Source organism: Chiloscyllium punctatum, chromosome 44, assembly GCF_047496795.1.
Source record: "Chiloscyllium punctatum isolate Juve2018m chromosome 44, sChiPun1.3, whole genome shotgun sequence".
Taxonomy (NCBI): domain Eukaryota; kingdom Metazoa; phylum Chordata; class Chondrichthyes; order Orectolobiformes; family Hemiscylliidae; genus Chiloscyllium; species Chiloscyllium punctatum.
Genome location: NC_092782.1, coordinates 42,018,143 through 42,089,928, shown reverse-complemented (window position 1 = coordinate 42,089,928; position 71,786 = coordinate 42,018,143). Strand labels below are relative to the sequence as shown.

The 71,786-nt window shown below is 44.3% G+C and overlaps 1 protein-coding gene across 3 annotated transcripts; it reads left to right on the top strand.

The window, feature by feature from the left end:
* Positions 1-16,412: 16,412 nt before the first annotated feature.
* LOC140466646 (C-type lectin Cal-like) lies at positions 16,413-65,149 on the top strand. 3 transcript variants are annotated; one of them, XM_072562086.1, is made up of 6 exons: positions 16,413-16,501; positions 52,059-52,141; positions 53,415-53,563; positions 61,344-61,472; positions 61,558-61,663; positions 64,928-65,149. In XM_072562086.1, the coding sequence occupies exons 2-6, from the start codon at positions 52,087-52,089 to the stop codon at positions 65,014-65,016; spliced, it is 528 nt and encodes a 175-aa protein (XP_072418187.1). In that variant the 5' UTR covers positions 16,413-16,501; positions 52,059-52,086; the 3' UTR covers positions 65,017-65,149. The 3 variants fall into 3 exon arrangements, with proteins under 3 accessions (XP_072418187.1, XP_072418186.1, XP_072418185.1); XM_072562085.1 differs by lacking the exon at positions 16,413-16,501 and adding an exon at positions 42,797-42,812; XM_072562084.1 differs by lacking the exon at positions 16,413-16,501 and adding an exon at positions 43,222-43,485.
* The last annotated feature ends 6,637 nt before the right edge of the window (positions 65,150-71,786 follow it).

Here is a 71,786-nt window from a genome sequence, read left to right as displayed (position 1 = left end):
AAAGATGTGGAAGTGATGGAAAGGTACAGAGGAGATTTCCCAGGATGCTGCATGGTATGGGGGAAAGGTCTTGTGAGGAAACGCTGAGGGACTTGAGGCTGTTTTCGTTAGAGAGAAGAAGGTTGAGAGGTGATTTAATGGAGACATACAAGTTGATCAGAGGATTAGATAGGGTGGACAGTGAGAGCCTTTTTTCTTGGATGATGATGGCGAGCACAGAGGGACATAGCTTTAAATTGAGGGGTGGCAGATATAGAACAGATGTCAGAGGTAGTTTCCTCACTCAGACAGTAGTAAGGGTGTGGAACACACTGACTGCAACAGTAGTAGATTTGCCGACTATATGGGTATATAAATGGTCATTGGATAAACATATGGATAAAAATCGAATAGTGTTGGTTAGATGGACTTCAGGTTGGTTTCACAGGTCGGCGCAACATTGAGGGCCGAAGGGCCTGTAACTGTGCTGTTACATTCTATGTTCTAATATTGGACCATGCCACATACAACTACAGGGTTAACCCCAGCAGAGTTCCTAATGGGCAGAGGTCTCTGCTCCCAGGTTAGGTTTAATCTTCCCAACCCTGGGGAGGGAGGGTGAAACAGCACCAGGAAGTCCAGTGCTGGACCCAAGACTCTGCCACGTGAGAGAGACGGTTTGATGTTGGGGACAAAGTTTGGTGTAAGAATCGGGGAAATGGTCTCACTTCGGGAAGAGACATGGTCAACGTGAGGTCAGGGCCAGTATAAGGTTCAGGTGGGTGTGACGGTCCTGAATAAGTATGTAAACAATATAAAAGCTGTGAATTCACAAACATTGCTAAACATGCCTTGCCACTCGGAACCTTTGGGAAATGCTTCTGGAACCCATGGATTCACCCTCTCATTGTCAACGCCCCTGAGTCAAAGATAGACAAATGGAAGCAGACACTTTGCTGTCTTGGCGCCGAAAGAAGAGAGAGTGAAATTCCACCGAGGCACTCCTGGTGTAAGAGGTGAGTCCCCATGTGGTACACACTGCCCGTGTTAGATACTGAGTCAGGGGAACCTGACCCTGTGCTAAAATGCCCCAGAAGGCTGTCCAAGGAGCAGCCTATGTTGGTGGATTGTGGAGAAAGTGTTGGACATCAGAGAGAGTAGGACCTGAGGACACAAACTAAGATTGAAGGGATGATGCTTTAGAACTGAGATGAGGAGGAATTTCAAAATAGGTGGCACGGTGGCACAGTGGTTAGCACTGCTGCCTCACAGTGCCAGAGACCCAGCTTCAATTCCCGCCTCAGGCAACTGTCTGTGTGGAGTTTGCACGTTCTCCCTGTGTCTGGGTTTCCTCCCACAGTCTAAAGATGTGCAGGTTAGGTGAATTGGCCATGCTAAATTGCCCATAGTTTTAAGCGAAGAGGTAAATGTAGGGGAATGGGTCTGGGTGGGTTGCTCTTCAGCAGGTCGGTGTGGACTTGTTGGGCCGAGAGGCCTGTTTCCACAATGTAAGTAATCTAATCTAAAGTCAAAGGGTGGCGAATCTATGGAACTCATTGCTACTAAAGGCCATGGAAGCCAAATTAGTAAGTGTATTTAAGACAAATACCGAGAGGTTCTTGATTTCTCAAGGGATCAAGGTTGGTGGGAGAATGGGGTTGACAATCGTGTTAGTCAGGATTGAATGATGGAACAGGGTCGATGGGCAAAATGACCTAATCCTGCTCCTGTATTTGATGGTCTTATTGTAATTTCTTCTTTCTTTGGTTTTGAACTAAATTTGATCTTGAAGTGCCAAGGCACACCTTCCAGTTTGTCACTATACAATGCTTGAAAAACATTTAAATGTATTACACTGTGCTGCAAAAAACATATTTGCTTTGATGAATAGATAACTCAGTTGGTATAATTTTCACTCTAATATATAAAAAAGCCCATTTTTCTTCAAAGAAAATTGCTTCATTTCCAATGTCACTTCTTTGCCTTTGGATTCAGTTTTGGTCATGACCCAAATGTACAATGTGACTGAGGCTGGAGGACGATGCTGTTTCCTTTTCTAGTCCCAGTGCTCCACTGATCTCAGTCAATGTGAAATCCAATCAGGTTGCTGTTATGGCCAGTTATTTAGGTATCAGGCTGTGTCAGGTTTCAATAAACAAACTCAAACAAAAATACTAAGGTCAGTGATAAGCCTGAGTGGATTATACAAAATCCCTCTCTGCATTTTGTCATGACCCTGATGGGAAGAGCAAGCTGATAATCAAGCTCCATTAGGGACTATTTGAGTCATTATTCCAGTGAATTTACAAAACGTTGACGGCCACCTCAAACAAAATAAACTCACATAAGATTTTAAAATAAATAAATAATAATTTAAAGAAATTCATTTTTTAGCAAATCAGAAAATGGATGATTAATTCGTACTGTGCAAATTAAACATTTAACTTAAATTTTAAACCCAGACTGAGTCCATTGTCCTTTCAAGTTGAAGAATTGCAGACAACAATTTTCATGGAAGTGTGAACTAAAACCAAAAATGCAATATCCTTGACACTGATTCAGTTTCAATGTCTTCACTAAAATGGGAATTTTGGTGCAGCCAGTTTTGTTGCTTCCACCTTGGGTTTCTGGATGACCCTCAACCTTGGTCAGGTCCTCACTGCAGCAATTTTACATCCAGTTGTTTTGAAAATGAGTTTGATCCAAGCAAGTCTCAGATATTAAAATTAGGTGGTGGGAGTTAAAATGTGATTATCCACATTTACCGCTTTTGAAACAAGATACCAATGTGAAGCTTCATTGATTTCTCGTGTTTGCTCACCATTAGAAACACTGAGGAACGAACCTAATAACTTACAATGGAGATTCCAGGAACTTATCTCTGAATGATCTTCCTCAATCACACCACACACGAACAAGTTTCACATTCTCACCACTCTGGATAAAGATATTTCTCCTGAATTCCTTTTCTGATTTATTAGTGACTCTTATAACATATGTCACGAGATTAAACTATCAATTTGACATTAAATTCTTCCATTTTTTTTGCCTTCACCCACTTCATCTCAGCATTTCCTCTTCCTCAAGGTCTCCCTGTCAATTTCTGGGAACAGGATGTCAAAGTCGTATCAAACTCAAAACACTAACTTTGTTTCTCTCTCCACAGATTCTGCCAGACCTGCTGAATTACATCAGCATATTCTGTTGTTATGTTAGTTGTATATAAATTCAGAGAGGTATAGAATCATACAGCATGGTCCAACCAGTCCATGCTGAACATAATCCCAAACTAAACTAGTCCCACCAGCCTGTTCCTGGCCCATATCCTTCTAAACCTTTCCTATTCATGTACTTACCTCAGAGTCTTTTTAACATTGTAACTGTACCCACATCCACCTCTTCCTCAGGAACTGTGTTCCACATGCAAACCACCCTCTGTGTGAAACATTTGCCCCTCATATCTTTTCAAATCTTTCTCCTCTCACCATAAAAATATGCCCCGTCATCTTGAAATCTGCCAATCTCAGGAAAAGACACCTCCCATTATGTTTATCTATATCCCTCATGATTTTATAAACTCCTATAAGGTTATCTTTCAACCTCCTATGCTCCAGTGATAAAAGTCCCAGCCTCTATAGCCTTTCTTTATAACTCCAAGTTTAAAATCACATGATACCAGGTTATAGTCCAACTGTTGTGTGATTTTTAACATTGTTCACTCCCGTCCAATACCAGCAGCTCCCAATCATTTATAACTCAAACTTTTCATACCTGGCAATATCCTAATAAATCTCTTCTGAACTATTTCCAACTCAATAATATCCTTCTTGTCACAGGGCAACCAGAACTGGACATAGCAGTCCTGAAGATGTCGAAGCAATGTCCTGTATAACCTCAGCATGACTTCCCAACTCCGAGATTCAAAGCAAAAAACTCTGGAAATCACAGCAGACCAGGCAGCATCCATGGAGAGGGAGCAAGTTCACATTTTGAGTCTAGATGACTCTTCATCAGAGCTCTGTCTCCCAAAGGTATGTTAAAGACAGTTCCTCCCACTGTACTTCCCTGTTATATTCAGGTTCTGTCAGAATGTCAGCACTGGGCAAGTCAGATCCCCAGAGTGAAAACTGGCTTGATAGACCGAACGGGTTACATTCTCATTGCTGTCAGTGACTGAAGGAGACTCACCAGGGATGAGAAATGGGGATAGTAAATTCATTTCAAATGGCATTGGAACTTCAGGATTACTGACACTTTTTAATTTCTTATTGATCAGCATTTATTGCCCATCCCTAATTGCCCAGAGGACAGTTTACAGTCAATACATTTCTATGAGTCTGCAGTCACATGTTGGGTAGACCAGGTATCAACAGCAGTTTCATGGAATCATCGAACCCCTACAGTGTGGAAACCAGCCCTTTGGCCCAACAAATCCACACCGACCCTTCAAAGAGTAATCCACCCAAAACCATTCCCAACAGAATCAACTTAAAACCTCTCGGGAAATTATAGCAAACACATGACTCAACCTGCAATCACATGACCCAATAAAGGAGGTGGAGGATAGTTACAGATGAATGGTGTGTGTGAAATAAACCCCAGCTCCTAGAGGAGAGCAGCCTTCAGCTGTGATTGATGTAGAGATCTTCCATGTCAGCTCCATTCCAGCCATGAATCATGGTGTCACTCGATGCAGATATTATTGAGGCTTTGGAAGTAAAGTAGGCACGGAGGCTTCGAGTTGGTCTTATCAGCCACTTGTCCTGACACTGCCCTCAGCAACAATACCCTCTGACCTCCTGCTAGTGAAATATTTGAGAAGTTTCCACATGGGAGATTGATTCATGAAGTTGTTCACATGGATTTCAGGGTGAAGTTGCCAATTGGAAACAAAGTTGTCTTCACAGCAGGAGACAGAAAGTGGTGGTGGAGGGTTGGTTCTCGAACTGGAGACCTGCGCCCGGCTGTGTTCCACAGGGATCGGTGTGGGTCCTCTTTTGTTTCTCATTTATATTAATGATTCAGATGAGAATATGGAAGGCATGGTTAAAGAACAAAGAACAAAGAAAATTTACAGTCCAGGAACAGGCTCTTTGGCTCTCTAAGCCCGAGCCGATCCAAATCCACTGTCTAAACCTGTCGCCCAATTCTCGGTATCTGTATAACTCTCTTCCCCACCCACTTATGTATCTGTCCAGATGCACCTTGTATGAATCTACAGTGCCTGCCTCTATCACCTCTGCTGGCAATGTGTTACAAGCACCTACCAACCTCTGCGTAATGTACTTGCCGCGTATATCCCCCTTAAACTTTTCACCTCTCATCCTGAACACATGTCCTCTCATTATTGAATCCCTCACCCTGGGAAAAAGCTTATCTCTCTCTACTCTGTTTATACCCTTCATGATTTTGTCGACCTCAATCAGATCCACCCTCAAATCTTCTTTTTTCTAATGAAAACAATCCTAACCAACTCACTCTCTCTTCATAGCTAGCACCTTCCATACCAGGTAACATTCTCGTAAACCTTCTCTGCCCCCTCTCCAAAGCATCCACACCCTTTTGGTAATGCGACCAGAACTGTACACAGTATTCTAAATGCAGACAAACCAAAGTCTTGTACGATTTTAACACGACCTGCCAGCTCTCATACTCAATATCCGTCCGAATAAGACAAGCAAACCATATGCCTTCTTAACCACTCTAAACACCTGTACAGCCACCTTCAGGGTACAATGGACCTGAACTCCCAGATCTCTCTGCTCATCAACTTTTCCCAAGGCTCTTCAGTTTACAGTATAGTTCATTCTAGAATTAGACTTCCCAAAATGCATCACCTCGCATTTGCCTGGATTGAACTCCATCTGCCACTTCTCCACCAACTCTTCATAGAGTCATAGAGATGTACAGCATGGAAACAGACCCTTCGGTCCAATCCATCCATGCTGACCTGATATCCCTACCCAATCTAGTCCCGCATGCCAGCACCTGGCCCATATCCCTCCAAACCCTTCCTATTCATATACCCATCCAAATGCCTCTTAAATGTTGCAATTGTACCAGCCTCCACCACATCCTCTGGCAGCTCATTCCATATACGTACTACCCTCTGCGTGAAAAAGTTGCCCCTTAGGTCTCTTTTATATCTTTCCCCTCTCATCCTAAACCTATGCCCTCTAGTTCTGGACTCCCCGACCACAGGGAAAAGACTTTGTCTATTTATCCTATCCATGTCCCTCATACTTTTGTAAACCTCTATAAGGTCACCCCTCAGCCTCCGATGCTCCAGGGAAAACAGCCCCAGCCTGTTCAGCCTCTCCCTATAGCTCAGATCCTCCAACCCTGGCAACATCCTTTTAAACCTTTTCTAAACCCTTTCAAGTTTCACAACATCTTTCCGATAGGAAGGAAACCAGAATTGCATGCAATATTCCAACAGTGGCCTAACCAATGTCCTGTACAGCCGCAACATGACTTCCCAACTCCTGTACTCAATATTCTCTTGTATTCTTTGACTGTCCCTTAAGCTTTCTGCTACTCCACCAATCTTCATGTCATCTGCAACCTTACTGATCAGACCAACAGTGCCCTCTTCCAGATCAGTTATGTCTATCACAAACAGCAGTGGCCCCAGCACTGACCCCTGTGGAACATCACTGGTCACCTTTCTCCATTTTGAGAAACTCCCTTCAACTACTACTCTCTGTCTCCTGTTGCTCAACCAGTTCTTTATCCGCCTCGCTAGAACACCCTGCACACCATGTGACTTCACTTTCTCCATTAGTTTACCATGGGGGACCTTGTCAAATGCCTTACTAAAGTCCATGTATATGAAGTCTACAGCCCTTCCTTCACCTATCAACTTGGTCACTTCCTCAAAGAACTCTATTAAGTTGGTTAGACACGATCTACTCCACACAAAACCATGTTGCCTATCACTGATGAGCCCATTCTTTTCCAAATATGAATAGATTTTATCCCTCAGTATCTTCCCAGCAACTTGCCCACCACTGATGTCAAGCTCACTGGTCTGTAGTTACCTGGAATATCCCTACTACCCTTCTTGTACGGGGGGACAGCATTACCAATCCTCCAGTCCTCCGGCACCTTACCTGTGTTTAAGGATGCTACAAAGATGTCTGTCAGGGCCCCAGCTATTTCCTCCCTCAGCTCCCTCAGCAAACATCCAGTCCTGGCGATTTGTCAACTTTAAAATCCTTTAGCCTACCCAACACATCTTCCCTCCTTATGTCAACGTGATCCAGAGTAAACAAACGTCTATCTCTAATCTCAGCATTCATCACCTCCCGTTCCTCAGTGAACACTGATGTAAAGTCATCGTTGAGAATCCCACCCATTTTCTCATGTTCAACACACTACCTTGCTTCCTTATCCTTTAGTGGACCAACCCTTCTCTGGTTACCCTCTTGCTCCTTATATAAGAATGAATGGCCTTGGGATTCTCCCTAATTCTGCTCGCCAAAGCTATTTCGTGACCCCTTTTCGCCTGCTTGATTCTTTATTTAAGAATGGTCCTACTCTCCCGATATTCCTCCAAGGCCAGTTCTGTTCTTAGCTGCCTGGACCTTATGCACGCTTCCCTTTTCCTCTTGGCTAGTCACACAATTTCTCCTGTCATCCACGGTTCACGAATCTTGCCTTTCCTATCCCTTATTTCCAAAGGGACATGCCTATCCTGCACTATCTTCATCCTATCCTTGAAAGCCTCCCACATATCAGATGGGGACTTGCCTTCAAATACCTGTGCCCAATCCACATTTCCCAGCTCCTGCCTACTTTTGATATAATTGGCCTTGGCCCAGTTTAGCACTCGACCCTTAGGACTACTCTCATCTTTGTCTATGAGTATTCTAAACCCTCCAGAATTGTGGTCACTATTCCCAAAGAAATCCCCCACTGCAAATTCTCCCACCTGGCCTGGCTCACTCCCCAGCACCATCTCCAATATGGCCCCTTCCTTTGTTGGACTCCTGACATACTGCTGTAGAAAACTTTCCTGGACACTCTTTATAAATTCTGCCCTATCCAGGCCTCTGACACGAAGTGTATCCCAGTCAATGTTGGGAAAAGTAAAATCGCCCATCACCACCACCCTGTTGCCGCTACATCATTCCATAATCTTTTTACATATTTGTTCTTCTACCTCATGCTCACTGTTGGGAGGCCTGTAATACAGCCCCACCAATGTAACCAATTTCTCAGCTCCACCCATAATGCCTCACTGCTCAAGCCCACCATGGTGTCCTCCTTTAGCACAGCCGTGATATCATCCCTGACCAACAATGCAACTCCTCTCCACCTTTTACTTCCCTCCCTGTCTTGTCTGAAGCATCTATATCCTGGAACATTTAGTTGCTAACCATGCTCTTCCTTCAACCAAGTCTCTGTGATCCCAATAACATCTTACTCCCAGGCACCAATCCAAGCCCAAAGCTCATCTGCCTTACCCACTATACTCCTTGTATTAAAGTATATGCACTTTAGGCTGACAGTTCTTTTGTGTTCATCTGCTGTCTGCCTACTCTTCCCCTTGGTAAAGCTAACTTTCTGATCCTTACTGTCTACAGTTACCACCTCACTGTCTCGTAGACTTCTCTTCTGGTTCCCAGCCCCCTGCCACATTAGTTTAAAACTTCCCCAACAGCAGGTACCATAAACTCCCCCAAGGACATTAGTTCCAGTCTGGTTCAGGTGGAGACTGTCCAATTTGTAATAGTCCCACCTTCCCCAGAACCAGTCCCAATGTCCCACAAATCTGAACCCCTCCCTCCTACACTGTACCTCAAGCCATGTGTCCATCCTGCCTTTTCTTTCATTTCTACCCTGGCTAGCACGTGGTACTGGTAGCAATCCCGAGATCAGTACCTTTGAGGTGCTCCTCCTTAATGTCTCTCCTAGCTCCCTGAATTCTACTTTCAGGACCTCATCTCGATTTTTTTTACTTATATTTTGCTTGGTGCCTATACGCACCACGACAATTGGCTCTTCACCCTCCCCTTTCAGAATGCTCTGCAGCCGATCGGTGACATCCCTGGCCCGAGCACCTGGGAGACAACATACCATCTGGGAACCTCATTTTCAGCCACAGAACCGCCTATCTACTCCCCTTACAATAGAATCCCCTATGACTATGGCCCTATGAGTCTTTTTCCTGCCCTTCTGAACAGCAGTGTCTGCCACGGTGCCATGATCCTGGCAACTGCTGCCCTCCTCTGGTGAGCCATCTCCCCCAACCATATCATAAACTGTATACCTGTTTTGGAGGGAGATGACAGCAGGGGACACCTGCACTGCCTTCCTACTCTTTCCCTGTCTGTTGGTCACCCATTCACTCTCTCTCTCTGCAATTCTAATCTGTGGTGTGACCAATTTACTGAACGTACTATCCACGACCTCCTCAGCATCGCGGATGCTCCATAGTGAGTCCATCCACAGCTCCAGAGCCGTCATGTGGTCAAACAAGAGCTACAGCCAGACACACTTCTTGCAAGTGTAAGAGTCAGGAACATCAGCCACATCCTTGAGCTCCCACATCAGGCAAGTGGCACATGCCACAGGTCTGAAGCCCCCTGCCATTGTAAGCTTAGCTTTATAGCAACAAACTAAAACCAAACAATGTACTTGAATATATGAAAGAAACGAAAGTAAGTTAGTAAGTTTGCAGATGTGACGTAAGTTGGTGGTGTATTGGACAGTGAAGAACACTATGTAAGATGACAAAGAGATCACAACGAATTGGGTCAATGGGCCCAGGAGTGGCAGATGGAGTTTAATGAGGATAAATGTGAGCTATTGCTTTTTGGTAAAACAAACAAGAGCAGGACTTATCCGGATAAAACCAGTGCCTGGGGTCATACCTTAGAACAGCAAGATGTAGGGGTTCAGGGACATAATTTAAGAGTTGCATCACATGTAGACAGGGTGGTGTGAGAAACAAAGCTCACACACCTCAATAATTGCAGTCCGAGACAAAATCTGAATCAGCAGTGTCCTTTATTTTACACTTGCAAGTGGGTGAGATGTCCAGTGCCTATAAGGTAGAGGACATACACACACCAAGTTCAATTCATACATAATATTTATATGATTTGATGTCTTTTGTTTTACATTGCTCCTGCCCTGCTTACATCGTCCACTTCCCTAAAACCGGCCCCCATTACCCCTGTTTATCTCTTGCCTTATCCGGCCTTGTCTGTGACAAAATGCTTATTTCTGGCCTCACAAGGCTGTTTGACCTCATCCTGCTGTAGGTCATTGTTAGGCATATTCTTTCTTCATCATTATCTACCCCCTTCATCTGTGCCTTTCCCGAGGCCGTTCTGATCCCTATGACCCTTTTAATTGGGCTTTGTTCCTCTGTCTCTGTAAAAGTGGGAAGCAGATGTTTATACCTACTGTTTGTACAGGCGTATCTAGCTTAACTTCATCCCCTCACAACATCTTATCTACTTGCCCATAATGTCTACCATTGTTTTGAAGTCACATTTCATTCTGACATACAGTTTTAGCTAATACAAAAACAATTATATATTTTCTCCACATCGTTTCCATTCTTGTTGACTCAGCTTGTGGCTAAAACAATTACACACTGGTGTGAGTTCATTTTACTTTGTAAGATGGAATTGCAGAATTGCAGAAGTAACATTAATTTACCTATATCCCACAGTGGGTAAGAGGCTTTTAGCACACTAACCTTCATTGCTCAGGCCTTTGAGTGTAGGAGTTGGAACGTCATGTTGAGGTTGTACAGGACATTGGTGAGGCCCCTTCTGTGTCCAGTTTTAGTTGCCCTGTTGTAAGTAGGGTATTATTAAACTGGCGAGGGTTCAGAAAATATTTACCAGGATTTTGTCAGGAACAGAGGGTTTAATCTGTCAGGAGAGGTTGGAAAGACTGGGACTTTTTTCACAGGTCGAGGGGTGACGTTCCAGAGGTTTATAAAATCATGAGAGGTTTGGATAAGGTGAATGCCAGCTGTATTTCTCCTCAGGAGGGGGATTTCATGTCCATTGGGCACATTTTTAAGGTGCGCAGAGAAACATTTAAAAAAGAAATGGGGGGCTGCTATTTTTGCTATTTTACACAGAGAGTGGTTGATGTTGTGTCGAATGAACATTCTGAAAATGTTTCATGTTAAAAAGTTATTTGGACAAGTGCATGAATAAGGAATGTTGGGAGGGATATGGACCAAGTGCAGGCAGGTGGGACTAGTTCAGTTTGGGATTGTGGTTGACATGGACAGATTAGTCTGAAGGGTCTGTTTCTGTGCTGTATGACTCTGTCACTCTGTGACTCTGTAACATATACTGTCCTCCCCTCAGCTTTGAATTAACCCTGTACATGAAGTAGGCTGGCAATGAATTCAATTTTCCACATGACTCATCCTTTCTATCGCATCAATAAAGGTGTTATATAAATGTGTGTGTTTGTTGGATGGTGAGGTGGCTTCTCGTGGTAATGGTGCAACAGTTCCATGTATTCCCATTGTTTCCATTGTTGCAGCTGGAGGTGCTGTAGTTCCCGTATAGAACACATGGTGGCAATGTTGAAACTAATGTTCCTGTAGCGCAACACCACCATCTGCTGGCCTATCTCTGTACTGCCGGTTCTTTGAATTATAACCATTGATGTTTCCAGCACCAAAGCAAATCATTCTGCCCATTCTAACTGTGACAGTTCTCAGAAAGAGAGTTCTTGTTTGGCTCCAGGGATATCAGTTTGCAGGGAAGAGCTGGGAAAATATGGAATAACTGTGTGTGCTTGCAGCAGAAGGGGTTGCTGCCTTGCAATCTTTCTGGGTGGCACGTTGGCTCAGTGGTTAGCACTGCTGCCTCACAGCAGCAGGGTCCCAGGTTTGATTCCAATCTCAGGCAACTGTCTGTGTGGAGTTTGCACATTCTCCTCGTCTCTACATGGGTTTCCTCCTGGTGCTCTGGCTTCCTCCCCCAGGTCAGGTGAATTGGCCATGCTAAACTGCCCATAGGTTAGGTGTATTAGTCAGAGGGGAAATGGGTCTGGTCTGGGTTACTTTTCAGAGGGTCAGTATGGACTGGTTGGGCTGAAGGACCTGTTTCCACACTGTAGGGAATCTAATCTAAAATAAATGTGCAATGTTGTAAAGCAAGAGGAATCCTTCTCCTCCCTCGGCAGAAACAATGTGAAGGACCACACAATGTGAGCTCAAAGAACTTCCAATGTACAGGGAAATGGAAAGACTGGGGAAGGAAGGAGCAGCCAAGTTAACAGAATGCTGGATCTTTCTTGCGTTTGTTGGTGAGGATCACTGCAAACGATCCTTCATTAGCGCATCCTTTGTGAGTATCTCATTGTGCCTCTCACAAGACCTTTAAGGCATCATCGGATCAGCATCTCCCTCCATGTCCTCACCATGGAACAGGACCATGTGCTGCACAGTAACCCCACTGTTCAAAACTTCACCATCCTCCCCCCACCCCGGCCAGCCTGGGGTACCAGACAGCACCTGAATCACATCATCAAGAGATAACGACCTGCTCAATGGTCACTCGGATTCCCTTGTGGAATATCTTGGAGTTAACATCTGTGTCTGTTTATTTATGTCACAAGAGTGAGCAGCGATTTCCTCAGTGGATATTCCTGGTCTCCTCATATCCAGCCTGAAGGTACCCAGAACTGGAAAAGCTGTGACCATCTGAAGCATATACACTGCTTCCTGGAGTCACACTTCCACCTGAAGGATCCATCTACGGTGGGTGTAAACCCATCAGACATTGATGGGATGGTAACCCTTCCTGTTGATGTCGGGCTTCGGGCTGGGTCTGTGGGATACTAAATGCCCACACGAGTGTAATCATTCACACCCTGAACCGGGGCAATCGAGCAGTGACCCCAAAGCCAACCCCTCCCCCCCCCACCACCACCGGCCTTTCAATGACAGATTGTTTTTCATTTTGCTTTCATTAGGACTAACATACAAGATATCAAAGTTAGAAAGAAAACATCAGCTAATACAGTAAGAGAACAAGGTGCTGATTGGTTGGATTGTGGTTGGCATGGAGATGCAGTGAGACCTGTCATCAATCTTAGCTGATGAAGCTCACACCAGGCCAGTCGACACCGGTCAGGGTGTTGCCATGGGGAATGCAGCAGGGTCTGACATTCTAATTCACTTTCCCCTCAGTGTAAAAGATACAATCTAAAGACAAGTTCCTTGTGTCTGTGCAGAACAGGGTCCTGTGTGTGTACATACGGAGCTTCTAGCTCATTAATTGAATTATACTGTGAGCCAACCTGATTATCTTACATTGATTTCCGCTGTATCTGAGCACAGTCTGGATGATGGAATCCATTTCCAACAACAGGAGCAGGGCCATCCTCCTGCTGTGTCCCGGGACACGTGGAGCCGGTGAGGTCACTGCACTGTGCTAATCCCCAGGAAATGGGCTGGCAGCTGGAAAACTCTGGGCCTCCCCCTGCACACCCCATGCATCCTGAGGGGCCCTGCAGCTACAACCTTTCTCTGGGCTGGGTGTTCCCAATCCTCTGTGCCAGACCACTGCTGCTCCTGTGCTTGCTGTCAGCTCTGCTCCTCCTATACCATCATTCACCTTCTTCAGAAGGCAGTCCCAGTGACCAATATCCCACCAGAGGCAGGAAGCAGGAATCTCAGTGAAAATTGGGAAACACAAGGAGTGAAGGAGGTTCTTCAGTCTGAGGAGAGTCATTGGTGACACACACCTGCAGGTGAGGACACAACACACTCCCCCAGACAGTGGGACATGCTGCATGCCCGCCAGTAATGAGGGCCTTGTCTCCATCGTACATTCAGCTTCAGCCTCAGCAACTTGGTGAATAGACCACATCAGCTCAGTGAGCAGTATGTCACATCAAAATGGAGTACTTACTGCACTCTGAACCCTTTCCCATCCCAGATCAACATCAATCTTTCACCGTCCCAGTGCATTCAGTCCAGACTATCACCACCCTTCCATGATCGATGATAAAGTGATGGTGTGTGGCTCTCACATCATCCTCTGATGTTGAACAAACAATGCTTCACCTTTAGCCAGTGCTGGCCTTTTGTAAAATCATTGCTGCTGACTTCAGAATCATTGAAATGTCCAAGTTCAACTTGCAAGGACCAGTGGCATTGCACAAGTCGGCCGTGAACATTATCTGACCCTGAACACCTTCACTACAGGGAAATGGACGATGAAATTATTACACATTAAATGGAACTGGGCAAGGAGGGCCTGACAGTTGGTGGGCCTTCTCTCACTCTCTCTGTCCCTCCTCCTGTGCTCTCCAGCTCTCTCTACCCACAATCCCTCACAATCCTTTCTCCCTTCCCCACTCCCATCTCCAGTTCACTCCCATCTCTGATACCCCCACCATCTTCTCCATCTCTCCCACCTTGATGCCTTCCCTGGAACCATTGCCCAGTGTGCTCACTGCTCCCTGGAACTCATTAACTGTACAATGTGTGATTTGAGGTGGTGTACAGAGAGACTGCGCGAGTAACAACAATCACCGACTCACGGAGTTATTGAGTCAAAAAGCACAGAAACAGGCACTTTGGTCGAACTCATCCTTGTAATCAAGTTGCCCAAACTAATCTAGTCCCACTTGCCTGTGTATGACCCATGTCCCCCTCAATCTTTCCTGTTCGTGTCACTGTGCAAATGTCTTTAATGAGCCAGATCCTTTAACCAACTGAGCCACAGTGCCACCACTTCCTCAGGATAATCCCTTTGGCCAAGTACCTTCAGCTGCTTTATCTTTGACTCTGTGACTTACCATTTGTAATGCACAAATGTTATTGTCAGCAAGAGATAATCCAACCAATTGCCTTTGCGTTTCAAATGCCCACAAAAATAGTTGAATATTATTAACCAGAATATTTGCAGGATCAGCTGTATAACATACAGGTCAGAGGCTGCGAATTCTGCAGTGGCTAAACCACATCCCAACTGTATCTAAATCCTAGAACACCCTCCCTATGAAGACAGGGTGTACCTGTTCCAGTCGCACTGCACTAATTCAAGAAGGAAGCTCACAGCCAACACCTTCCCAAAGGGGAATAGAGTTGGACCCTGCAGTAATACTCACATTGTGGAAATGAATTATAAACTATCCATGTCCCTGATCTGCTGTCTCCTCCCCAGTATAGGATTGAAAGGACAGATGGGTAGAAAGCATCAGTGGGACAGGAAGGCTGCTATAAACTAGACTCACAGTAACAAACACACAACTCAGGATGCAATTTTTATTCTTGGCTGAGAAACTAAGTCAGTACAGTCATCATTGGCTGTGATCGCAACTACAAGCAGATTGAGGCACTACATCCACTCTCAGTCAGGATCCATGGAGCGTTGTTGGATTATTTTAGTAGAGCAGAGAGCTGGCAGTTTGTCGGAGCAAAGGGAAGGTAATTCGACTTTGCAGAACATATCGTTCCAGTAAAGTAACTTCCCTGGAGGAAAGAGAGAATGAGGTCAGTGAACTAGACAACTGTGCGTCTGATTGGTTCATCCTCTGTTTTTGGGAGCATCAATAATCTCATCATTTGTTGTTGTTGCGTTGCCATAGTCTGACCAAACCATAGGGGCTGCTCTCTGGTGGTGATTTAACCTGAGGGTCACCAGACCTCAGTCAGGGGAAGAGGTTGAGAAGAAGAGTCCTTCATGGTAACCTCAAACTGATGATTGGAATTGAACCCACACTGTTGGCATCACACTGCTCTGCAAACCAACCATCCATCCAACTGAGTTAACTCAGTCCCATCTTGTCATCATTGCTTGATGTAGGATATCGGTTACAGCCCTAAATTTGCTGGGTCAGCCACAATGGGGAAAAGAAAATCATTTGAAGCTTCTCTATTGAAAGATCAATTAGTTGAGCAATGTCTTCATTACTCTTTTCAGTGTTGCCTGAAGGGATGTGTGTTTACATTAAATAATGTAAGTGTTGTCACTATCTGGCTGAAGTTCTGAGTTCTGATTTAAAACAGACACTGTCTACGAGATGTGTGACAATCATTTGTCAATAGCCACAGGGTTATGCTGTATAAATATCCGATGATTCATTAAACAACACAAACGTCCGCTGCAAGGAAATAGTTTCAATGAACAACCTGAACAGACTGGCCTGGGGTCAAGGTTCATTAAAGCTGGGAAATAAGCCTCTTTCCAGAGAAAACAAGCAACTATCTTACTGAGTGGAAGATGAACAGACTGTGTCAGATTACACTGTTGTGATGGTTGCTCATGGTCAAACTGACCAATCACTGAAGACAGGACAGTGTCAAGGTTTGATCTCACTGGCTGCTGACAAGGAAATGGAGTATAAGGGAATGAGCCGCAGGGCGATAGTGAGCTCTCTCAGGAACAGGAGTTGTCTGATCACCGGCTGGAGCAGGCTGAGATGGAGCAGGCTGATCACATGTTACAGTCTGATCTGGAGTGGTTTCTTCAAAGAGGATTGTGAAAGCTCACCGTGGGCATTGGAGGTTATTAAGAACAAGGTTTGTTGTAAGTCACATGACTGGTGATGAATGTTACTTTGCTGTCGGCCCCTGCTCGGGCTGTGTTTAAACAATGACGAGCTTCAGTGAATCCTTCTTGCTCTGCTTCAGTTAGAGTGAAGGCTGCTCTGGACCAGCTGTCCAGCTGATCTCTGCAATTTCTAAAGAAAACCATGTTCAGGGATGGACAGGCAGCTGCCAAAGGAGAAGTGGGCCATTCAGCCCATCAAGGCCCCTCTGTCATTCAATGAGATCACAGCTGACCTGATCATCCACAACTTCACTTTCCTGCCTATTCCCCATAACCTTGATTCCTTTCCTGATTCAAAAGCTGTCTCAGTCCAATACTCCATTCCCCTTAAAGGAAAAGCCAACATTCCACTTGCCTTTGTGATTATCTGTGGAGTTTGGATGCTGGCCTTTTGGGATTTTTACATGAGGACTCTAATCATTCCACTGTGCTGCACTAGTCTGAGACTGAACCCACTGAAATAATATTCATCTCCTGTTGGCTTCCTGCCAAACTGCATTACCACCATTTTTCCACGTTATGGACTATCTGCCAAGATTTTGCTGACTCATTTAACCGGACACTATACTATTGCTGACTCATTGTGACATTCCCGGCTTATCTCGTTTTTGTGTGATCCACAAACTTGGTGACTGTAGGTTCCCTTTCATCCTGTAAATCATTAATATATGGTTTAAATAATCGTGGACCTAACACTAATCCCTGTGGGACCTTTTTGTTCTGTTGAAAGAGTGACTGTGGGACATTAGGACTGGATTTGTTGAGCAAGCTGCATCTGCAAGACTTGATGTAGTGACTGGAACAAGGTCAGCCTGCTGCACATCTGAGAATACACGTTTCCTGAAAGGCACTGTTAACGCCACCACAAGGGGTGTACAAAGTTAAAAATCACACAACACCAGGTTATAGTCCAACAGGTTTAATTGGAAGCACACTAGCTTTCGGAGTGACGCTCCTTCATCAGGTGAAAGGCTTAACAGATAATCAATTTTTTCATCGTATAATTTCAGTTACATCACACTGTAAATTTTTGCAATAAATTCAGTGTGTTAGGATTGAGCCCTCTACTACCACCTGATGAAGGAGCGATACTCTGAAAGCTCGTGTGCTTCCAATTAAACCTGTTGGACTATAACCTGGTGTTGTGTGATTTTTAACTTTGTCCACCCCAGTCCAACACCGGCATCTCTAAATCATGACCACAAGGAGTGTAAGACCTATGCCCACGCCCACACCTCCACCCCCACCCCCACCCCCACCTCCACCCTCCCACCCCCCTCACCTCCATCCAAGGCCCCAAAGGATCCTTCCATCTCTGGCAGAGATTTTCCTGCACATCCAAACACCTCATCCCTGCTGTGTCCATCCCTCTCGATGTGGTCTCCTCTGCTTTGGGGAGATAGGATGCCAACTCACAGAATGTTTCAGGGAACACCTCTGGGACATATGCACCCAACAACCCCACTGCTACTGTGGCCAACCAGGTCAACTCCCTCTCCCACTCTGCCAAGGACATGCAAGTCCTGGGCCTCCTCCACCGCCAAATTCAAGCTACTTGATGCTTAGTGGAAGAAGGCCTCATCGTCCGCCTTGGCACCCTCCAAACACATGGCATCAACATCAATTTCACCAGTTTCCTTATCTCACCTCCCCCCACCTCATCCCAGATCCAAACATCAAACTCGGCACTGCCCTCTTGAACTCTCCTACCTGTCCATCTTCCTTCCCACTTGTCCACTCCAGCCTTCCCTCCGACATATAACCTCCCACCTTCATCTACCTATCGCATTCCCAGCTACCTCGGACCCACCCCACTCTCCTATTTATCTCTCAGCCCCCATTCCCCCATACATTCCTGATGAAGGGCTAATGCCAAAACATCCTGCTCCTCAGATGCTGCCTAACCAGCTGTGCTGTTCTGGTGTTACACTTTTCGACACTGTTAATCTGGCCCAATTAGGGAACCCTGGCTGACAGGAAAAGGATGAATGGCAGGGATATTGAGTGCCTGAATGCCTGACTTTGTATGAGGCAGTAGTATAGGAATGGTCTGTTCATGCGTAAATGAGGGGTGACTTGGTGGTGGCGCAAAGAGTAAAGGACAATGCTGAAGAAACTTGCTCACAACAGTCATCTTTGAGTTGGGGTAAGCGCTTCCTACATCATATGTTTTTTGGGATGCTTGTCTTGTTTGACTACTGTTGATGACTGGGCCCTGTCTGGGGAAAGAATGTGTTATTATTTCTGGACAAATGACAAATTGTGGCAGATACAAAGCAACGAGTAATTCTCCTGACAGCCTGTGGAGCCATAGCTTTTTCTGTGATGAGGAGCCTGCCTTACCTTGCAGGAGGTTTCCTCCCACAATCCAACGATGTGCAGGTTAGGTGAATTGGCCATGCTAAATTGCCCATAGTGTTAGGTGCGTTAGTCAGGAGTAAATGTAGGGTAGGAGAATGGGTATGAGTGGGTTACTCTTCGGAGGGTCAGTCTGGACTTGTTGGGCTGAAGGGCCTGTTTCCATACTGTAGGGAATCTAATCTAAAAGAATTGATTGATAGTGTTTAGGAATTATGAAGGCAGCTGGTTCAATTACCAGTGATTGTGCTAAAAGCTTCCTCGAATTCTGACGCACTATTGCTTCTATTCAGCATTCGAGAATTAGTGGAATCTGTGTTAGGATTTTTGATGAGGTTTTAATGACTGGCAGAAGCCTGGAAATTTGGTTTAACCTTCAATGAGATGCTTAGAGATTATCTGCTATATGGGATTAATGACCTAACTGTGCAAAAACATCTGCTAACTGAAGCTCAGCTGGATTTCACTCAGGCGCTATAACTGGCTTTATCATTGGAAAATGCAGCAAGTAGAGTATATGAGTTCAGGGTACTCTGTGGGAAGCGGACAGCCTCGCCAGTCCGATTGAGGTTAGGGAACACCACTTGAGTGAAGACAATTGCATAGCTTTACTCCGAGCATATCCTGATCAGAGTGACTCGAGGTCTGCCCACAGCAAAACCCCAAAACAAAGCCAAGTCTCAACCAACAGTTAAAATTATCTTCTGGATTCTGGCCAGCAAGCCATTGTAGTTGTTGCTAGTATGGGGCCTCGAGACAGCAAAAGAGTCCTACTTGACAGAAATTGGGTAAGATGGCTCATAGGTTGGTATCCAGGAGAGTTCATACCTTGGAAAGTTTACACACATCCAGTTTGGAACATTCAAATCAGAGGAGAAAGTGAGGACTACAGATGCTGGAGATCAGAGCTGAAAATGTGTTGCTGGAAAAGCACAGCAGGTCAGGCAGCATCCAAGGAGCAGGAGAAGGCCTCATGCTTGAAACGTCGTTTCTCCTGCTCCTTGGATGCTTTTTTTTTCTTTTTTTTCTTTTTTTTTCTCTTCACACTACCGCCTAACTGCAGTAGTGCTTATTTTTTCCCCAGCACCCATGGTGTGTGTGTAGATGTGAGACACAGTGAAAGACACAAAGTGCACCAATCTTTATTCAATTTTCATCACCAGGAAGATAGGAAAAACACCCGAGTGGCCAGTGACAAGCACTGCCCTTCAAATCAAAAGGGCAATGCTGTGTGATCAAAACAGTGAAGGGGAGGGTAAGGACTAAATCAAAATAGAGTTGGACGGGGAAATAATACACTCCACTCCCTGCGGCACCCACCTCTCCCTGAATGACTCCAGGGTGTTGGTGGACACCGCGTGCTCCTTCTCCAAGGACACCCGGGCTCTAACGTAACCCCGGAAGAGGGACAGGCAGTCGGCCCTAACGACCCCCTCTACGGCCCGCTGCCTGGACCTGTTGATGGCCAGTTTGGCCAGGCCCAGGAGCAGACCCACGAGGAGGTCCTCGGACCTGCCCTCCCTCCTCCGTACCGGGTGCCCGAAGATCAGGAGCGTGGGACTGAAGTGCAGCCAGAAACAGAGGAGAAGGTTTTTGAGAAAACCAAAAAGGGAGTGCAAACGCCCACACCCAATATATACATGGTCCATTAAAAGGCAGGACTTCCATAGTAACCTCAGCCAGTGCAGGAACTGAACCTGCGCTGTTAATGTTACTCTATATCACAGATGAGCCAGCTAGCCAACTGAGCTAACCAACCCCCAACTGAGCTAACCAACCCCCTGCTCCTTGGATGCTGCCTGACCTGCTGCGCTTTTCCAGCAACACATTTTCAGCTCATTCAAATCAGAACCAATCAAGATGACCCTCTGGTTAAGTGGTCATCTGGTTCTAATGGAGATCAACACTGCTGCAACACATCAACGATCGTAGAAGCAGTTTTTAGTAAAATTTGTTCAGGACTCTAGTCCTTAACTTTGGGAAATTGCTCAGCCTACCTGAGAATTTACATTGTGGACCCTTTGCAGATTAATGGTCCAGCCTCTTTTCCAGTCTCTTCTGAAAGGCAGCTGGTTCAGTTACCAGCAGTTGTAGGAAAAGACTCCGGCTCAGTCTTAATGGGGCAAACTTGGCTGCGAGAGATTCACCTAGACTGGCTTAACATTCCTCAATTAGGAAGTAGTTGCCTGAGTCAAGTCCTAATTAAATTCCCAGAAGTTTCCAGGAAGGTCTAGGGACTATCAAAGGAGCCAAGGCCATCCTGCATATTGACCAGGAAGCAATTCTGTGATTCTGCAAGGACTGCCCTGTGCCTTTTGCCTTATGGACAAAAGTAGAAGCAGGAATCAGAAAGCTGAAAAGTGAAGGAATTATCAAACCAGTCCAGTTTGCAGAATGGTCAGCACTGGTCATACCAATTTTGAAGCCGATGGGTCAGTTCATCTTCTTTGGGATTTTAAACGAACAGTGAACTGCTCTCCACAGCAGAATAAATACCCAGTCCCTGCGATAGAGGGTTTACATGGAGCACTGATGGGAGTGGGGGGGGAGGGAGGGGCTGCACTTTCAAAAGTTGGACATGAGCCATGTTTACTTGCAATTGCATTGAGAGGGGGTTCCCAGAGGTACACTACAATTAATATCCAGAAGGGTTATAACAACATACAAGACTGCTATCTGGGGTATCGTCAGCCTGTGCAGTTTTTCAGCAGATGATGAAGAACATTTTGCAAGTTTCTACCCAGATCACTATTTATCCTAATGACAGGGAATACTTATGAGGAACACTTTGAGAAATTGGACATAGCCCTTTGGACATAGAAGGGGAACTTGTGTTTCAGGCTGTCCCAGTGACCTACCTGGGTGACAGAGTGGACAAGACCAGTTACAGCCATTGGAAGATAAAGTGAGGGTGATCAAAGGTCCCCCGGCTCCCACATGTATTCAGGGGCTCAGGACATTATTTGAACTGGTAAATTATTACAGAAAGTTCATACATGACCTGGCATTCACCCTGGCACTTCTTCATCAACTCCTAATAAAGTGTCAGGCTTGAAAATGGTCTCCCAGACAATCACTAACTTTCAATGAACGAAAGATACAGCGATCATCCTCGAAGGTGTTGACACACTCTGATGCCGAGAATGATCTGGTATTGATGTGTGATGCTTCTCAGTACAGCATCAGGGTGGTATTAGCTCTTTGGTGGCTCCATGATAACAAATGCCCAATAGCATTGGCATCCTGGACATTGATGCATGCAGAGGGTAAATATACCCAGATAGAAAAGAGGGAGATTTGGGGTCAGCAAGTTCCCCCAATACCTCTATGGGCAACAATCTACAAAAATCACAGACCACAAATCCCTACTTGGTCTGCGTAAAGACGACAAGGCAGTGCCGCCCATAGCTTGGGGCCACATTCAATGGTGGGCTTATACATTTCAGAGAAAGCACTGTCCAGGAGGCTGAGTAATGAATGTGGGTGCATTGAGCTGCCTCCCATGACCAGATACACCAGTGGTGGTACTCCCTGCAGAAGAGTCTGCAATGATATTAAATTTTCTGGACACACTCCCAGTCACAGCCCCCTGTCTAAAACTTTGGACACAGAAAGATCCAGTCCTTTCCAAACTGAAACAGCTGGTATTAATGGGAAAAACCAAAGGGCCACCACAACTAGAGCTGAAAGCTTTTTGGACCTGGAGAGCCCAGCTCACGGTAGAGTATGGCATATTATTACATACAGCAAGAGTGAATGTCCTGAGCAAAGGTCGCTGCCAAATACTGGTTCAACATCACCAGTACCACCCAGAGGTCTCCTAAATAAAGATTTTGGTGAGAAGTTGTGTCTGGTGGCCGGGATTGGGTGCAGACACAGCTGCATTGATGGGGCAGTGCCCAGAGTGCCCCGTGGCCAAGTACTGCCAGCAGCTGCCCCACATCCATGGGAATGGCCAGGTAAAGCTTGGACTCGGTTTCACCTCAACTACACAGGTCCTCTCATGGGTTCAATGTTCCTAGTCATTGCAGATGTCCACTCAAAGTGATTGGACGTGCATAGGGTCTACTCATCAAACATGGGGACAACAATAGAAAAATTGTGCACATTGTTTACAATATACGGAGTCCTGGAAGTGTTAGTCACAGGTAACAGCCATCATTTACCTGCAGGGAATTTAGTTGTTTCTTCAAGTCGAATGTGGTTCAACATTTGAGAACAGCTCAATACTACCCCTCACTCAATGGCCTGGCAGAAAGGGTTATCCAAACTTTGAAGACTGGATTGAAGAAACAGCACATAGTCTCACTAGAAACCAATCTGTCACAGTTCCTGTTTGATTCAAGGACGATGCCACATGCTACTACAGGGACAGCAGCAGCAGAGTCAGTAATGGGTAGGACAGGTTTAAATCTTCCCAAACCGAGGGGAGAGTGAAATGGTATCAAGAACTCTAATGCTGGACCCAAGACTCTGCCAAATGCAAAAGACAGTTTGATAGAGGGTATGCAGTTTGATATAAGAATCATGTACAAGGCCCTACATCAGTAAGAGTCATGGTCGATGTGAAATCAGGGTCAGTAATGTACAACATTCATCCACGTGTGACATTCCTGAATGAAAGCTGCAATTTCACAAACGGTGCAGGAGCAAAACATGCCCTGCCCCTCGGAACCTTTGGGAAATGCTGCTGGAACCTGTGGATCCACCCTCTCCTTCAAGCATTCCCGAGTCCCCTGAATCTGAGATGGAAATAACTGAAGTAGCTGCCTCACTGTCTTTGCCACTGAAAGCAGGGAGTGAAATTCTACCGAGGTGCTCCTGGAGCAAAGGGAGAGCTCCTGTGCTTTACACGCTTCCTATGTTGGATTCCAAGTCAGAAGAACCTGACCTGGTGCTAAAACACCCCCAGGAAGTTTTCCAAGGAAAAGGTGCAGCCTATGGCCTCAGATTCAGTGGGCGAGGGATGCAGTGATTGTAACAAGGTCAGCTGTGTAGACCTCATAGAATATGAGTTCCCTGATTGGGGCTGTAAATCTGCTCCAATCAGGGAGCCCTGGCTGACAGATATTAAGTAGTGGTGTGTATTATTTCCCCATCCAATTCTATTTTGATTTAACCCCTGCCCTCTCTTTCACTGATCACATAGCATTACCCTTTGATGTGAAGGGCACTGCTTGTCACTGGCCACTGTGGTGTTTCTTTGCTTCCTGGTGGTGGAAACTGAATAAAGATGCGTTCACCTTGTGTCTTTCACAAAATAATAGAAAGGAAAAAAAGAAAAATAAAGGGGAGTATCAGAAAAGCTGTCACTTTGGCATGTGCCTCTTTATGAGGCTGTACTGCAGTGAGAGTGTTCATGTGTAACAAAAGTATGACTTAGTGATGGGATACCGGCCTCTGTAGAATTATTTGACTTCAGAGACAACTATCGGTGGTTAGTGAGTTGACAGGTGCCAGAACATCAGAGCAACAGAGTTCAAGAAGAAGAAAGGAACATTTTCTGAAAGCCAAGTATTACAGTGAAGTGTGTATCTGTGTGTCTGTGTGTGTCTGTGTCTCTGTGTGCGTGTGTGTGTGTGTCTGTTGTGGCTGTGTCTGTGTGTGTGTGTGTGGTTATGTTCGGGGGATATTTCGATTCATAATAAGTTTTTGTACTTTAACATCATTTACTATGTTTAATCGATTAATACTCCATTCAATAATTTCAACTGGTAATAAATTAATGAATTGTGAAGAAACTTGATGGATAGATCTTGCTGTTTAGAACCTGCTATGGATAAGGCTTTTCAACTGATTATCTTGGTAAAATCTATATAATATTTTCAGTTGGATTGTGGACGGTGGAATAGTGAGACTCGAATGATAGGAGCGTCGGTCGGAGTAACTCAACCACACAGAGTCCAGCTGGAATCTCACCCAGGGATCTATTTGCCTTTCCCTGAGACATTCGGCAACATTGACTTACCATCGGAGTGCACACAGTGTTCTTTATCATTATGGTTATTGGGTTGGTTCATCTTCCAATTTATAAAATCTGATGGAGATCCATCAGTCCAGAGAAAAGTCCCCTCCTATGGAGATATAAACTCATACTATTTAAAAATATATAGTTTGTTTCCCCTAAATAATGTAAAGTAGCAATGCCAGTAACGTTACCTTGTAGATGTCATTCAAGCCAATCCAAAACTTTTTCAATGGAGATGAATTCTTTCTAATAAAATGACTCTGCTCCTGCCGGTGTATGGAAGCAAGATGATCTTCAGGAGCGAGCATTTGGCAGTGCAACTTGAAATGATTTTAAAAAGGCAATTTATTCCTGGTTACATTTTTATATTGAACACATTCAATTGTGTTTCTCCACCAGGTTTATTTTTGAAAATTTGCTGCGTTGGAGAATATGAACAATAAAACTACAACCCCATGATTGTGTGTCCGCAAGGACCTGATATGGGCTGACTCCAAACTTCAGTGAATGGTGCCTCACTGAGGCTGAGGATTTGGGACCAATCTCATTGTGGCTTCAACCCATCAGATAGAAATGTCAGCAGCTTCTGTGTAACAGCTGATATTGGGCTGGGCTTGTGCTAGAACGCTCTGTGGGTGATATTGTGTTTCCTGTTCTCCCCAAGTGAGGTTCCCCTGACTCAGTATCTAACACGGGCAGCGTGTACCACATGGGGACTCACCTCTTACACCAGGAGTGCCTCGGTGGAATTTCACTCTCTCTTCTTTCGGCGCCAAGACAGCAAAGTGTCTGCTTCCGTTTGTCTATCTCTGACTCAGGGGCGTTGACAATGAGAGGGTGAATCCATGGGTTCCAGAAGCATTTCCCAAAGGTTCCGAGTGGCAGGGCATGTTTAGCAATGTTTGTGAATTCACAGCTTTTATATTGTTTACATACTTATTCAGGACCATCACACCCACCTGAACCTTATACTGGCCCTGACCTCACGTTGACCATGTCTCTTCCCGAAGTGAGACCATTTCCCCGATTCTTACACCAAACTTCATCCCCAACATCAAACCATCTCTCTCACGTGGCAGAGTCTTGGGTCCAGCACTGGACTTCCTGGTGCTGTTTCACCCTCCCTCCCCAGGGTTGGGAAGATTAAACCTAACCTGGGAGCAGAGACCTCTGCCCATGAGGAACTCTGCTGGGGTTAACCCTGTAGTTGCATGTGGCATGGTCCAATATTAGAACATAGAATATAACAGCACAGTTACAGGCCCTTCGGCCCTCAATGTTGCGCTGACCTGTGAAATCAACCTGAAGTCCATCTAACCAACACTATTCGATTTTTATCCATATGTTTATCCAATGACCATTTACATACCCATATAGTCGGCAAATCTACTACTGTTGCAGTCAGTGCGTCCCACACCCTCACTACTGTCTGAGTGAGGAAACTACCTCTGACATTTGTTCTATATCTGCCACCCCTCAATTTAAAGCTATGTCCCCTCGTGCTCACCATCACCATCCAGGGAAACAGGCTCTCACTGTCCACCCTGTCTAATCCTCTGATCATCTTGTATGTCTCCATTAAATCACTTCTCAACCTTCTTCTCTCTAACGAAAACAGCCTCAAGTCCCTCAGCGTTTCCTCACAGGACCTTTCCCCCATACCATGTAACATCCTGGGAAATCTCCTCTGTACCTTTCCATCACTTCCACATCTTTCCTATAATGTGGTGGCCAGAACTGAATGCAATACTCCAAGTGCAGCTGAACCAGAGTTTTGTACAGCTGCAGCATGACCTCATGGCTCCAAAACTCAAACCTCCTACCAATAAAAGCTAACAGACCGTACATCTTCTTAACAATCCTATCAACCTGGGTGGCAACCTTTACGGATCTATGCACATGGACACCGAGATCTCTCCACTCATCCGCACTATCAAGAGTCTTACCATTAGCTCAGTATCCCTGTATTCCTGTTACTCTTTCCAAAGTGAATCAAACATAGAACATAGAACATAGAAAAGTACAACACAGAACAGGCCCTTCGGCCTACAATGTTGTGCCGAGGATTAATTCTAATGTAAAATAAAATAACCTTACCTACGCACCCCTCAATTCACTGCTGTCCTTGTGCATATCCAGCAGGCACTTAAGTGTCCCGAATGACTCTGCTTCCACCATCACTGCTGGCAGTGCATTCCATGTATTTATAGCTCTCTGTGTAGAGAACCTATCTCTGATGTCTCCTCTATACCTTCCTTCTAATATCTTACAACTATCACCCCTCGTTCCAATCAATCCTGCCCTGGGGGTAATTCTCTAGCCATTGACTCTATCCATGCCTCTCATTACCTTGTATACCTGATCAGGTCACCTCTCTTCCTCCTTCTCTCTCAGAGAGAAAAGTCCAAATTTAGTCAACCTCCATTCATAAGACAAGCCCTCCAGTCCAAGCAGCATCCTGGTAAACCTTCATTGCACCCTCTCCAAAGCCTCTGTATCTTTCCTATAGTAGGGCGACCATAACTGGACACAATATTCCAAGTGTGGTCTCACCAGGGTCTTGTAGAGCTGTAGCAAAACCTTGCAGCTCTTAAACTCCATCCCCCTGTTAATGAAAGACAAAACACCATCTGCTTTCTTAACAACCCTATCCACTTGGGTGGCAATTTGAGGGATCTACGTACTCGAACACCAAGATCCCTCGGTTCCTCCACACTGTCAAAATTCCTATCTTTAATCATATATTTAGCATTCAAATTCGACCTTCCAAAATGCATCACTTCACATTTATCCAGGTTGAACTCCATCTGCCATTTCTCAGCCCAGCTCTGCATCCTGTCTTTGTCAAGCTGCAGCCTGCAATAGCCCTCTATATTATCAACGGCACCTCCAACCTTTGTGTCGTCTGCAAATTTACTAACCCACCCCTCGATTTTCTCATCCAAGTCACTTATAAAAACTACAAAGAGCAGAGGCCCAAGAACAGAGCCCTGTGGGACCCTACTCAACACTGACCTCCAGGCAGAATACTTTCCATCTACAACCACTCTCTGCCTTCTGTCAGCCAACCAATTCTGAAACCAGATAGACAAATCTCCCTGTATCACATACCTCCTGACTTTATGAATGAGCCTACCATGCGGAACCTTATCAAATGCCTTGCTGAAGTCCATATACACCACATCTACTGCTCGACCTTTGTCGACCTATCTTGTCACCTCCTTGAAGAACTAAATAAGATTAGTTAGGCACAACCAGCCCCTCACAAAGCCATGCTACCTGCCTTTAATCACGCTATACTTTTCCAAACAGTTATAAATCCTATCCCTCAGAATTCTTTCCAAAACCTTGCTGACCACAGACGTAAGACTGACTAGTCTGTAATTGCCAGGGATTTCCCTATTCCCCTTCTTGAAAAGAGGATCAACATTCACCTCCTTCCAATCTTCTGGGTATGACTCCTGTGGAGAGTGAGGAAGCAAAGATCTTCATCAGCGGTCTAGTAACCTCCTTTCTCAATTCCCGGAGCAACCTAGGATAAATCTGGTCTGGCACTGGGGACTTATCAAATTTAATGCTTGCCAAAATTTCCAACACATCAACTTCATTAATCTTGATCTGTTCAAGCCCATATCCCAGCTCCTCAAATTCCTCATTCACAACAAAGTTCTCATTTCCTTAGTGAAAACTGAGGAAAAAACTCATTTAGGGCTTCCCCTATCTGTTCAGACTCCACACACAAATTCCCTACGCTATCCTTGATTGGTCCTACCTTCTCCCTGATTCTCTTATTCTTTACGTATGAGTAATATGCCTTTGGGTTCTCCCTAATCCTTCCTGCCAAGCCTTTCTCGTGCCCCCTCCTGGCTCTCCTCAGTCCATTTCCGAGCTCCTTTCTAGCAAGCCTATAATCCTGTAAAGCTGTGCTAGATCCTTGCTTCCTCCACCTTACATAAGCTGTCTTCTTCCTTTTTAATGAGAAGCTGCTCTGTTCTTGTCATCCAAGGCTCCTCAATCTTACCCCTTCTTACCTGTCTCAGAGAAACAAATTTGTGCATCACTCGCAACAACTGCTCCTTTAACAGTCTCCACACATCTTCTGTGGAACAATTGCTCCCAGTCTGTACTTCCCAACTCCTGTTGGATAGCATCATAACTTCCTTTTCCGCAATTAAATATCTTCCCTTAGTGACTGCTCCTTTCCTCTCTAAGGTTATGGTAAATGTGAGACAGTTGTGGTCACTGTCACCAAAGTATTCTCCCACCAGGATACCTGACACCTGTCCTGGCTCATTGTGGAGCACCAAATCCAAAATGGCCTCTCCCCTCATCAGCCTGTCTACATACTGAGTGTGGAAACCCTCCTGAACACACCGAACAAAACTAGCTCCCTCCAAACCATCTGCACTAAGGAGGTTCCAGTCGATATTGGGAAGTCACCCATAACAACAACCCTGCTACATCTGCATTTTCCCAAAATCTGCCAGTTTATCAGTTCTTCAATCTCTCTACTGCTATTAGTGGGTCTGTGGAAAGCTCCCAATGAGGTGGCAACTCCCTTGCTGTTCCCAACTTCCACCCATACTGATTCAGTAAGCAAACCTTCCTCAACAATCTTCGTTTCTGTAGCTGTGATGCACTCTCTGATCCACCCTGTCTGTTCTTTTTAACTGGGAGGGTGGAATCAACTCAAACGTTTCCACATTAAACTCCATTTGCCACCTCTCAGCCCAGCTCTGCAGCTTATCTATGTCCCTCTGTAACCTGCAACACCCTTCGGCACTGTCCACAGTTCCACTGACATTAGGCTCATCCACAAATTTATTAACCCATTTTTCCACCCCCCCATTCCAAGTCATTTATAAAAATGACAAACAGCAGTGGCCCCAAAACAGATACTTGCAATACACCACAATTAACTGAACTCCAAGATGATCGTTTCCCATCACCATCACCCTCTGTCGTCTTTTAGCGAGCCAATTTCTGATCCAAACTGTTAAATCACCCTCACTCCTCTGCTTCTGTATTTTCTGCAATAGCCTTATCAAATGCTTTACTAAAATCCATATACACCACATCAACCGTTTTACCCTCATCTACCTGTTTGATCACCTTCTCAACAAGGTTTGTGAGGCACAACCTACGCTTCACAAAACCGTGTTGACTATCCCTAATCAAATTATTCCTTTCTAGATGATTATAAATCCTATCTCTTATAATCCTTTCCAACACTTTGCCCACAACCAAAGGAAGGCTCACTGGTCTATAATCACCAGGGATGTCTTTACTCCCCTTCTTGAACAAGGGAACAATATTTGCTATCCTCCAGTCCTCTGTTATTATTCCTGTAGACAATTATGGCATAAAGATTAAAGCCAAAAGTTCTGCAATCTCCTCCCTAGCTTCCCAGAGAATCCTCGTATAAATCCCATCCAGCCCAGGGGACTTATTTAGTGGCATACTTTCCAGAATTGCTCACACCTCCTCCTTATGAAACTCAATCCCATCTAGTTCACCAGCCTGTATCTCAGTATTCTCCTTGACAACATTACCTTCTTCCAATGTGAAAAATATTCATTTAGTGCCTCCCCTATCTCCCTGGACTCCATGCACAACGTCCCACTACTGACATGGACTGGACCTAATCTTATTCTAGTCATTCTTTTATTCCTGACATACCTAGAGAAAGCTTTAGAGTTTTCCTTTATCCTTCCGGCTAAAGACTTCTCATGTCGTCTCATGGGTCTTCTTAGCTCTCTCTTTAGGTCGTTCCTGGCCAACTTGTAACTCTCAAGCACCCTAACTGAGCCTTCACATGTCATCTTTACATAATGCTTCTTCTTCCTCTTGACAAAAGATTCAACTTCTTTCGTAAACCATGACTCCCTCACTCGACCAGTTCCTCCTCACCTGACAGGTACTGTTCCTTGAACAAACTCCATATTTCAACTGGGCCCATCCCCTGCAGTTTCCTTCCCCAACCCTGTGCATCCTAAATCTTGCCTGATCGTTTCATAATTGCTTTTCCCCCAGCTCTTAATCTTGCCCTGTGGTATATACCTATCCCTTTCCATCACTAAAGTAAACTTTACTGAATTGTGATCACTATCATCAAAGTGCTCACCTAACTCTAAATTTAACACCTGACCTGGTTCATTAGCCTGTACCAAATCCAATGTGGCCTTGCCTCTTCTTGGTCTAACTACATACGGCATCAGGAAACCCTCCTGCACACATTGGACAAAAACTGACCCATCTAAAGTACTCAAACAATAACGTTTCCAGTCAATATTTGGAAAGTTAAAGACCCCCACAGCAAGTACCCTGTTACTTTCACTCCTATCCAGAATCATGTTTGCAATCCTTTCCATTGCATCTCTGGAACTTTGCGGCGGCCAAAGAAAACTCCCAATAAGGTGACTTTTCCTCTCCTGTTTCTAACCTCAGCCCTTACTACCTCAGAAGATGAGTCCTAATCAAACGTCCTTTCTGCCACCATAATACAGTCCATGACTAACAATGCCACACCTCCCCCTCTTTTGGCACCTTCCCTGTTCTTACTGAAACATGTCAACCCCAGAATCTGCAATAACGATTCCTGTCCCTGCTCTATCCATATCTCTGAAATGGCCACAACATTGAAGTGGGCAAAAGTGAGGTCTGCAGATGCTGGAGATCAGAGTCAAGATTAGAGTGGTACTGGAAAAGCACAGCAGGTCAGGCAGCATCCGAGGAGCAGGAAAAGTGACGTTTTGGGCAAAAGCCCTTCATCAGGAATGAGGAAGGGAGCCTCCGAACTGGAGAGATAAATGGGAGGGGGGTGGGGCTGGGGAGAAGGTAGCTAAGAGTACAATAGGTGGATGGAGGTGGGGATAAAGGTGATAGATTGGAAAGGAAGGTGGGAAAGGGAGTTGGCAGGTAGGACAGGTCATGAGGATGGTGCTGAGCTGGCAGGTTGGAACGAGGGTAAGTTGGGAGGAGGGAGATGAGGAAACTGGTGAAGTCCACAAACCCTTAAGTTGAAGTGTTCTGAGGCCATTAGATGAGATGTTCTTCCTCCAGGCGTCAGGTGTGGAGGGAGTGGTGGTGGAGGAGGCCCAGGACCTGCATGTCCTCGGCGGACTGGGAGGGGGAGTTGAAATTTTTGGCCACGGGGCATTGGGTTTGATTGGTGCGGGTGTCCTGGAGATGTTCTCTGAAGCGATCTGCACGAAGGCGTCCAATCTCCCCAATGTAAAGGAGTCTGCATCGGGAGCAACGGGTACAATAAATGACATTGGTGGATGTGCAGGTGAAACTTTGATGGATATGGAAGGCTCCTTTGGGGCCTTGGATGGAGGTGAGGGGGAAGGTGTGGGCACAGGTTTTGCAATTCCTGTGGCAGGGGAAGGTGCCAGGTAGGGAGGGTGGGTTGTTGGGGGGCGTGGACCTGACCAGATAGTCACGGAGGCAATGGTCTTTGCAGAAAGCAGAAAGGGGTGGGGAGGGAAATATATCCCTGGTGGTGGGGTCCGTTTGGAGGTGGCGGAAATGTTGTTGGATGATGTGGTTTATGTGGAGGTTGGTAGGGTGGAAAGTGAGGACCAGGGGAGTTCTGTCCTTGTTGCAGTTGGAGGAGTGGGGTCTGAGGGCGGAGGTGAGGGGCATGGATGGGATGCAGTGGAGGGCATCTTCAAACACATGGGAGGGGAAATTATGGTCTTTAAAGAAGGTCTGGTGTGTTCTGTGGTGGAATTGGTCCTCCTGGGAGCAAATACGGTGAAGGCGGAGGAATTGGGAATACAGGATGGCATTTTTGCAGGAGGTAGGGTAGGAAGAGGTGTAATCCAGGTAGCTGTGGAAGTCAGTGAGTTTGTAAAAAAAGTCAGTGTTAAGTCGGTCGTCATGGATGGAGATGGAGAGGTCCAGGAGGGGGAGAGAGGTGTCAGAGATGGTCCAGGTGAATTTAAGGTCAGGGTGGAATGTATTGGTGAAGTTGATGAACTGCTCAACCTCCTTGCGGGAGCAGGTGGTGCCGATGCAGTCATCAATGTAGCGGAGGAAGAGGTGGGAAGTGGTGCCAGTGTAACTACAGAAGATGGACTGTTGTACGTAAACCTTTATCCCCACCTTCATCCACCTATTGTACTCTTAGCTACCATCTCCCCAGCACCAACCCCCTCCCATTTATCTCTCAACCCCAGAGGCTCCCTGCATCATTCCTGATGATGGGCTTTCGCAAGAAACCTCAATTTTCCTGCTCCTCGGATGCTGCCTGACCTGCTGTGCTTTTCCAGCATCACTCTAATCTTGACACAACATCGATGTCCCAGGTCCCAACCCACGCTGTAAGTTCAGCTATCTTATTTTGGATGTTCCTGGTATTGAAGTGGACACAACCGTGTGTGTCCTGCAACCTTGAAACTTTATTTATGAGCTCACTACTCTCAACCTCCTATACACTGGAGCTACAATTCAGGTTCCCATCCCCCTGCTGAATTCGTTTAAACTTTCCAGAAGAGCATTAGCAAACTCCGCCGCCCCCCCCCCAGGATATTGGTGCCCCTCTGGTTCAGGTGTAGACCATCCTGTTTGTAGAGGTCCCACCTACCCCAGAATGAGTCCCAATTATCCAGGTATCCGAAACCCTCTGTCCTGCACCATCCCTGTCACCACATGTTTAACTCGTCCCCCTCCTTATTCCTCGCCTCACTGGCACATGGCACAGGTAACAATCCAGAGATAACAACTCTGTTTGTTCTTGCTGTAAGCTTCCACCCTAACTCCCTGAATCTCTTCCTGATACCCCCATCCCTTTTCCCACCTATGTCATTGGTGCGTATGTGGACCATATATGTGGCTGCTCCTCCCTCCCTCTTGAGGATTCTGAAAACATGAACCCTGGCACCTGGGAGGCAGCACACCATCCATGAGTCTCTTTCGTTCCCACAGAATCTCTTATCTGGCCCCATATCTATGGAGTCCCCAGTGACTAATGCTCTGTTCCTCTCCTCCCTACTCTTCTGATCAACAGGAACAGACTCTGTGTCAGAGACCTATATCCCATGGGTTACCCCTGGTAAATCGCACCCCCCCCCCCATAGTATCCAAAACAGCATACCTGTTATTGAGGGGAATGGCCACAGGGGATCCCTGCACTGTCTGCCTGTCCCCTTTCCTGACTGTAAGCCCTTTACCTTTATCCTGTACCTCAGGTGTGACTACCTTCCTGTAGCTCCTCTAAATTACGTCCTCAGCATCCCAAATGTTCCAAAGTTCATCCAGTTCCAGCTCCAGTTCCCTAATATGGTTTCCAAGGAGCTGCAGTTGGGTGCACTTCCTGCAGATGTAGTCAGTTGGTCCATTAGTGCTGATCCTTGCCTCTCATATTCTACAGGAGACACATTCAACTGCTGTACCATCCATTTCCACTGTTCTCCATTCCCAAAGAGACTATTGAAAAAAAAACTAGTAACCTTACCAATCCGGCATACAGAAATTTGTTTTTTGATTAAAGGAGCAGGATGGGTTGGAGACAGTATTTAAGTGGTGTTTTGGGTAAGCAACCCCCCAAATATATGACCTCACTTACTCAACAGACCCGTGTCCCCTCCTGCTCAGTCAGCACTCTGCCTTTCCATGGGGTAAGTTATTACAGGATTAATTTCCCTTCCCAGCAGCCCCTTGGTCTTTGCTCTCACTGCTCCCGCTGCTGCTGAAAATGTGACAGCTTGGTATCTAGCGAGGCTATCGGCTGTTTCTTTAAGCCTGTCTTCAAAGTTTGGACTGCACTTTCTGGCAGAAGGTAGGTGGAATCGAGCTGTCCTGATATGTCAAATCCCATTTGATTTTAAGAAATGGCCAAATTCCCTCCTGGTTGACGATCGTTAGAAAGCTGTCACCAAGACTTGCAGGATTCTCTTTGCTGCAGAAGATGCGGCTCGTTTTTCTATCGTCACCCCAATGTTTGATGAATGGACCCTCTGCACGGTCAATCACTTTGAGTGGGTGTCTACAATGACTATAAATACTGAACCCATAACAGAACTTACCGAGTTGATGTAAAACCAAGTCTAAAGTTTACCCAGCTATTCTCACAGATGTGGGGGAGCTGCTGGGGGTAATGTGTGACCTTGTTGACACTCTGGCCACTGTCCCACCACTGTGCCCAAACCTGGCCACCACCAGACATAACATCTCACAAACATCTCCATTTTGGAGACCCCCTGGATGGCCCTAGTGGAGTTCACTCACTATATGATGGTGACCTTTGCTTGGGACAATCATTGTCGCTCTGCATAACTATGAGCTGGTCTTTCCAGATCCACAAAGGTTTCAATTCTAGTTATGATGGCCTTTTGGTTTTCCCCATCAATACCAGTTGTTTCAGTTTGAAAAGCCTGGATCTTTCTGTATCACAAGTCTGATATTGATCACTGTCACTGGGAGTATGTCCAGAAAATTTAGTATCATGACAGACATTTTCATCAGGGGTACTACCGGTGATGTATCAGCTAATGGAAGGCAGTTCAATGCATCCACATTCACTACTCAGCTTCCCAGACAGTATTCTAACTTGGAATTATATACACTTCATATGACAGCCCATCACTGAATGTGGCCCAAAGCTATGGGCAGCATTGACTTGTCCTCTTTAAGCAGACTGAGTCTGGGTTTTTAGTCTGTGATTATCACGAATTACCCTCCTGACGCCAAATATGATTGCCAATCCTTCTCTTACTATCTGGGAGATTAACCAATGTCCTGGATGCATAAACTATTGAATATTCCTGTCCACTGAGCTGACCATGAGCTAATTCCACCCCAGTGTCAAACAGGGAGGCATTACATGTCGGTACATGCTCTTTCTCAGGATGACAGTGTACAAAGACGTTAGAGGAGGATAGCTGTTACTTTTCTTCGTTGAAAGCGAAGGCTTGTCTATGAGACCATTTCCAAGGTTGACCTTCTTTTAGGTTTTGATGTGAAGGTGCCAGGATGGATGCCAGGTTACGTATGAACATTCCGTAATAATTTACCAGCCCAAGGAATGACCTGGACTCCTGGAGACACGTGGGAGCTGGGGCACCTTTGATCACCCACACTTTATGTTCCAATGGGTGTAACCCAGTCTTGTCAACTCTGTGCCTCAAGTCGGTCACTTGCTGGGCCTGGAACGCACATTTTTCCCTTCTTAGCAATATGCCTGCCCTGGCAAAACACCTTCGGACTACATCCAAGTTCTCCAGGTGTTCCTCATTCATTTTCCCTGTTATGGGATGTCATCTACGGAAATGGCGACCTAAGGTAGACCCTGCAAAATGTTCTCCCATGTCCACTGGAAAATTAAACATGCTGACGATAGCCCAAAAGGCAGCCCCGTCTGTTTGTACAAGCCCTTGTGGGTATGAAGTGTGGCATATCTCTGGGAATCGTGGTCTAAACATTTAAACGCAAACATGGCTCATATCCAGCTTCATGAAGGACAGCTTCCCCACCAGCTACACATATAAATCCTTATCTAAGGGATTGGGTATTTATTTAGCTGTGAAAAACAGTTTACCATTTGTTTATAATCCTCACAAAGGTGAACTGACTCACCGGCCTTCAAACTCAGGACGACCGGTGCTGCCCATTCCTTCACTTTCCAACCTTCTGATGTCTGCTTTTCCTTTTGTCCATAAGGCAAATGTCACTGAGTGGGCCTTGCACAATCACTGAATTGTTTCTTGATTAACCCGCAAGGTGGTCTTGGCTCCTCTGATAGTCCCTAGACTTTCCTGGAAGATTTCCGGGTGTTGAATTCGGACTTCACTCAGGCAGCCATTTTCTCAGTGAAAAACCTTGAGCCAGTCTCGGTGAATCTCTCATAACCAATCCCGTCCAATCAAGCTTCAGCCTGAGCCTTTTACTACAGTCAGTGATAATTGAACAAGCTGCCTTTCAGAAGAGACGGACACAGAGGTTGTCCCCTTATTCAGTAAAGGTCCCCCAGTATCATCTCTCAGTCTTGCTGATGTCTTCTACAAAGTTAAGGGCTGGAGTCCAGATCAAATGTTACGAAGACCTGGCTCTGTGATCACTGAGGTAGCCACGCTGTTATCGGCTTCCATTAGAAGTGGGTGACCATTTAACTGGACATTTATCTTCATTGATTCTCATATTGATGTTGTGAATTGCCAAGTAAAACTGATATTGTCTCAGAATTAAAGGAGGATTAGAGTCATAATATTCATTCACTCATCAGTCAATTCTTTAATTTAGCATTTAGGTTTAGTTTTGGTGGCTTGGGGAATGTAAGAATGACAGAAAAAGCCGCAGCTCCACAGGCTCTCAGGAGAACTACTCATTGTTTCCATCTGCCACAATGTCATTTGCCCAAAAAACAATGCATTCTTTCCACGAGCTGGGCCCAGTCCTCAATGGCAGGGTTTGAACGCTTCACCAAAACAAAAACATGATGACTGTTGTGAACATGTTTCTTGTCATCACTGAAATAACACCCCAGAGGCCGGGATCCCATCATCCAGTCGTCATTTAATTACACGTGCACAGCACTTGACACTGGTCCGGTTTCCTCTGAGCCACCTCTCAGAGTGAACAGAACCTCTGACACTCCTGTTTATATCTGTCAGCCAGGACTCCCTGTTTGGGTCAGATTAACAGCCCCAATCAGGCAACTCATATTCTATGAGGTCCAGCTGGCTGACCTCATTCCAATCATGACACTTAGAATGTAGTGGTGTTTTGTTTAATATTCTCACTGTGAAACAAACGGGCTTACTTTGATTGAAATTCAGGACCTGGATGAGTACTGCACCAAATTGTGTTGAAGATATATTTATGGCAGGCACCAAGGGCACCTGGAATTGAGAACATCTGCCATGTCTGATAAAGATAATTTATTTTATCTTCCAAAATGCTGGTGTCTCTGTTTACTCCAAATATTCAAGCTATTGTTGACCCTATCTTAAAAGGTATCTTAGAGGTGATATGATTGGAGCCAAATTTGACATGCATTTCCCGAGCTGGTTGGTCATTATCTCAAACTGGGGGCACACCATTGACACTCTTCAATTGTAGACATTTGCTTATTGTGTCTATTTCCTTCGGATATGCCATGACTCCTCTGTTATTTGGTTTGACCACAAACCAAACACAGTCAGTGTGAGACTCCCATACTTTGTCCAAAAATGTAGCATTCACCCGATGATGTTCTGACCCATTTAAAGAATTTTGTCCAACTCTGGACAAAGCACCTCAAGGCAGATCGTATTGATAGGCCTTGATAAGGATAGAGCACAGATTCAGTTGAACAGTACCTAGGCTTACAAGGCTAATTTGGCTTTTTACTTTTTTGTTTTCCGTTTGCACACAGCCGTAGTGTTTATATCCCCCAGTGTTCATGTTGTGTGTCTGTGTAGGTGCAAGACACAGTGAAAACACCAAGTGCAAACAACTTTATTGATATTCCAGCACCAGGAAACCCACCCCATGTATCCAAGGAACCAGTGCCAAGCAGAGGCCCGTAGGGGCAATGCTGATGTGAAATAAAGAAAAGTAAAGGGGAGGGATTAAATCAAGGTAAAGCACTCCACACCCAGCGGTGACCACCTCTCCCTTTTGGCTGGTTATTGGTAACTAATTGCAGAATTTAAGATCTATTTAAAACAGATGATAGGTTGGACAGAGAGAAAACTATTTTATCTGCTGGGGGATTCCAGAATGAAAGGGAAAATTTTAAAATTAGCTTTAGGTCTTGTCAAAAGCACTGCCTTACACAAAGGTCCCAGGAAATCCGGAACTCTCACACCAAAAATGTTGCAGAGGCTGAGACTGAATGGAAAATATCAAGGTACAAATTCACTGATTTTTGTTCAGCAAGAAGCTTAAGGGATAGGGAACTAAGTCAGATCAATGCTGTTCAGATACAGATCAGTCACAGTCCAAATATATGATGGAACAGGTTTGAGTTGTTGAAGATACAAGAGTCTTGTGAAAATTAAACAATGCTGCAATAACAGAGAAAGATCCATCTCAGTTTGTTTATTTATCACAGGGAAACAGGTTCTTGGTTAGAACACCCACCCAGGATCAGGGGCCTAGTTTAAACAGCATCACCAGTCCTCAGGAATGTATTAGAAACATTGTAATAGAAACCATGAGCCCAAGCAGTTACAAATGTTCTCATTGAAGCTGAGAAAAATTACTATCCTGCACAGGGGAGACGCAGTAAATGGTATTTCTAAATTTTTATAGATTCCTCATTGGCCAAGAGGAGCAAGAGGGCCCCACCTTCAAGGATACCTTCAGACCCCCACGTTGTTGATTCTCATATGGTCTGGGTGAGCGGTTGGTAATTACTTGAGAAGTTGGATTCAAATATGAGCTTTTTCTTTAAGCAACAAAAACACTAACTGCATACAGATGAAGAAATCAACCCCAAGCAGAAACTATGAGAAAGAACAATCCCTTCATAGTATATGATCTTCCATCATTCCCAATTATAATGTAAACATATTGTTCATATCTTCCCATTCACCCTTTAGCCTGCCTCTCCCCCCTGCATGGCTCTGACTTCACCTCTGACTCTCAACGGCCTTTGACAATGTCAATGATACACTTAAGTACAAAGACATATAGTCCAAAGATGTGCACATTAGGTGTTTTGGTTGATTGGCCATGTTAAATTGCCCCATTGTGTCTAGAGATATACAGGCTCGATGGATTAAGCATGGGAAATATAGGGTTACAGGGAAAGGGTAGGGGTCTGGGTCTGGGTCTGGGTCTGGGTCTGGTTAGAATTCTTCTCAGAGGGTCAGGAAGGACTTGATGGTCTGAAAGGCATCTTTCCTCATTGTAAGGATTCAGAATCAAAATTACGTCTTGCAATTTTCTGTTAGTTGGAATAAATCATGAATAAACCCATTAATGCTCTTTTCCAATCGCAAGTGTATTTATTAAAATTCACTTGCTCAACAATGGTGTTGTTTCTGAGTATGATTTGAATATTAAACACTTTAACTTCCATATGCCATATGCAGTTGCCTCCTTGATGATCTCTTGCTTGATTAGGATACCATCTGCGTCATCTCCCACTACATGCAGTCAGCACTAACCTGCTCCTTTCCAAGCTTTATAGCTGGTGCTAATACAATGAGATGCCTCGTGAATCTCTGATATCTGTGCAGCCACTGCCCAGGGTACTTTCCAGTGAGTATGAAGTTAAATACAGCCTGGATCGGGACTGAAAATTGGTCAAAGCACTCTGGTAATGACAATGAACTCTCCATTCCTTTCTCTTTCTTGTTGCTGTCCATCATTGTTTGGTTGCTCAATCAATTTTCTGTTCCTCATTAATCTGCTCGCACCATATCAGACAGTTATATCAAGGACAGGGATTGGTAAATACTGCAGGAGTCTTTTGGATTTCGAGTCAAATAAGACTTTTTAATGTAACCGTGGTCAGAGCTAACTACAGACAAGAATTCACCGCTACCATAAGGTCACTGGAAAGAACCATGACCTGGTAATTTTATAATCTTCCATCACTTCCCAGAAATATTCTAAACTACCTTATTTGCATATCCATCAACTTTTCACACTACAGGTACTTGACATATTCACATTAACCCTTTACACTACAGGTACTGGGAATGAAAGACTTCAAGGATGAGACAATAACAGAGATGCTGGGATTGTTCTTCTTAGGGCAGGCAAGACTACGATATGATTTCAGAGCATAGGAACAAGAGGAGGCCATTCAGCCTCTCAAGCATGTTCTGACATTCAACAAGATCAAGGCTGACCTATGGCCTAACTCCACCTACCTGCCTTTGCTCATTTCCCTTGATTGCTTTTGCTGAACAATATTTTCCATCAGAGATTTGAAATTAACAACTGACCTCACATCCACTGCCATTTGTGGAAGAGAGTTCCAAACATCAACCAAACTTTGTGTGTCAATGTGCTGCGTAACAGCTCTCCTGAATGGTCTGGAGTTCATTATTTTGCATTAGTTTTGCATTACCATGGCCGACAGAGCTCTCAGTCTTACTTGTCCCAATGTTGACTGCCCCTAATTTTTCCAGACCTTTCAATATGGCAATTGATGCTGGTAGCTTAGCCATAGATCAGTCCTGTTACAGGATGATGTGTTGGGAGCAGAGAAACCAGTGTGACACTTCTCTCACACACTCAACCTCCATCAAGAGGAAATATTCTTCTGTAGAATCAGAGACTTTGAGATTTTCATTGTGTCTTCAACACTTTGAAGTTGACATGTGACATGATAACACGGAAACACAAACTTTAACTGATCATAATCCATTGATGATCATCAAACATCTAAAACTTGAAGTGGGAGACTGTATAGATGGAGTTTCTTGTTGTAATCATTTAATGTAAAGAGGATTCACTTTGATAAACAAAATACTTTAATTGCAGATGCATTGTTCTGCGTACAAAGTGTTGGAATAAGTTAAATGCTGAAGAAACACTAAGATTGTATCAGCTGATATAAGGTTCTATATGGTAATATAAGGTTCTATATGGTAATATAAGGTTCTATATGGTTTTATGACAGAGGCGATGGGAAGAAGAACAAATGGATGTAAATCTTGTGTTTTATCATTTCTGCAACATATACTTTTTGTCATGAATTGAATGTTTGAATTATGTTCAATGTTTTTAGATGTGGAAGCATGAAAAGTCTGCATCTTTTTATTCTACCGTACTTTTGAAGGTGGACTGCAATGGCAAAGGAACCATTTTCTGAGGATTGTCGTAGGTTTGAGACACGTTTTAAAATCAAGTAACCTGACATTATTGTAAGAAAAACAGAAATTGCCAAAGAAACTCAGCAGGTCTGGCAGAGAAAGCACAGTTAACCATTCAAGTGCAGTGACCTTGCTTCACAACTGATAGCCTCAGGTAAAAATTGAAATTCATTTTGTTCACAAAGGGTTAGGGGAGAAACAATGAGCTGATAGACAGAGACAGAGCCCAGAGAGAGAGGGAGGGAGGGGAACAGGGGGGAGAAAGAAAGGGATTGTTGATTGGAGGCCAGAGAGGAAGAGAAAATGATAATGGGGACTCTGAGTGGGTGAAAATGTGTTGGCTGTGCTGAAAGCATCCCATGTCATGACTGACCCTGGAGCATAGGGGTGGGGAAAGGATATGGGAGGAAGTATTTAGGCTTTAAAATTATTGAATGTGACATTGAGTCCTGAGGCTCCATAGTTTGTAAGTATTGTTTAAACAGCTACTTGTTCAGTTGTGGAAGCTGAGTTTATAGCTTAGATGGAGCGAAGGGGTGTGTATGAACAGAGGTTAGGCCAAAAACAAGTGAATGATTGGTCTGTTGGCTCGTGAGCATGATCAATACAAAAGGCCTTCTGCCGACCAACAAGCAAATGCTTCAGGTTCAGGTAAATGAACAGCTTCAAGGTGGGAATGTTTCAGAAGAAATGACACAATGTCCTGAGGAGAAGGAGTCGTGATGTCCGACACTAAAAAGCTTTTCAAGCCTGAGGGTAGACAGTTTATTTCCCCTTCCCAGTTTCTGTACCTTGTGATGTTTAGTTGTTAAGTCAGAGATCATTTCATGTGTGAGCCAGTTATGTCATGCCTCCCACAAACTTGTGGAAGGATCCGGTGAAGAAAGTTCAAGAAGCAGGTTCAGATCAGCCCAAGAATCATCTCAGCAAATGCTGTGAGCAGGGACATTGGAGCAACCTTCCCAGCTTTTCCCTCTGCCACTACATCTGTGTTTTTATTGTTTCTGTCTGTGCAGTCTGCATCTGTGTTCAGAAAGGGAGCTGAAAGGGGTTAGTATTTTAACGAGAGGAGTTGTAAGCCAACTGTTCAAAATTATTAATCTGTGGTGAGAATCTATTTCTGTGTCATAAATATTCATTCTTGCTAAGTCTGGAACCCTGGCCAATACATTCTGTCCACTTACAGCTGAAACACAGGTAAATTGTCTGTATTTTTATAAAATCTTTAACTTTTGTAAAGACTCTAGGAACAATGGGGATTGATTTCCAGTGCACTACCGCAGTGAGGTGTGATAATTTGTGATGAATAAAAGCTTCTATTCCCAATAAGATTTATTATCATCAGTAGGCCACAACATATTGAATGAAATCTGACTATTATTCATGGATTTCTTGGATTTTAAAAATAAGTAGAGAAAATATTTCAACTATCAATTGTCCATTTCCCTGAGATGTTGCAATTATTTTTCTCTGTATTCAGTCAATTCCCCTTCAGTCTCGGGAGAACGGGGACTAACAAAATGAATTCCTGATGAAGAACCCTAATGTATCACCAGATCCTTCCCCACAAAAGATGGCCAACAAACAATCACCACAGAAACAGTCCTGATAGCTGTTACCACCATCTCAAATGATGGAGAAGGAAAGTATTCTCATCGTGTGACTGGATTTTCTAATCAGACCCTGGAATTCATCACTGGATACTTTCCACAAAGGAATTTCACAAACAGCCTCAAGCTATTCAGACTGTTCCATCAGATGATTTGGACTAAAAATCTCTGGACAAGATTGAGATGATTTTTTTTTCTCTTACAACCAAATGGAATGAGAGAAATATTGGCTGTCAAATGTTTGGGAATTTTAAGCTTATGTAAGTTCATGACTTTCTTTTATTGATCTGAACAAACAGTAGTTATTTCTATTGTAAAGTGTAATGCTGGCAGTCTGGGAGGATGTTGAAAGGGTTAAGTGTAACATGTGAACATTTGATAAACAGACTTTTATTTAAAGTTGACACTTGCTGATGTGTGAATACACCCGTGTTTATAGTATAAACATAAATAACAGCTCATTTTCCTATAACATTTCAGTGTGACAATGGAGCAGATAATATTTGCAGCCTTAAAATACAACTTTTTAATTTACTTCTCTATATTTCCTGCCAAATAGAAATAGGTTCCAACTTCCTTCTTGATTGTTTCGCTCAATCTCCCATGTAACTTGGAATAGCTTCTCGATTAACAATCTCGGGCACTTTGCCAAATGATCTTTTATAAACACGCAGGCTGCATGACTTCTATTTCATTGTGTGATCAGTTAGTCTCATGGGGCTGCCTGTGTTTGAATTACAGGAGGCGTGTTTATCTGTTGTCATCACCAGTTTCCAATGGTGTAGGTGGGTGCAGAGATTTGACACAGTGGCAGTATTTCATTTCACATTCAGATTAGTGTCTGCACACCACCTCAACATTCTCCCCACTATTGAATCCCACTGAAATTAGGAACTGGATAAGAACATACAGACATAAGCAATGGGAGCAGGAGTAGGCCATCTGGCCTTATGAGCCTGCTACGCTATTCAACAGGATCATGGTTGAACTTTTCGTGGACTCAGCTCCATTTACCCACCCACTCACCATCAATGTTGGCCACCCATCCCACAGGAACAGGGAAACTAGTTGAAACAGACTCACTGATCCACGGTAACGTTTTGTAATTATAACATGCCCACTCTGGGTCATGGGCCTGCACAATCATAAATCCTGCAGCTGAAGCTCAGAGCAGTGAGGATCCTGGATACAGGTGACCCAGTGAATGATTGGGAATCGAGCAATGTTTAAACCTCTTGACCAGGAGGAACAGGAGTGTCACTCCACGCTGCTTCAAGGAAATATTGCATATTCTCGGTTATTGATTCCCCTCCCATTCCAATCTGCAGATTTACTACAAAGTTACCAGGAATAAGGAACTTCAGTTATAGATTCATAGATATGTACAGCATAGCAACAGAGACTTTGGTCCAACTTGTCCATGCCGACCAAATATCCTAAAATAATCTCATCTCATTTGCCAGCATTTGGCTAGTGTCCCTTTAAACCATTCCAATTCATATACCCATCCAGATGCCTTTTAAATGTTGTAACTGTACCAGCCTCCACCACATCTTCCAGCAGTCCATGTCGTACAGGTCCAACTGTGTGAAAACCTTACCCCTAAAGTCCCTTTAAAATCATCCCCCCTCACCTTAAACCCATGCCTCTAGTTTTGGGCTCCCTCACCCCAGGTAAAGACCTTGAACATTCACCCTGTCCATGCCCCTCATGATTTTATAAACCTTTATAAGCTCACCCCTCAGCCTCTGATGCTCCAGGGATAACAGCCCCAGCCTCTCCTTCAAGATCAAACCCTCCATCCCTGGCAAAATCCTCGTCAATCTTTTTGGAACCTTTTTAAGTTTTGGAACCCTTTCAAGTTCCACAATATCCTTCTCATAGCAAGGAGACCAGAATTACATGCAGTATTCTAAAAGTGTCCTAATCAATGCCCTATACAACCACAACATGACCTCCCAACTCCTGCACTGACTAATAAAGGCAATCATACAAAATGGCTTCTTCATTATCCTATCGACCTGTCTCTTTAGTTTTACGGAATTATGAACCAGCACTCCAAGGTCTTTTTGTTCAGCATTACTCCTCAGGACCTTACCATTAAGTGTATAAGACCTGCCCTGATTTGCCTTTCCAAAATGCAGCACCTCACATTTATCTAACTTAAAGTCCAGCTGCTACTCTTCAGCTCATTGACCTGTCTGATCAAGATCCCGTTGTACTCTGAGGTAACTTTCTTTGCTGTCCACTACATCTCTAAGTTTGGTGCCATCTGCAAATATACTGATTATACCTTCAACGTTTACATCTAAATCATTGATTTAAATGACGAAAAGCAGTGGGCCCAGCACCTATCCTTGTGGCACACACCTGGTCACAGGACTCCAGTCTGAAGAGCAACCTCCACCACTACTCTCTCTCTTCTACCTTTGAGCCTGTTTTGTATCCAAATGCCGAGATTTCCCTGTATTCCATGTGATCTAACCTTGCTAACCAGTCTACCATGAGGAACCTTGTCGAACGCCTCACTGAAGCTCACAGAGATCATGTCCAACAATGTGAAGGTAGCAGAGAAGCTCAGATGTTCTTCTTTGGACAGAGTGAGCGACAGTCAGATTGAGTTGAGGTATTCAAACTCATCAGCAAGTAGGTAGAGGCACATTTAAATGAATTGGCAATGAACCAGAGAATTGTCTCTTCAGCACAGCTTTTTGCTTTATTTACAACAGAAGGCCTAACAGGGTCATCAAAGCATATTTCTGAACAACTTTGCCAAGATATTGATCAAATACTTAAAATGGAAATGTAGACAAGATGGTGCTGAATGAGAATGGTAGGGATACCAGACTGATAGTTCTTTCTAAGAGCTAGCACAGATTCAATGGGCCAAATGGCACCCATCTACACACAGTATTAATGTGCAATTTTAAGATTTTCTGACATAGTAAAAATGCTGCATTTAGCTCTGGTCAGTGCACTGCAGGACTATTATATTGACCATGATAAAGCTGCAGCAAAGATTCAGCAGAGTGTTCCTGGGTTGAGAATGACAAAATCAGTTGAAGGAAGCTTGTGGTGCAGTGGGAATGGCCACAAGTCACGAGTGTGGTGCTAGAAAAGCACAGCCGGCCAGGCAGCACCTGAAGAGCAGGAGAATCAACATTTCGAGCAGAAGCCCTTCATCCTTCATTCCTGATGAAAGGCTTATGCCTGAAATATCAATTCCCTTACTCCTCAGATGCTGCCTGACCTGCTGTGCTTTTCCAGCACCACACTCTTGACTCTGACCTTCAGCATCTGCAGTCCTCACTTTCTCCAAATGGACACAAGGCCTGGGTTCAAGCACTATTTCCCCCAGAGATGGGTCATAACATCTCTAAACAGGTTGATAATAGCAAACAGAGTCCAAATGTTCACAGGGATTGTTTCTGATAAAGAAAGAGTGAAATCTTCAACTAAATCAGGCTGATTTTAAAAAAACTATTTTACTTCGTGTGGCTGACAGGACTGAGGGGAAAATACTTTAAACTAGATCCTTACAATTCAAAGTCATATCATAAGTCTCTGTCTCACATGAAGGATCATGGAAATCTAGAACTCTGTCTCCAATTGCTGTTGAGGCTGGGCTGAATGGAAAATTCCAAAGGAAAACCTGAATGGCTGGTGAGATGGAACCAAAGTGAAGTCAAGGCACAAATCAATCACAAAATTCACAAACCTGACTGCCCTGGTCAACCCATCATCTCCACCTGCTTCTGCCCCACCAAAATTATCTCCTTATATCTTATCACTACCCAGTCCCCCTTGGCCCAGAAACTCCCCACATTCATTCGGGACATCAGCCACACCCTCCATCTCGTCTCCCCAGCCTCATCTTCACCATGGATATTCAGTCCCTGTACATATCCATCCGCCATAGCGAAAGACTAAAATCCCTCTGTTTCTACCTCCCTGCCGACTCAACCAGTACCTCTTCACCGACACACTCATTCGATTGGCTGAACTGGTCCTCACCCTCAACAATTTCTCCTTCGAATCCTCCTACTTCCTTCAGACCAAAGGGGTGGCAATGGGCACCCACATGGGCCCCAGCTAGGCCTTCCTCTTCTGCAGTTACACTGGCATCATCCCCTACCTTTTCCTCCGCTACATTGATGTCTGTATCGGTGCCACCTTGTACTTCCAGAAGGAGGATGAACAGTTCATCAATTTCACAAACACCTTCCACCCTGACCTCAGGTTCACCTGGACCATCTCCCTTCCCTTCCTGACCTCTCCATCTCTACCTCCTCCACTTCCCTCTCCTCCACCCTTGAATCCCATCCCTCCAATCGCAACAAGGTAGAACATCCCAAATCCTTGTTCCACCCCACTAATCTCTGCATTAACCTCCACTGTTGCTGCCACCTACAGTCAGATACTACCACCGGAGATATCTTTCCCCACCCTAGCCCAATCGGCTTTCCATGGAGACCATTCCCTCCGTGACTCCGTTATTAGGTCCATGCCCTCCCCACCAACCCTCCTTTCACTCCCGGCACTTTCCCTTGCCATTGCAAAAGGGATAAAACCTGCACCTACCCCCTCCCTCCTCACCTCAGTCCAAAGCCCCAAAGGACCCTTCCACATCCAACAAGGATTTTCCTGCACATCCAAACACCTCATCTACTGTGTCCATTGCTCTCAATGTGGTCTGTTCTATGTTGGGGAGACAGGACACCAACTCGAGGAACATTTCAGGGAACATTTCTGGAACACATGGCCACCACCCCATGGCCAACCATTTCAATTCCCGCTCCCACTCCGCCAAAGATATGCAAATTCTGGGCCGGCTACACTGCCAAATTCCAGTCACCCGATGTCTGGTGGAAGAACACCTCATCTTACACCTTGGGACCCTCCAACCACACGACATCAATGTGGACTTCACCAGTTTCCTCATCTCTTCTCCCCCCACCTCATCCCAGATTCAAACCTCCAACTCAGCACCATCCTCTTGACCTGTCCTACCTGTCCATCTTCCTTCCCACCTATTTGCTCCACCCACCCCTCCGACCTATTTTTTTAGATTAGATTAGATTAGATTACTTACAGTGTGGAAACAGGCCCTTCGGCCCAACAAGTCCACACCGCCCCGCCGAAGCGTAACCCACCCATACCCCTACATCTGCATCTACATCTACATCTACAACTACCCCTTACCTAACACTACGGGCAATTTTTAGCATGGCCAATTCACCTGACCTGCACATCTTTGGACTGTGGGAGGAAACCGGAGCACCCGGAGGAAACCCACGCAGACACGGGGAGAACGTGCAAACTCCACACAGTTAGTCGCCTGAGGCGGGAATTGAACCCGGGTCTCCGGCGCTGCGAGGCAGCAGTGCTAACCACTGTGCCACCGTGCCGCCATAGCGAAAGACTAAAATCCCTCTGTTTCTACCTCCCTACCACCATCACATCTCCACCTGCATCTACTTATCACCTTCCCAGCCATCCCAACCCTACCCACAACCCAATCCACCTATTTATCTCACAGCCCCTTCTCCGCTCACCCCTCATCCCCACCATATTCCTGATGATGGGCTTATGCCCAAATGCCAATTCTCTGCTCCTCAGATGCTGCCAGCCCTGCTGTGCTTTTCCAGCACCGCACTTTGCAATTCTTATCTCCAGCATCTGCAGTCCTCACTTTCTCTGACAAATCAGCCCTGATCCAACTGAGTGATGGAACAGGCTTGAGGGATTGAGGGAGGTGGGATTCAAAGATCTTGTGCAAATCGGTTAATGTTAGCAATGATGGGTAAAGGTCCATCTTGGTTTGTTTACTTGTCTGTGATAATTAAGATCTTTGACAAATATTTATATCTACAGTGAAGCATAAAGCAGTTCCAAATTTGTCCAGTTGTCTTTCCACAATCATTGCCCAAGATTGCATGTGCTCCCATCAAGATCCAAGATGAAAAACATATTAAAACTGATTGGGAGAATGGGAGTATTTCAGAAACTAGTCAAATTTGCAGACAAAAAAAGGCTTGTGTTAGGCCTGCCCATATTCGAAAGATGTAAAATGGCCGACAACGGATAAACATAATTAAATAGGCTGCTCCACCATTCAGAGAAACATAATGGTACCTTTGAGCAGGGCTACTCCAAATTGAACCTGAGGCCCTACACAGTCATCCCAGACAGTTTGATGAGAGGATGCCTAAGGATAGACACAAGTTCATTAGAGTAAGGCAAGTGATTGATTCCAGCCTCATTAATGAAAGGATGTTGTCCCATTAGGTGAACGGTATTTTTTCAAACAAGGAGTCCAGAACAGTTCTTGAGGCAGTCGATCTAACTCATTCTGCCACTATAAAAACAACAGCTACATTTATTTTGTAGTAATCAGTTGTTTCTTTGAAATTATTCTCAATATTAAGAAATAAGTTCTTGTTAAAGATTATTCAGATTATCATAGAGATAGTTTTCAACATAATTATAAATCCACATATATAACCAAAGAATAATAGAAGCATTAGGAGAAAAATTTTGAAACACAGATGTGAAAAGTTAATTAATCCTGGGAAATACTTTCCATATCTCTGAGAAGATGCCTGGCACAAAATAGATTGTTTGCAGCTCATTAGATAAAAGTACCAACAGTAGAAGTAGCTGTATAACATTACACTTTATAACTAATGTTACAATAGAAATTAATAATAGGTCGTCGGTTTGCTGACTGAGCCGGTGGGTTTGTGCTCAGACGTTTCGTCACCGTGCTGGTGACATCATCAGTGAGCCTCCAGGAAAGCATGGGTGCCCTGACCTGCTTCCTACTTGTGTGGCTTGGTCTGTTGAGATGGTTGGGATCATTTCTGAATCCATTACTGAGAGGTTGGTGAATGGAGTTAGAATCTATATGTTTGTTAATGGAGTTCCGGCTTGTATGCCAGGCCTCTAGGAATTCCCCTGCATGCTTTTGTTTGGCCTTTCCCAGGATGGACACATTGTCCCAGGTGAACTAGTGTCCCTGTTTGTTTGTGTATGTGGATACTAGTGATAGCTGGTCAGGTGGTTTGTTGCTAGTTGGTGCTCATGTTTCCTGGTGGCTAGTTTCTTACCCATTTGTCCAACATAATGTTTGTTGCAGTCCGTACGGATAAGCAAGTTTGGGAGAGACCTGAAGGAGTATACCCAGTAACTCTGGAATATGAATGAATCGGATGCATAGAAAGATCCCAAGGCCTGGCGATTACAATTTTGATTAAACACCATGCAATCATGGAAACTTGGGGCTGCCCATCATTGATTAGGTGTTTCACAGGATTGGGTGTATAGAATAAGGGGACGGACACAGTGACCATGATCTATGTGATTATTGTAACACAAAATGTATAAAAATGCTGTATTTGACTGTAACAATCAGAGTGTGTCATTGATCTCTCTTCCGATCTGAGCCGCAGGTTAAGGGAGTGACTGGGTTCTCACATCGTGGCCAGATTTGGGGAAGATCTTTGACCCTCTCCCTGCATTAACCAGCTGTTGCTTGAATAAGAATAAACTCTACCACTTGCCTGAATCCTGCTGCCTCCTGAGCCTTTGTCCTCGGTCAGGGGATATGCTCCTACACCTGGTCAGGCTTCATTGCACTGGCGCCTATTGATAGGGAGTTTGGACAGAGACAGCAGAGGCACTAATACATGTATCTCTTCAGAAAACATGCCGACCAGGTATCCCAAAGTTAAATAATCCCATTTGCCAGCATTTGGTCCATATTCCTCTAACCCTTTCCTATTCATGTCCCTGTCCAAATGTTGTTTAAATGTTGTAACTGTATCTGCCTCTATCACATCCTCTCACTGCATATTCCATACACACACCATCCTGTGTGTGAAAACATTACCCCTCAGGTTCCCTTTACATCTTTCCCCTCTCATCTTAAACCTATGTCCCTGAGTTTTGGACTCCCCTATTCTTGGCTATTCACCCTATCTATGCCCCTCATGATTTTATGAAAGTTTATGAGGTCACCCCTTAGCCTCCAACACTCCAGTGAAAAAAACTCTGAGTCTATCCAGCGTCTCCCTATAGCTCCAACCCTCCACTCTCACTATGACTCCATGACTCGATAAAATGGTACAGTGCCAGAGGACTGGAGCATAGCTGATATGGTTTATATATACATACACACATGGGAAAACAGAATAAGCCAAGAAACAAGTGGTTTAACCACATTGTCAGAAAAAGAAGGGAACAACAACTAATAATTTCATGCACATTTAACAGAATAAAACATTCCAAAGTTCTTCTGTGGAGCACGAAAACTAAATTTAACATCAAGTTTTGTGAATATTATCCCTTTATTCTGGGAACTTCATCTCATAACAATAATAAGTAATCCAAACTGTTTGCATCAATCACATTTATTAAATCCTACTTTCTGAAGTGTATTCGTTAACACTCTGATTATGGTGTTGGGAACAGTGCCTGCCAATTCCATCTCTCACTCAGCAATCACAATGTCACATCATAAATTCTCAGGCGTAGCACATCAAATATTTTGAACATTTTTGAATATCCTGTATTTGAATATCCTCCAGACCCTCCTGTTGGCTGTCAGCCACTGATTGTTCAACAATAATATTGACATCATGAATGGTTGAGCCAATCAGATTTGAGTCAATGGTTCCATGCTCCTCACAGATGATGATATATATTGGAAGTAGCAATCAAAACCCCATCACATCCGATATCTGGGTAAAGAGAGAGGTAACAATGGGAGCAGGAAATTCCTACCTTTATCCTGATGTATTGATGTTAATGTTGAATCTTTTTTCTATTTCAGGTTTGAGGAGAGGCACTTCACCTCAGACATGAAGCTGATTGGAGTTTTGCTGCTGAGTGCATTGCTCATCAGTAATGCGGCAGGTAAATGGATTCTCTTGTCTCCAAAAATCCACCATTGCAAACTAAAATCAAAATGTAAATTGTCATGTGGAAAGTGTTCCCATAGAAGCTGGGAATTTGGGGCAGTCAGACTGAATGGGATAAGTCCACCTGCAGCAAGTCTCTGTTACCCGAGACCCAGCAACTCACAGTCACTGTCCTGAAGTGTCAGTCAGACACACTCCAACACAAGAGAGCACAGCTTTCTCTCGACTTGATGGAAAAGTACATTGTAGGAAGAACACTGTCTGTGAGAAGATAGAGAATGAGGCCTCATAAGTACTGACTGCAGCCAAAGGTCAAATGTTTGAAAAACTGACCAGGGTCCTGCAATACTGAATGGGGATGGGAATGAATGAAGTGGCAGAAATATGAGGTGATAATGTGAACAATATAGAGATCTGAGGGGTGGAAGATGAGGTAAGGTAAACTTTTTAACATGAAGGAATGAAAGGAATTGGGGAAGTGTGGGAAATGGGACAGTTGGAGGGACTGCCAAACACTGCGGAGTGAGCTCTCATTTTGGGAAGAAACAGGAGAGATATCAGAAACACTGGTATTGACCGTGGCATCATCAGAACAGGACAGACAGAGAAACCGAATAGAACAGACTCCGTATGGAATGTGCCATGGGAATAAGTGTAATGATGGCATCAGTGGGAGCTGGGGCATTTATCCAGTTCTGTCATTGACAGTGTCACCTCAGAAATAGAAATATTGAGGAAGGGGAGAGCCTGAGATGAACCATGAGGGCAAATGACGGGTGACAATTTGGAGTAATCAAAGGTTGATGATATTTTAGATAGATTCATAAAATATAAGCACATCACCGACAAATCAATTAAGGAATTTGTGTGAAATGACCTCCTCCAGAGTGTTGAGAATGTGAAACTTGTGATTACACGGTGTGCTAGAAACAGACTCTACAGTCCCCATTGAGGGGAAAGTAGACAAGCCGAAGGGAATGAAGTTAATTGGTGGCATTGTTCGAGGAAGTGACCAGAAAGGAAGGGGACTCCTGTGGGAAATAAACACTGTCTTTGACTAACTGGATGAAACAGCATCTTTCTGTACAGTACTTTCTCTTTGTTTCCAAATAAATAAACAGAGTGAGCATGAAGAAGGTTATTGCAGTTCGGTGGAAAGTCTCACTCTGAGGCAGGCCCCATCGACCATGTGCTCACCAGTTTCTAGCCTCATGAAGGGGCAATGAATTGTTAATGATGTGATTATTGCAGCTTGTTTTAATCTGCAGCTGATCAACAGACACCAAATTCAACACGTATTGATCAGGACCTGGAGAAACGAAGTCTTCTGGGCAAAAGGGATTGTCCTGGTGGTTTCATTTATTTTGGCTATTGCTACAAGTTTGTTTCTCAGCCAAAGACTTGGATTGATGCTGAGGTAAGTCCTTGGAATCTCCTTTGTAAGTTATTGGGTTGTGTTCCTCAGCGTTTCTAAAATGGCTGGACAGAGAATGAAAGAAGCTTCTTATATATTCCTGGATGTTTCTGAAGCCGTGTATGCATGACCTGGGTAACGTGAACTCCATAATATCCCAAAGCAAATGATGAGGGTAATGAGCTGTGACATGAATCTGCCAGACATGGAGGGTTCTTTATTCATCTAAGGACAACAGCGAGACTTGATTTATTCATTTGTTGGATTGGTGACATACTTTAAAAGTTAGAGCCAGACCGTTCAGGAGAGAGGTTAGAAAGCACTTTGACACTCAAAGGGTGTGTTATAGCAAGACAGCAGCGAATGCTGGATCTGTTGTTCATGTTAAATTTGAGATAGATAATATTTTTGTTAATCAAGGGTTTCAAGAGGAAGGGGCATTATGTAGGTATATGGAGTTGTCTACAGATTAGCAATGATGTAACTGAATGTCAGAACAGGCTCAAGGGGCAAAATGGCCTCCCCGTGTTCCTATGACCTTTGTTTGTATGTGGACAATTCCAGCTAGGTCAGCATTTACAGCCCAGCTCGATTGGCCCCGAGAATATGGTAATGAGCTGCCGTTTTGACATTCTGCAGCCCTTGGAATTTCGGTGCACCTTATAATGTTGTAATGAAGAAAATTCCAGGATGTGATCGAGCAACAGTGAAGAAAAAAGAGATTACAGGTACAAGACAAGATGATGTGTGGTTTGGTGGTGGTGCCATATAACTACTATCATTCTTGTTCTAGATGGAAGAGGTCACAGGTTTGGAAGATGCTGTCTCTGTAGCCTTGCTGAGTTATTGCAATCCATCCCTTGGATGATATACACTCTGCATTAGTGACGGAGGGAGTGAATGTTCAAGGTACCTGCTGGGTGTGCCAATCAAGTGAGCTTCTTTCTCCCGAATACTTTCAAACTACTTGAGCTTTGTTAGTGCTGTACTCATCTAAGGAACTGGAGAGTACACCCTCTCACTCCTCACTTCTACTTTGCGTGTGGTGGACTGGCATTGGGGAGTCAGGAAGTGAGTTAATCACAGCAGAATTCCAGAGCTCTGTCCTTGTAGCAACAGGTATTTATTTATTTATATGCTGCTCCAGTTCAGTTTCTGACAAATGGCACTGTGATGTTAATGGAGGATGATTCAGTGATGGTAATCTCATTGAATATCAAAGGGAGATGTTCAGATTCATTCTTTCTGAAGGTGGCTATTGCCTGTTTTTACTGGGCTGAGCTTCTCTGGATTGGAAGAGACTGAAATCATCATGTGCCTGATCCTGATCGCCATCCAGGGAAACGTCCTACAAAATAAATGGAGTAGGAATTCTGTGGGGCCAGGATTGGGATTCTGATCTTCAGATCATAGAAAACATGGTTCATTTTGAAGATCAGTTCCCAGCTCATTGAAAGGCCAGATACTGTTTAAAAACCTACAGCCACTCAGCTATACATTCAGGTATTCTTGAAAATGCACAAATGTGTTTAATATTTGATCTGACTTGTTGACTGGAAATTTATTTTTTGTGGCTTCCTCAGGTCTCTTTCACTTGGTGAGTGATGTCTGCGTTATCAACTAATTTTATGCCTTCCTGTCAGGCAATATTTTTCACATATATTCTACACATAATACATTATACATCTTTGTTTTTTACTCATATTTGGAAAACAATGGATTTATCAGAGATAGCCAACATGGCTCTGAACAGGAGAAGTCTTGTCTCTCAATTTTGATTGCATTTATTTAGCAAGCTGCAGGTTGGCTAACGTGGTGCCACTGTTTAAGAAGGTTAGTAAGGACAAGCCAAGGAACTATAGACCAGTGAGCCTGACGTCGGTGGTGGGCAAGTTGTTGGAGGGAATCCTGAGGGACAGGATATACATGTGTTTGGAAAGGCAAGGACTGATTAGGAATAGTCAACATGGCTTTGTGCATGGGAAATCATGTCTCACAAACTTGATGGAGTTTTTTGAAGAAGTAACAAAGAGGATTGATGAGGGCAGAGTGTTAGATGTGATCTGTATGGACTTCAGTAAGGCGTTCGACAAGGTTTCCCATGGGAGACTGTTTAGCAAGGTTAGATCTCACAGAATAAAGGGAGAACTAGCCATTTAGATACAGAACTGGATCAATGGCAGAAGAGGGTGGTAGTGGAGGGTTGTTTTTCAGACTGGAGGTCTGTAACCAGTGGACTGCCACATGGATTGGTACTGGGTCCTCTACTTTTTGTCATTCACCTAAATGATTTGGATGCAAGCATAAGAGGTACAATCAGCAAGTTTGCAGATGACACCAAAATTGGAGGTGTAGTGGACAGGAAAGAAGGTTACCTCAGATTACAACAGAATCTTAATCAGATGGGTCAATGGGCCGAGAAGTGGCAGATGGAGTTTAATTCAGATAAATGCGAGATGCAGCATTTTGGGAAAGCAAATCTCAGTTAGATTTATACACTTAATGATTAGGTCCTAGAGAGTGTTGCTGAACAAAGAGACCTTGGAGTGCAGGTTCATAGCTCCTTGAAAGTGGAGTCGCAGGTAGATTGGATAGTGAAGAAGGCGTTTGGTATGCTTTCCTTTATTGGTCAGAGTATTGTGTACAGGAGTTGGGAGGTCATGTTGTGGCTGTACAGGACATTGGTTAGGCCACTGTTGGAATATTGCGTGCAATTCTGGTCTCCTTCCTATCGGAAAGGAGTTGTGAAACTTGAAAGGGTTCAGAATAGATTTACAAGAATATTGCCAGGGTTGGAGGATTTGAGCTATAGGGAGAGACTGAAAAGGCTGGGGCTGTTTTCCCTGGAGGGTCAGAGGCTGAGGGGTGACCTTATAGAGGCTTACAAAATTATGAGGGGCATGGATAGGATAAATGGACAAAGTCTTTTTCCTGGAATGCGGGAGTCCAGAATTAGAGGGTATAGGTTTAGAGTGAGAGGGGAAAAATATAAAAGGGACCTAAGGAGCAATGTTTTCACGCAGAGGGTGGTACGTGTATGGAATGAGCTGCCAGAGGAAGTGGTGGAGGCTGGTACAATTGCAACATTTAAAAGGCATTTGGATGGGTATACGAATAGGAAGGGTTTGGAGGGACATGGGCCGGGTGCTGGCAGGTGGGACTAGATTGGGTTGAGATATCTGGTCGGCATAGATGAGATGGATCGAAGGATCTGTTTCCATGCTGTACAGCTCTATGACTCTATGACTCTAAGTGACCAAGATGATTGAGGGTAGGGCAGTAGATGTTGTCTCCTTAGACTTTACTTAATCATTTGACAAAACCCCTTCATAGGAGCTTGGTCCAGAAGATTAAATCACTTCAAATTCACAATGAGTTAGTAAGTTGGATACAAAATGGATTGCCCATAGAAAACAGAGGGTAGTTTTGGAGGGGTGCTTTTCTGACTGGAGGTCTATGACTAGTGGTGTTCTGCCAGGATCAGTGCTGGGACCTCTGTTGTTTATTATATAGATAAATAGAATACATCATTTGGATGAAAACATTGATGGTCTGATTGATAAGCTTGCAGATGACACAAAAATTGCTGGAGTAGTGAGGAAGGTTGTCAAAGAATACAGCACAATAAAGATCAATTGGGAAGTTGGGCAGAGAAATCGCAATAATGTGTCTTCTGGGCAAGTGTGAGGTGATGCATTTTGGGAGGTCAAATGCAAGAAACAAGTATATAGTAATTGGCAGACCCCTTATTAACATTGATGCAAAGAGGGAACTTGGGATGTAAGTCTGTGGTTCACTGAACATAGTAACATAATTCTGGTTGCCCTGCTAAGGGAAGGATGTTGGTAAACCTGCGGGGGTCCTGAAAGGATTTACAAGGATGTTGCAGGGACTGGAGGGTTCGGGTTAGAGGAGGGGGTTAACATGCTGGGGCTTTTATCCCTGAAATGTCATACGCTGAGGGATGACTTGACAGAGGTTTATAGAGGGCGGCACAGTGGCACAGTGGTTAGCACTACTGCCTCTCAGTGCCAGAGACCCAGGTTCTGTCTGTGTGGAGTTTGCACATTCTCCCCGTGTCTGCGTGGGTTCCCTCCGGGTGCTCTGGTTTCCTCCCACAGTCCAAAGATGTGCAGGTTAGGTGAATTGGCCATGCTAAATTGCCCGTAGTGTTAGGTGAAGGGGTAAATGGAGGGGAATGGGTCTGGGTGGGTTGCTCTTCGGAGGGTTGGTGTGGACTTGTTGGGCCAAAGGGCCTGTTTCCACACTGTAAGTAATCTAATCTAATCAAATCATGAGGGACATGGATAGGGTGAATTCTCAAGTTCTTTTTCCTCCAGTGGGGGACTCCAAACTCCAAAACTCGAGGGTGTAAGATTAAGGTGAGAGGGGAAAGATTTAAAAAGGACCTGAAGTGTAACATTTTCTCACAAAGTATACTGCATGTATGGAACAAGCTGCCAGAGGAAATAATGGAGGCATAAATATATAAGTTAGCTGAGCTTGAAGGTTTATTTTCAGATGTTTTGTCACCATACTCGGTAACATCATCAGTGAGAGTCTGGTGGTATGTTCTGCCTCTTTATTTGTAGGTCTTAGTTTCTTAAGGTGGATGATGGTATTTCCGGTTCTTAGTTTTCAAGGGAAGGTAGATATGGTCTAAGTCGATGTGTTTATTGATGGAGTTCTGGTCAGAGTGTCATGCCTCGAAGAATTCTTGTGTGTGTCTTTGTTTCACCTGTCTTAGGATGTGTGTGTTGTCCCAGTCAAAGTGGTGTCCTTCCTTGTCTGTATGTGTGGAAACTAGTGATAGTGGGTCATGTCTTTTGGTGCCCAGTTGCTGTTCATGTATCCTGGCGGCAAGTTTCTTGCTAGTTTGTCTGATGTAGTGCTTTTCACAGTTCTTGCATGGTATCTTGTAAATGACATTAGTCTTGCTGGTCGTATCTAATGGATCCTTTAGGTTCATTAGTTGCTGTTTAAGTATGTTGATAGGTTTATGGGCTACCATGATGCCAAGGGGTCTGAGTAGTCTGGAAGTCGTTTCTGATGTGTCTTTGATGTAAAGTAACATGGCTATAGCTTTTGGTTGGGTTGTGTCTGCTTGTTTGTGTTTGTTCCTGAGGAATTGCCGGAGTTTGTTTATCATGTAACCGTTTTTGTTGAAAACATTGTATAGATATTTTTCTTCTGCTGTTTGCGGTTCTTGGGTGCTGCAGTGTGATGTAGGCTCATTGAAACAATGTCATAATGCAACTCTGTTTGTGGGTGTTGGGATGATTGTTTCTGAAGTTAAGTATTTGCTCTGTGTTCATTTTTTTTCTGTAGACGCTGGTTTGAAGCTTTCCCTTAGCTGTACTTTCAACTGGCATGTCTAGGAATGGGAGTCTGTTGTCATTCTCCTCCTCTTTTGTGAATTTTAGGCCAGTCAGGATATTATTGATGGTGTTGTACGTTCCCTCTAATTTGTTCCGTTTTGTGGTGATAAAGGTGTCATCCACATAACGGACCCAAAGTTTGGGCTGGATAGATGGGAGGGCAGCTTGTTCAAGTCTCTGCATTACTGCTTCCGCTATGAGACCTAATATTGGTGATCCATGGGAGGTTTCGGTGAATTGCTTGTAGTTGGTTGTTGGTTAACTTGTTGGTTATTGAATGTGAAGTGGGTGGTGAGGCACAGGTCTACTAGTTGGAGGATGTTGTCTTTGCTGATGAAGTTGGTGCTGTCTGGTGTTTGCGGTGCTGGTTTTGCTGGTAGTGATGCCAGTGTTTCTTTGGCCAGGTGGATGTTAATTGATGTGAAAAGGGCTGTAACATCATAGGAGACCATTATTTCATCCTCATTTGAACTATTGTGTGCAGTTCTGGTTGCCACACTATAGGAAGGATGCAGAGGCTTTGGATAGAGTGCAAAAGAAGTTTATCAGGATGTTGCTGCATTGGAATGTATTAGCTGTAAGGAGAGATGAGACAAACTTGGATTGTTTTCAGTAGACCATCAGAGGCTGAGAGGCGACCTGACCGAAGTTTCGAATATTATGCGAGGCATGGATACGGAGGAGGTCGGAATCTTGCTCCCAGGGTGTAACCGTCAAATAGTAGGTGGAACAAGTTGAAGGTGAGGGGGAAAAGTTTAAAGGATATGTTCCAAGGTCAAAAGAACGTTTGGTCAGTTTAAGATAGAAAGGGTTTTCTGAATTTAAGGTACAGCCCCAGCTGCCAGTTTATAAACAGGTTTTTCCAAATTACATACATGTAGCTATCGGCTGTTCAATGGATACCTGAGTTTTGTTTGCAGTTTTGACAACAATTTGAATTTAACTATTTAATTTAAATTACACCCAGGATACTAAACCCAGTTGAGTTTGAATTTATTGCATTGACAACATCAGACCAATGAGAAGGTACGATGTTGAGGGTATAAAATACCAGGGCATTTTGAAAATTGGTCAAAGCAACTGAGACAGTACCATCATCTGAAGAAATGAACATCTTGCTCACAAAGAAATCTCAGAAGGCACTATCTATCAGAAGGTATCTTTTCCTGGAAAAGCAGTAGAAAGTAAGAAGGCTGTCCAGGGAGAAGACAGCAGAATAGGAAGGACAGAAGGAAGTAACTGTTTCTGATGACTGGAAGGAAGACAGCGGAAGGGTCTGTTTGGAATTGAGATTAAATTATTGCAATGTTTAATAATTGTTTTATTGGAGCAACAGTTTGATAAAGTTGGGGTCAGATAGTAATTAGTTAAGAAATAGGGGCGGGCTGGGATTTGTTACGAGTTTTTGTTCAGTGTTCACTGTTAGAGTTAGGAAAATAAATTGCTATTTTTCTTTAGACAGTGGAAATTAGGAGGTCTCTTTCACTCACTCATACTTCAGCAGATTTCAAAGTGAGGCAAGCTTTTCTGGGTGTTTTAGTTTAATTAGCAGAGGGGTTTGTCTTCTGCATCGTAACAGATATGTGCAAGACAAGGGTTTTTATACAGAGCATGGTCGGTGACTGGAATGCGTTGCCAGGACAAGTGGTAGGTGCAGCTATGAAAGCTACATTTCAGTAAATACTTAGACAGACACATTTACAGGTGGGGAATAATGGGATTACTTCAGAATGCCATCATGATCAGCTCAGAAATGCTCAGGGTGAAAATGTCAAATACTAAGTGGCATAGGTTTAAGCTGAGGCGGGAGAGTCCTAAAGGATCCGTGCAAGGCACACTTTTCATAGAGGGGACAATCAGCGGCTGGAACACACTGCCAGGGAAAGTCACAGATATGTGTTAGAGCTATTGAGACAGATGCACGAGCAGGTTGGAGATAGGGGAATCCTCCCATATACAGGCAGATGGGATGTGTTTCGAATGGTACCATGGTCATCACAGAACTGGTGAGCTGTTCGGCCAGTTCCTGTGCTGTATTGTGGACTCAAATGTTGTACTTTCCACTTGGAGCTGTAGCAGATAAATGAAGTGGGATAATTTATTAAGAGTCTTTTATTGTTAGGGTTTCCATGATATTTTGTTTTTAGCATTGTTTTTGGAAATGTCATAAATATGTTAGATAGATTAATGATCAGAAATAGTAAATCTTTGCAAATGCATTGCATTTCTTATCCACACTTTTGAGTGAAATTTTATAATGGGGGAAAAAGCAATGTATCCATAAAAGAAAAATTAATGCCACTGCAGCAAATTTCCAACATTAACCTGGTGGAGAAACATAATTGAACATGTTCAATGTAAAAACGTAGCCAGCAATAAATCGTCTTTCTTCAAATCATTTCAAGTTGCACTGCCGAACGCTGGCTCCTGGTGGTCATCTTGCTTCCATTCACTGGGAAGAGCAGAATCGTATTCTTGCAGAGAAATTCTCACGAACAGAACCAACTTGGATCGGCTTCAACGATATCTACAAGGTAACGTTACTGGTCTTGTTGTATTACATTATTTAGGGGAAACCAACAATATATTTTTCAGTGGTGTGAACTTCTTTCTCCACAGGAGAACTCTTTCCTCTGGACTGATGGATCTTCATCAGATTTTCTTCATTGGCACAAGAGGGAACCCAATAACTATCATGGTAAAGAACACTGTGTGCATTTCATTGGTAAGTCAATGCTGTCGAATGTCTAAGGAAAAGGCAAATAGATCCATGAATGAGATTCTAACTGGACTCCGTGTGGTTGAGTTTCTTACGACCAAAGCTATTGTTGTTCCAGTTGCAGTATTTCACCGGTCACAACATAACTGGAAAAATGATACTGATTTTACCAAGATGATCAATTGAAAGCTTTATCTATAGCGGGTTTTAAGCACAAAGAGCCATCAATCAGGTTTCTTAATAAATCGTTGATTTATTCTCATAACAGAACTTATCGATTGAAGTCTTCATCGATTTAACATTGTCGGTGATGTAGAAGTAGGTTATTATACTCAATGCGAACACAAGCACACAGGTTATTATACTCAATGCGAACACACGCACACAGGAAATAAAGCCCAGTTTTCTCTCTCATAGTTGGCTTTGTCCTCTCTAAGCAGACCGAGTAGGGGTTTGTGGTCTGTGATTAGCACGAACTTTAACCAACAAAAGGGATTGATGGAACTTTCTGACTCCGAATCTCCTTCGTATTCTATCTGGGTGTATTTATGCTCTGCGTGAGCAAAAGACTTGGATGTGCAAGCTGTTGGGTATTTCTCTCCATTGAGCCACATTAGAGCTAATATCATCCCAATGCCACATGGAGATGGTAACCTTTGAGGATGATAACTTCACCTTTACTTCATTGGAAGCTCGGGATTGTCTGAGACCATTTCTAAGGCTGACCCTGCATTAGAAGTTGATGCAAAGGCACCAGGATGGATGTCAGGTTATGTTTGAACTTTCTGTAATAAATTACCAGGTCAAGGAATGAGCTGAGCTCCTGGACAGACATGGGAGCTAGGGTATGTTTGATCACTCTCGCATTATCTTCCAATGGGTGGAACTTGGGGAACCTGGAACATTCGTGGTTCACTTGTAAGGCATCGTCCCACTTAGGAAAAACATTTAAAGGACTATGTCCAAGTTCTCTCAGTGTTCCTTATTGGTTTTCCCCATTATTACAACATCTTCAAGGTAAATATTGACCTGAAGTAAACCTTGCAAAATGTTCTCCATCATCCGCTGAAAATTACACCTGTAGTGATACCCCAGATGGCAGTTTTGTATCCTGGTTCAAAACCTTATGGGTATTAACTGGGAATCCTCGTCGAACTGCAATTGCAATTCAGTGTGGCTCATGTCCAGCTGAAGGACAGCTTTGTGTGTAAATCCTCTAACCCATGGATTGGGTATTTATTCAGCTGCGAAAATATGGTTCACCATTTGATTTAAGATCCCCAAAGTGGTGCACCGACCCATCAGGTTTCAAAACTGGTAAAACCAGTGCTTCCCATTCCGCGAATTGGACCAGTTTGATGATTCCTTCAATTTCCAGTCTTCTCACTTCTGCCTCTTCTTTTACCTGTAAGGCACATGGCACTTGGCAGGCCTTGCAGAATCTCAGAACTGATGGCTGGTCAACATGCAAAGTGGCCTGGGCTCCTCAGATAGTCCCTAGGCTCACTGCTGCCTCACAACACCAGGGACCTGGGTTCAAATCCTGCCTCGGGTGACTCTCTGTGTGGAGTTTGAATATTCTCCCTGTGTCTGCATGAGTTTCCTCTGGGTGCTCTGGTTTCCTCCCACAATCCAAAGATGTGCAGGTTAGGTGGATTAGCCATGGGAAATGCAGGAGTAGGGTCGGGGTGGGATGTTCTTCGGAGAGTTGATATGCACTTGTTGGGCCAAATGACCTGTTTCCACACTGTAGAGATTCTATGAAATTTTGTGCCTTCTGAGAAGATTTCTGGACATTTAATTCAGACTTCACTCAAGCAGCCATTTTCTATTTGAAAAATCTTAACCCATCCTAGATGAATCTCGAGCAGCCCCCATGAAGCTTGTGTCTGAGTCTTTTACTATAATCACTAGTAACTGAACCAGCTGCCTTTCAGAAGAGACCGGAACAGAGGCTGGACCATTAATCTGCAAATGTTCCCTTGGATAGATTCTCAGCCCAGCTGAGGTCCTGCATAAAATTCAGGGCTGGAGTCCAGAGCAAATTTTGTCAAAAACTGGTTGTGCGATGACTGATGTGGGTGCGCTGGTACTGACCTCCACTAGAACCAGATGAACATTGATGATTAATAGAGGTTTTTCTCGATTGGTCTGAATTTAGATTCTCCAAATCAGATCGAGGCAATCTTTCCAGGATATGAACTCACCTGAATAGCTCCAAGTCACCCTCCACCTCCCTGATTTAAAACTACATCATCCAAAACACATTATTCTAAACTAAAATCTCACAGACTGTTTCAATTATCTGAAGTCTGTGCCATGGAGAAGGAGATTGTTTAACCCTGTGGAGAGTCTGTGCTGTCCATGTTCACTGGAGAATCCAGTCCAGAGTAAACTCAGCACCTTCACCCCCAAACTATCCAATCTCCCGCTGAATAGTATAAACATTTTAGATGTGAGTAACTTGTACACTGACTGCAAACAGGATCACAGCAGGAAGTCTCCCAGGTTATTTACAAATTGTATTTCTTGTCAGATTTTGTTCCTGCTTTTCCTGGTCTGTCTGGTTTACTCTGGATTTCAATATTCCAAGGCAATCCCAACAAAGGAAAGGACCTAATTGCCCTGTATTAAAGCAATGGACACAACAAATTGCAGCAAAGATAGGATTACTTCACAAGCTGACCCTTGTACTTACAATGGTTAGTGACCCAGATAACATGGACCTGTCCAAGGATCAGACTGTATCATGTGATCAGCCTGCTCCATCTCAGCCTGCTCCAGCCGGTGATCAGACAACTCCTGTTCCTGAGAGAGCTCACTATCGCCCTGGGGCTCATTCCCTTATACTCCATTTCCTTGTCAGCAGTCAGTGTGATCAAACCTTGACACTGTCCTGTCTTCAGTGATTGGTCAGTTTGACCATTGGGAAATATCACAATATTGTCATCTAACACAGTCATTCATCTTCCACGCAGTAAAACAATTGCTTGTTTTCTCTGGAAAGAGGCTTAACTCTCAACTGTAATGAACCTTGACCTCAGGCCAGTCTATTCCGGTTATTCACGAAAGCTATGTCCTTATAACATTGGTGTTCTTTAATGAACCGTATGGTATTTACACATCATAACCCTGTGGCTTAGGGTTACGACCAATGCTCTAAATAAAGCAATGGGGAAAATGACAAGATCATTGATAATCTCAAAAACACAGAAGGAACCAATCACACAAATAGTTGTCTGATTTACCGAACTCTTTTCTTTTCTCCAGCAAAGACACCTGATTGGAACGATCTGCCTTGTGGTCGGAAATTGTGTTTCCTTTGCTCCTACAAACTGCCGCGTCCCTGCTGCTACTAAAAGAATCTTTCACTGCTCCTTGGATCCTGTCTGGGAATAGATGTAGTGCCTCAATCTGCTTGTAGTTGCGATCACAGCCAATGATGACTGTACTGACTTAGTTTCTCAGCCAAGAATAAAAATTGCATCATGAGTTGTGTGTTTGTTACTGTGAGTCTAGTTTATAGCAGCCTTCCTGTCCCATTGATGCTTTCTACCCATCTGTCCTTTCAATGCTATACTGTGGAGGAGACAGCAGATCAGGGGCATGGATAATTTATAATTCATTTCTGCAAAGGAAGGATTAGAGTCACAGCGACACAGAGATGTACAGCACAGAAACAGACCCTTCAGTCCCAACTCGTCAACATCCACAAGATATTCAAAAATGATCAAGTCCCTTCTTATTCACATACCCATCCAGGTGCCTTTTAAATATTGTAATTGCACCAGCCTCCACTGCCCCTTCTGGCAGTGTATTCCATAAACACATCCCTCTCTGCGGGAAAACATAGCCCCTTAGGTTCTTTTTAAATCTTTCCCTCTCACCTTAAACCTCTGCCCTCTAATTCTGGACTCCGCTACCCTGGGGAAAAGACCATAACTGTTCACCCTACCCACACCCCACATGATTTTACAAACATCTATGAGGGCATACCTCAGCCTCCAACGCTCCAGGGAAAATAGTCCCAGCCTATTCAGACACTCCCTATAGCTCACACCCTCCAAACCTGGCAACATCCTTGTCAATCTTTTCTGAACCAGGTCAAGATTCACAGCATCTTTCCTATAACAGGGAAACAAGAGCTGAATATAGTATTCCAAAAGTGGCCTAACCAATGTCCTATACAGCTGCAACCTGACCTCCATATTCTGATACTCAATGTACTGACCAATAAGGACAAGTTTACCAAACACCTTCATTAACCTGTTAATTTGCAACTCCACTTTCAAAGAACTATGACCCTGCACCCCAAGGTCTCTCTTTGTTCAGCAACACTCTTCAGGACCTGAACATTAAGTGTATAAGTCATGCCCTGATTTGCCTTTCCAAATTACAGCACCTCACATTTATCTAAATGAAACTCCACCTAAAACTCCTCAGCCCATTGCCCATCAGATCAAGGACCCTGAGGTAACTTTTTCACTGTCCACTATACTACTAATTTTGTTATCAGCAAGGTTATTAATCATGCCTCCTATGTTGACTTTCAAATCATTTATAGAAATGACAAAAAGCCTTGCACCCCGCACCAATCATTGCTGCACACTTGTAGTCACCAGTCTACAGTCTGAAAAGCAATCCTCTACCAATCTGCTCTGACTCCTACATTAAACCAATTTTTTATCTAAGTGGCTAGTTCTCCCTGCATTTCATGTGATCTAACCTTGCTAACCAGTCCACCATGTGTGACCTTGTGAAATGCCTTGCTAAAGTCCTATTGGCAGCTTCCACCATTTTGCCTTCATCAATCTTCTCCATCACTCTTCAAAACAAAATTCAATCAAGTTAGTGAGACATGATTTCCGACGCACAAAGCCATGTTGACTATTGTTAATCAGTCCTTGCTTTTCCAAATACATGTAAACCCTGTCCCTCAGAATCCCCTCCTACAACATACCCATGGGTGACATCAGCCTCACCAGTCTGTAGTTCCCTGGCTTTCCCTTACCACCTTTCTTCAATAATGGGCCACCACATTAGATGGCAAGGTCCAATTCTATTCCCCTTTGGGAAGGTGTTGGCTGTGAGCTTCCTTCTTGAATTAGTGCAGTGTGACTGGAACAGGTACACCCCATCTTGACAGGGAGGGTGTTCTAGGATTTAGATACAGTGACAGTGAAGGAATAACATTCGTTCCAGGTCAGGATGGAGTGTGCCTTGGAGGGGGACCTGAAGTTTGTGGTGTTCTAATGGCCTTGAAGGTCTGGTTCATACAGCTCACTGATTAGGAAAGTGTAGTCAAAGGAGCTGTGGCCAGTAGCTGAAGGCCATCTTGGAGATGGTACACACTGTTACCAGGGGGTGCTGTTGGTGGAGAGAGTGCCAAGCAAGCAGCATGTCTTGTCCTGGGTGGTGCTGAGTTTCTTAAATGTTGTTGGAACTGTGCATACTCAGGCAAGTGGAGAGTATTCCATTACACTCCTGACATCGACCTTATCAACAGCCTTTGGCGAGTTGGGGTGTGAGTCAGTCACTGCAGAATAACAGCCTCTGACCTGCATGTTTTCGAGCTGATGCTGCAAATATCCTGGTCAATAACAGTCACCAGACTATTGTTGCTGGGGATTGGAAAAGCAAAGACACTCGGTTGTATGATCTCTTGCTGACAAGAACATTTGTGCGTTATGTCACAGGGTCAAAGATAAAGCAGCTGAAGATTGTTGGGCGGAGGACATTATCCTGAGGAAGTAGTCATGTGCCTTAGATGATTAAAGTGCCTACCTCATATAAATGAAATGCTGGGTTCATTTCCCAGCAATGCCTCTATCTTACTTTTAGTGACCCCTTGTAGCACAGTGGTCGTGTCCCTAGCCCTGGACTGAGAGGCCTGGATTCAAGCCCCACCTGCTCTAGAGGTGTGTAATAATGTCTCTAGACAGGTTGGTTCGAAGATTATCCTGAGGAAGTCCTGCAATGATGTTCAGGGGCTGAGATGATTGGCCTTCACTGACCACCACCATTTCCCACACCCTGCCCCTGACCCCCACACCCTGCCCCAATATCCACACTTTGCCCTGACCCCCACACCCTGCCCTGACCCACACACCCTCCCCTACACCCCCACCCACATCCTTAAGCCAGGCCCGAGCCCCACACCTTGCCCCAATCCCCACATCCAGCCCGACCCCTGCACTCTGGGCCAAAACCAGATACCCAGGGCCCAAAGCAGACCCATCAAAGGGGCCACTATTAACAAGCTATCGAAAGCCATTAGCAACATCTCAAGGTGATCAAACCAATTAAGCCAATGCCCCTGATCGGTGAAGACCTTGTAAAATTTGAGAAGCTGCCCAGGAAGGTATAAGAAGCCGACCCTGGCAGGGCTCAACCTGACCCCACTCTCCCTCTGACCCGAGAGGTCCCTCTGGACACAGCAGAGACCAGAGCAGCTTGACCTCCGACCAGAGAGAGAACCAACCCGTGAAGAGAGAGGAACAGGCCAAAGAATTCAACAAACTAGCAAACGATACCAGTCTCTGGGGAGGATTAAAGTTTAGAAAGAATTGGATAGTTAGAGATAGGGTTGTTAAAACTGTAAAGATTAGCTTTTACTGTGTTGTCTTCAAATAAAGACATGACTGTCCCACTCACTGCTGCCACATGCTGCATCATCCCCCAACTGACACACACAAAGGTACCTGGGGAAATACATTTCACACTTACTGGTCAGGTGGCCCTGCAGGGTCCTCGAGACAGAATCGACATTTTGGAAGAAGCCCTTCATCAGGAAGAGCTCCGGCCCGAAACATCAATTTTCCTGCTCCTTGGATGCTGCCTGACCTGCTGTGCTTTTCCAGCACCACACTCTCAACTCTGATCTGCAGCATCTGCAGACCTCACTGTCACCTCGGGTCCGAGAGACAGCCTGTCTCAAACAACACAGGGTCTGCTGTTCTTTGGGGATTTGATGTGCTCTGTAGTTGGTACTCCAGGCTAGAGGGGGGAGAGGGATAACAAAGCTTTGAACAGTGGGGTTACTGTGCAGCACAATGTCCTGTTCCATTGTGAGGAGATGGAGGGAGATGCTGATCTGATGACCCCTAAAGACCACAGGAGAGACACAATGAGATTACAACATTCTGTAACCTGGTTGCTGCTTCCCTTATCACACTTACCATTTACCTGACGCTAGAAATCACACAATTCCAGGTTATAGTCCAACAGGTTTATTTAAAAGTACAAGCTTTCAGAGAACTGTTCCTTCATCAGGTCCAACACCAGCACCTCCACATCACATTTCCCTGCACTCAGACAGACATTGGAAGGTCTTTGAGCTCACATTGTGTGGTCCCTCACATTGTTTCCTCTGAGGGAGCTAATGCCTGACTGAGAAAGTGGAAGGATTCCTCTTGCTTTACAACATTGCACATTTATTGTAGAACAGAAAGATTGCAAGGCAGCAACCCCTTCTGCTCCAATCCCACCTCTGAATAATCAGTTTGAAGGTGAGATGGACCTAACAGTCATATTTTCCAATTTGTTCTCTGCAAACCGATTCCTTAGAGCTGGCAAAATTCTTTCTAAAAACTGTCACAGTTAGAATGGGCAGAATGATTTGCTTTGGTGCTGTAAACTTCAATGGCTATAATTCAGAGCACAGGCAGTACCGGAATAGACCAGCAGATGGTGGTGTTCAGCTACAAGAACATTGGTCTCAACATTTCCACCAGGTGTTCCATACCAGAACTACCCCAATTCCAGCTGCAAGAATGCAGATCATGGGAATTCTTGGAACTGTTGCAGAATAACCATTGGACGTCACCTCCCCATACAACAAACACAAGCATTTATATCACACCTTTAATCTTATAATAGCTTCTACGCGGCCTGAAATGAACATTATTGCTGTGAGGATCCTCTGTCTGGGTCCCTTTATATTCTCACTCTGTTCCCTTGGAGCTGCACAGTTTGTGGCTCCTTTACTCTGACATTGGAATCATCTGTTTTAATGAAGACTGATACAAAGTCATGTCCTTCAACTCCACAAGAAGTTTCCTTGTTGTTCCTCAATCAGCCTCTTTCTTACTTTGCCTCTCCTTTTAGAAATTAGTTTTCATTTTTTTCAAACATTGGTTCCGAAAAACATGATTGGCCTTTAATCTATTTTCATTGTTTTCTGTATGACCCTCTACTTTGCGGTTCTCTCCTGTACTCTTTGTATTCATCTTGCCTCTCTATTGAACTATTGATCATGCAGTTCCTTTTAATGTGTGATTTTTATCTGTGTCTTCAATTCCTCCTGGAGGTTCAGTATTAGAGGCTCCTCCCCTCTCCCCTTGTAGCTCTGAGCCTAGTCTTGACCCAATTATCTCCACTTTGGAACCTCCCACTGTTCATTCACTGCTTTCCCAGGCAATTTCATTCCAATTCACTGGCATTACGATCTTCCAGGTGACCATCATTGGATAAAGATTGAGGATTATTGATGTGATGGAAAGGATGAGTCAGGTGGAAAATGAATTCACTGCCAGCCTACCTCATGAACAGATTGGGTTCATGAACTAGACAGTACATGAGTGTGAGGGATACCAGGGGGGTGGGGGTTTCAGTGGGAATAGCTGCAGTGGGACTCGAAACCTCCATGCCCACTTTAATTCCAAAGCCTTAATAATATTTGCATCGAGTAAATTGCATGAAACCCTCTGAAGTGCCTGTTCACTGCAGCATTGAGTAGAAGAGCACTTCCCAGGTTGGAAAGACTGTTGACAGAGGATAGTCTCCTGGGCACAGCTGAGAAGGTAACGTGAGCCAGCAGGACTCCCAGCCTTCTTTCTGGAGACATTGCCTGGGATTGTGTGATGTCAATGTCACTTCACACTTATCAGTCCAAGCCTGGATATTGTCCAGGTCTTACTGCACCATGGACATGGTCTGTCTCAGTACCTGAGGAGCTGTGAATGGAGCTGAACATTGTGCGATCATCTACAGTCATTCCCACCTCTAACCTAATGATGGAAGGCAAGTCATTAATGAAACAGGGTCAAAGTGGAACCTAAGACACGACCTTGGGGAACTCCTGCAGAGATGTCCTGGAAATGAGGTGACTGATCTCCAACAATCACCACCATGGTCGGGGATTTTAACTTTCCAAACATAGACTGGGACTGCCAAAGTGTTAAGAATTTAGATGGAGAAGAATTTGTTAAGTGTGTACAGGAAACTTTTCTGATTTAATATGTGGATGTACCTACTAGAGAAGGTGCAAAACTTGACTTACTCTTGGGAAATAAGGCAGGGCAGGTGACTGAGGTGTCAGTGGGGGAGCACTTTGGGGACAGGGACCATAATTCTATTCGTTTTAAAATTGTGATGGAAAAGGATAGACCAGATCTAAAAACTGAAGTTCTAAATTGAAGGAAGGCTAATTTAGACAATATTTGGCAAGAACTTTCATTAGTTGATTGGGCGCAGATGTTCTCAGATGGCTGGAAAATGGGAAGCCTTCAGAAATGTGATGACGCGAGTCCAGAGAAAGTACATTCCTGTTAGGGTGAAAGGGATGGCTGGTAGGTATAGGGAATGTTGGATGATGTAAGAAATTGAGGGTTTGGTTAAGAAAAAGAAGGAAGCATATATCAGGTATAGACAAGATAGATCAAATGAATCCTTGTAAGTGTATAAGACATTAGGAGCTAACTAAAGAGGGAAATCAGGAGGGCAAAAAGAGGACATGAGATAGCTTTGGCAAATAGAGTTAAGGAGAATCTAAAGGGCTTTTACAAATACATTAAGGACAAAAGGGTAACTAGGGAGAGAATAGGTTCCTTCAAAGACCAGGGAGGCAGACTTTGTGTGGAACTGCAGGAGATGGAGGAGATACTAAACAAGTATTTTACATCAGTGTTTACTGTGGAAAACGACATGAAAGGTATAGAATGTAGGGAAATCGGTGGTGATATCTTGAAAAATGTCTATATTACAGAGGAGGTAGTGCTAGATGTCTTGAAACACATAAAAGTGGATAAATCCCAAGGACCTGATCAAGTGTACCCTAGAACTCTATGGGAAGCTAGGGAGGTGATTTCTGGGCCCCTTGCTGAGATAGTTATATCATCAATAGATACAG

What these genes read in the sequence shown, in the direction of transcription:
- LOC140466646 (XM_072562084.1), top strand. Translation starts at nt 43,409, where the DNA reads ATGATTTTTTTTTCTCTTACAACCAAATGGAATGAGAGAAATATTGGC. An exon ending in GCTCATCAGTAATGCGGCAG is followed by an intron (nt 52,142 to 53,414) that starts GTAAATGGATTC and finishes TTTAATCTGCAG; the next exon opens with CTGATCAACAGACACCAAAT. An exon ending in ACACTGTGTGCATTTCATTG is followed by an intron (nt 61,664 to 64,927) that starts GTAAGTCAATGC and finishes TCTTTTCTCCAG; the next exon opens with CAAAGACACCTGATTGGAAC.